Here is a 72,089-nt window from a genome sequence, read left to right on the forward strand (position 1 = left end):
CAATCCTTAGTTTTGTTTATGATTTGTACGCCACTTTGAATCATTCACAATATAAACATTTTTAACTCAGTGAAATGCAAGTCAGCTGAGACTTTAAAGCTCAAAATATTTTTGGATTCCTTCAAAATAATTGTTATACATTGATTTGATTGGATATTTTGAAATACCTTCATTAACTTCAGCAAGAGAGAATCACAGAACCAATTAAGTTGGAAAAAGACCTCAGAGACCATTGAGTTCAGCCATGAGCCATGGTATTAAGTGTCACATCCAGTCTTTCCTTAAGCACCCTCAGGGATGGTGACTCCACTATGCCCCTGGGCTGCAGAAAAGTTCCACAAGGAACAGTGTAGGATAAATGTTAAATAACAGGAAGCAGTGTATCATACTTACACTGTATGCACTAGTTTATCTCAAACCAAACATAATTATGGTGAAAATTTGGGTGCTGATAACTCCTCATAGCTATATCAGTTATCAGTGGGTGAATCAGTTGCTTCCCTAAAAGGCACTTTTACCTGTATTTTTACTTTTTTTCTCTGACCATAGACCTGGGATGAATGGCATGAACACCTGATACCAAGCTGACAGGATAGAATCTAATGTTATGTATAAATATTTGCTACATAAAGACATGCATTGCTTAATGTATAGCTTAATGTACTGAGCAATGTACAGTATACAATGACTACACAAAGGAGTAAATATCTTCAGGTTTATTCCTTGTCTTCAACCCTTGGTCAAATCTTTGTCCTGCACTTGCCTTTCAGCTATGTTTCTAGTTCCTCAGTGTTTTGTCATAACTTTTTCCTTTGGCAGCTATTTCCAGGCTTGTTTACTACACAAGTCTATGCCTGAAATGCTCATGTCATCTTAGGTTGCAACAAATGTAGCGGCACATTGCCCCAAGAATACATTCTCTCTGCTGATGCCACAAAAAGACAACAAACCAAACAGGATTTGACATCCTTGCTGTGGCCATAAAATTTGTCTTCTTGACTCTGGTGGACATGCCTGTTGCATTAATTCTTCCTGTTCACATCAGATGCCTACAGACAGGCAGGCAAGTACCTGCTTTGTATGTCTCTGAGGGCAAAATGTCAGAGGCTTGGGTGTTCTACAGATCATATTTTCACTCCTTCTTCAACTCACTCAGTTTTCCTTCATGACTGCTTTCCAGTAACTAGTAAATGGGTAGAGTCAGTGACCTACCTCTAGGACAGATTCGAACTTAATTAGCTCCATTTGATCTTCCTCTGCTTAGGCCAACCCAAAACTCTCTTCATCAGCAAGTGGTTGCAGTTTCATAGTTCCTGTTCAATATCCAGTCAATGCATCTTTTTATGTGTAACATAAAATACCTCTTTACCTTCTGCTATGCATGTTGCATGACCTCCATAAAATCCTGGGAAGGATTTGCACCGGTTCTTTTTTTTTCAGTATTGTAACTTAACATCTATTTTTTTTCCCCAAAGAGCAACTTCTAGGCCAGTATGGCAAATAATATCATAGACACAGTTAATTTCTGAGGCTGTCACATTGTCTATGGTTGCTGTAATGTGGTACATGGAAATTCAGTAATTCCCATCACACCAGGCATTTAACACTCTCAAGACCAGTGGAGGGGGAGAGCTTTGGATTCACTGACGGTGTAAGAGGAAATCTATATACCAAAGTAACAAAATTTCATATATTTTTAGTATAAGCTGGACATGTTAAAAACAAAACAAAACCAAACCAATACTAGGAAAAGATGGGAAACATAGATCAGATAAAATGCAAAACACTTCTGCTGGGAGAGTAATTTATTAATTTTGGCTGATATGGTAAACAACTGACTCCTGCCATGGCTATAAAATACCAGAAACTATTTAACTTAAACTGAAACTACCATTTTAAGATTTTTGTTCTAATTCCTGTCATTTCTGCTGCTTGATGATAGGGAAAAGAGGGAAAGAAAAAACAAGTAAACAGTTTTCTAAAAGTGTCAAAATTTTACAGCTTCAACTATCAAAACTGAACTGAAAACCACTACTGTATAGGAATTCTTCTCCTGAAAGAGGAAAATAAATAATGATTAACTAATCATCATCATCATCATTATCATCATAAGCATAATGTTTTCTGCAATGGTGATGCAATACAGCTTTGACTCAATGCTTTTGCTTGCTTTTTGTTTTTGTTTTCTTGCTTAGTCCAGTTTACAAAAAGTATTATTTGAAACATATTATATTTAAAATTTATTTAAAATTTTTAAGTAAAATTACTGTTTTATGATGATTAAAATACCTTAAATCAAGCTTTTAATACTTTAATATTTATGTACTTTAAAATGCTTCAAAAATAGGCAGGTACATGGCAGGTATCAACAAATTCCTAGCCAGTCCTGAATAGAATATTGCTACCCACAGATCACAGAATATTTCAGAGGTAAACAAAAATAACCATAAAAAAGAAAAATCCACTTTGAGTTTGAGATAAAATAACCTTTTCATATAAAAAGAGCATAAAATCCAGTGAACTGAACACCTTAAATGCCACTGGCACAATGCATTCAAATACTTCTTGCAGTAGTCTAAAATCTGTTTTCAAAGAGCATGGTAGTTGCATGTCTCATAAAAACAAAATATATTTCCATAAGAGATTATCTTTGAACTGACAGAAACATCTCCCAAACCTAAAAGCATTGAATGAGCTCCAGGAAATCCTAAATAAAAGAAACAACAACAACAACAACAAAAAGTTAGCATTGATCTCGTTCCAAGCTATGGTACAGTTGAGGGAAAGAATTGCAGCACAAAATCTGCCATCAGTGCCTTAAGTGATCTGAGTGTGCCTAACTCCCAAGCAATTGCCTTTCTCTCTCTTGTAATTCCCATTTAAGCTTTCTTTTCAAAAGGAAAAAGCCAGAGCAATAATAGGGAAATTGAAAAGAGAGACATGGGTGATGTTCCTCAGTGGATGCAGATATAAACTTGTCTAGCAGGAATACCAAAGACCATTATGGAAATTACAAGGTAATCACCTATCCTTGCTAACCTGAAGTGGCAATCTTAGCCTACAGGTCTGAAACATTAAATTTAACCTTAGAACATGACATTTGAAAATAGACACTTACTAAAATGTTAACTGTTTATTACATAAATACCTTGTTGCTTTAAGACTAATGTGACTTTGAGATTAATTTGAGATGCAATACTGGTAATCTACATACTTCACTTGAACTTTTCACTAAATATAACTTTGTTTCAAAAATTATTTAAATGCATAAGTTCTGAAATTTTATGATCTAAACCTGTGTTAATTCTTCTAGAAATCCATTAGTGATGCTTCCAAGCAAGCATACAGCATCTAGAAATAAAGATGAAAAAAAGATCAAATCTGTGTCTTCCCATGTGCTTCTACTTACTTAGATATCTGACTCTGCACAGGATTTCAGAGGTTAAAAATGTATTATGCAAATCCATGCACTTTACATACTTGGATAAATAACAATTGCAACAGTGTGAATTCAGCTGCAAGCTCAGGAAATTACTGGCTATTTCTGAAGTAAAGAAACCTGTACTAAGAATTATCCTCTGTGTTGTCTGTTTATATTGCTATTTTCCTAAGCATTTTTTCTACTGACTGCTGTTGGAGGCACTGAAATGGGATGGATGGGGCTCTGTCTGGCCCATTTGCTGAGTACCACAGTCCATACAAAGTTGTTGTTCTGTTCTGAACACTCTACTAACAGCATGCCATCCTTCTGTGAATGGCAACTTACCTTTGTCTTCTAAGAAGGTGAAAAACCCCAAAACACACAGAATACAGAATAAAATTCTTTAAAGATATCAAATGAACTCGCAGTTGTTGTAAAAAGGTTCTGTACTTTATATAGTATTCCTGATGCTTAATGATTCCCAAGGGAAGAAAACAGAATTGGTCTAGGCAAAGACATAACTATTAAATAAACATCATTAAGACCAGAAATTAGTTATAGGTACTATATGACTGATTAAATTACAGAGAGGAACAAAATGGAATTAAGCAATTTGTAGTGAAATATATATTCTTTGTGATGTTATTTGTGGAGTATATGTATGAACATATCAAGACCCACTTTCTCTCTCAGAAATGTTTCAAAATAACATGCTTTCAAGGGTAAATATTTTATTTTTCAAGAGATAATTAAAAAAAATAAAGAAGAAACTTTATTGCAGCTGTGGTGTGGAGTCCTCTGCTTACAGCAGCTCCAGTATGAGAAGCTCACTAAAGCTGGTGTGGAATGGATTGCTCTGAGAAAACAGGTATCCGAAATGTCAAGTGGCCACAGGGAAAAGGGAGTATAGAGGTCAGTCTTTCACTCCTCAGAAAGCTTCACCCAAACACTAGGAGAAAAGAATAAGTTGCTTTTGAAAAGAAAAATAAGAATTGGTAAAGAAATATAAAACTTTCTTTGTTCATCTTAGCCTTAATGTGGGTGAAAAAACCCAACAAAACAAATAAAGAACCTCAGAGCAAAACAGTTCACAGCTTAAACTGATTTTATAAAGTTCAACTGCTTCAAGAGTTTAAAGTACATAGGCATAAAATCACTATATTCGTTAGCCTTAACAGCAACCTTGTATCATCTCTATTATCCAGTAGATTTTTTTATGTTTCCAAAATCTTGTTTTCCTTTCCATATTACTTAGATGTTATGAAAGGTTTAAATATCTGCAATATCCTCTTCTCATGGTAAACGCAGAGAAGACCTACACCACCTTGAAAATAACTCGATAGTTCCTGCAGGAAGATCTCCCTGCTGGTAGGTACAGGACCTTCCTGCAGGCATCAGTCCTATCTGTCACCTTCGTTGTGCAAAAATTGAGGGTAATTCTGTTTAGAAACACTAAAAACGTTTTGTGGTTTTTTTTTTTTGGGTTGGGATTAGTATAATTATGTTAATTATTTTTTTTATGTTTCTAAAGCCATATGCAGCAAAACTATGTCTCTAGGCATCCTCACTGGAGATGTAGCTTGCATTGGTCAGGTGTGGGAGCTCCACATGTAGGCAGTGATGATCTTCTTGTATTATTTTATAATATCCTTTCTTATGTGTGAAAAATGCTTTGGTGAATAAGTCCTTATAAGGTCCTGATTTTTTTTGGTGTGAAATCTGATGACAATGGTATCTCTATTTTAAGTATACATAGAGAGGGAAACAAAACTTTATATATATAGGTTTTCCATATGTGTGCTGTACTTATGGAAAGTTTTATTAAATGTATTAGGTTTATAAAATATTTTAGATTTTAATTTGACATGAAATAGGATGTTCTGGGTGATTGGTCTAAGTGTTACATATTTTATCTATTTAATAAATTTGTTTTCATAAGATTGTTTCAACTGCAATAATTAATTCTCTGGGGCATGCTTCTTCCTGAATGCACAAATTATTTAATCAATTTTACTTCACTATTTTAGAATCATACTATTATTGCTACATATTATTCCATTTCACTTATATATTTATTTACTGAGCTAAAATAAATCCATAAAATAGCATGGACATTCCAAATTTGGAACAATCACATATTTATTTTTTCCTTTTGAATAAAGAAGTGGCTTGCTGCAATCATTTTAGGCAGCAGGGCAGCTGTTACATATTTTAGGCTCTGTCACTGTTTCCACAATTTATTTGCTTATGTCAAATTAAATTCTGTACACAAACTTCCCTGCTTCTGTTTATGAATAAAAATAAAGTGTTTGAATGATGTCAACAGTGGCTTTCTAAAAACAGGAAAACTGGCAAAAACATTGAAGAAAATAAATTGGTTTGAGTAGAAGCCCAGTTAAGCCTGAAATCTTACCTCAAAGGCAGTTGCATGGACAGTCTGTCTCAACTCTGGAAACCCTGGCAGCTACGGAATGAGGCTGAAATCTTTTTATTGCTGAAAGCAGTGATCCTACACCACTGTGTTTCCAAACAGTATGAGACTTGTTTATGAAAAAAAATTGGTTATAGTTATGTGTTTTGCTTTGGAGTAATTTCCTGCTTAAGAACCATGTATGAAGTTTCTGAAAGTAACTGAAGGAGAACTGGTTTTATACTCATATGTTATTGTTGCCTAACATTCTCTTACAATCATGGAATGGAAATTCAGTTCCCAGATGACTGTAACTTTGGAACCAGAAAACAGGAATTTGATATCCAATGTTCTTTAGCCATAACAATAATTTTCCTCTTGAGAATAATTTCCTGTTAAGTATAAATCTTACCCATTTTTCTGGCTTGAGTAAATATTTGTGCTCATATTTTTATCCTGAAATGGAAATTTCCACAAATAATTTGTAAATCAGAGATTCATGACAGTGTCTGTGACCTTTACCAGTCATTACATCCTTAAACTCTGTTAAGCAAATGCAGTTGGAAAGTAAACTTAATTAATTTTTTTTCAACAAATTCTTCCACTGCTATATTTAATGTGTCTTATTATAGCATCTTACTGTCTGTGCCTTACTGCTATGTGGCCACCCTTAATTATTTTTAAATGCAACTACTATGAAAAACATGACTATCTTTAATTTCATTTTTGTTTTGACTTTTCAAATATATATATTTCAAATATGTGTATGACACTTCAAATGTATGTTCAAACCTATAGTAACATGCACCACTAGTACTTTAATAGTATATTTGTTTTCATTTCAAGTGCAAACACACAACACTCAGTAGCATACTTTCTGCAGACATTTTTCTTGTAATTTCTTGGCTATGACACTGTTCAGATTTCACTGAATTGTACTGAGATATTCACTGAATCAGAAACATTTTTTTTAATGTTAGAGCTGGATAACCAAGTATTTTGGAAAAAAAAAAATCCTGTTATGAAAGATACTCTGTTTCCAAAAGTAGAATCATTCAATATTTCTTGAAGTTGACTGAATATATAACTCACTGTAAATTTCCAAGAAATTTAGATCAGCAGTAACAGATAACTTTTAATTTAGTTTCTAAACCTTTCTACTATTCAAAGAAGAAAATAGCTTTTTTGCAAATCATAGTCTTCAAAGGAATTTGAGTCACACTTTTTAATAGGAAAGAAACTCTTAGTGTCATTTATTTCAGTATATTTAAATGGCTGTCATTTTTAATAGCATATATGACAGGACAGACATCAAGTATTGCATTATATAAAATTATTCGTATTCTAATTAACTAGTATTATGATTTTTTTTTTTTTTTTTTTGTGAAATAGGCCTCAGGACTTTCAGAATAAGATTTTGGTTATAGTCAGGATTTCTAAGGAAAGACTGCCTGTGTTGGCTGTTACAGTGCTTTAGCTGTTCATTTTAAAAATCCTTTATTGCCTATGTCTGCTCACTGCTTTTTCATACAGTAGATGTTAGAGAACATAAAATTTTTATTTTTTATACCCGTCTTTTTGTAAACACATAAAGGGATTACTTTTCTTGATTGCCTTTTAAAATACTATTATACTAATTTTCTAAAACCAAAATCTGTTTTTCTCTGTATGTAGCTGTGATTTTTCTGAAGCACTTCTTGTTTTTATTTACAAGAATTAGCTTCATCCAATTTTTTGATAGTATTATTTTTTAAGAAATATAAACAATAATATATGTTTGGAGTGACTTTCCAGGACAAATGGTCTGGGATGCTGCTGGGGGAGGGACCAGACCTCTCTCATAAGCTGGAGACTTGTCACATCTTACATGCCGTTTGCCCCCAGAAGAAGTGTCTGGCTTTTATACCATTTACCCTTTGGCGATGCTATTGCAAGTGCTGTGGTTTTCTTCTAGTAACCCTAGCCACACCTTGCTTTCTTTGTGTTCTACCAGAACCCTGAGAGGGAGAATCCAGAAGCAATGTAAGTACAAATATACAAACTATATATACAAATATACGCCTATCTGTATGAGTATGTGTGCAAGTATCCAAAGGAGGGTTCACCAAGAGGAAGGATCCAGGCTCCTCTTGGTGGTGCCAGCTAATAGGGCAAGAGGAAACAGAAAGAAACAGAGGCACAGGAAATTCCACAAAATTCCACCTGAACACGAGGAAGAACTTCTTCACTGTGTGGGTGCCCAGCAGGTTGCCCGGAGAGGGTGTGGAGTCGTCTCCCTCACTGGAGAGATCCAAGAACCATCTGGATGCAATTCTGCACCATGTGGTCTAGGAAGACCCTGCTTGAGTAGGGAGGTTGGATCAGATGACCCACCACCATAAATTCAAGAGGATAGATCTGTAATTATAACACTACTTTTAAGAAAAAAATAGGCAAGAACTGTCTGTGCAATTTTCTTTCCTACATACTTTTGTCCCTTTCAATTGTAGTTTTGAGTTAGAAGCCACATCCTCCATAGGTTTTCCAGTGCTGGTGCATAATAATTTCTTTGTCTCAGTACCCAGAGCTAATAACTAGGACAGCCAAGATATCATGGTTTATGAATACAAAGGCTTGAAACTTTCCAACCACATGAAAATTTATTGTGAAGTTTGATGTTTTCTTCAAGTTGTGAAAATGTATCGCTTCCTAAGTTGTGCATTGTATGTGCACGCATATGTTCTAAACTGATATATAAGAAGAGCCTGCTTGTCTAAACTGTGATTTTTTGCTTCTGGAAATGATGAAAGTAATAGCCAGTATTGAATCACTGTCCTAGGTGATATTATCAGAAAAATATGTTATGAGAATTAGAAAAATGATAGTAATGTCTGCTCTGTGGTCATTACTGTAAGCAAGCGCTGCCTGTGAGGCCTGAGGTGTACTTGTCCCTGGTGTACCTTGTTTATGACTCATTACAAAAAGGGGACAGTTAGCATTTTGCTTATTAGCCTCAAACTGGGTACTATTTAATAAAAATATTTAGCCCCTTGTAAGCATAGTAAATTGACTTAAAAACATATGGCACAGAAACAAATATGAAATGGAGACTATAACATATAAACATATGAAATGGAGACTATAATGATCATTAACTTAAGGAGAGTATTTCTGAATAACTTCATGATTAGAAAAAGTATAAATGCATGGAGATGAGGAGAAATATGGACTAATAAAAAGAGAACAAATCCTTTTTTTCACTTTAATTACAGCTTAACAAAGTAAAACCAAAGCGTGTCCAAGGTTCAGAATTCTCATGGGAATCTATACATTTTACAGAAAAAGATTTGTATTCTCAGGCTAAATGAATGGCATAATTAGCCACAAGACAGCAAACTATGAAATGTCACTGAAGAAAAAGAATTCTTTCAAGATTCTGAGGGTGAAGTGCTTTTGAAATAGCACATTAATATTTAATTTTTTTCCTCAAATCTTCTTTTGTTGATGCTGTTGTTCTGTTCCTTGCTGTTTCAGAAATGTGGATTTAACACAGTAGTAGAACTGCCCCTATTTGCAGAAGATTTCTGTCAAAAACCTCATTTTCTACTAAGACTTAATTGGACCTTAGTGGTGATTCCTCTGTGTAGCTTTGTACACTTTTTCCAGAAAGTGTGATGTTCTACTCCATAAAAAGACAATTACATATGGCTCTACATTAGTTAAGAAAACACTTTTCCTTACAGTTTGCACTTACAGAATTACAGGAAATGCCAACTAGATTAAATATTTTTTACTAAAAGTTTTAAGCAATCATTTCTGATTCAATTGACAGAAAACACTGACCTTTTCACCACTGGACACATCTCAGAAGAGAGGTTTTGGTTCAACCTTTTTTCTGAGTATGAGAAAAATAAAATATTACTATGTTTTTTCCAGATCTGCTGGAGCACTTTCTTGTGTTGTCTTAGAAAATTTTCCACTTTATTTCTACTTGCATTTCAACACAAACTGCTTTGGTTTATTTTATTCTGAGTTAATAAAAGGCTGTGTAAAGGCAAACTCTTACTACTTTGAGAATAATTTGTGTGAGAATAATACATATATTGATCACGCTAATTATTTTTCATTCTTTGTCTAAATTTATATTGTTAAAGGGTGTGTTATTACCACATTGCCAAATAATTCCTTTTGAGAGGAAAAGAAAATTCATATATAAGCTTAGATTTCTTAACATAAATGACTGTCTTTTGCAGAGCAATTTGAGACTTTTCCTATGCTGAATAAAGATGTTCCAGGGGTGTATTTTCTGGAACAGGAAGTTTTATCCTGTGGGTTCTTTGAAAACTACCTCCTAGTCAGTTGGAGTCTAAGAAGAGGAAGAAGAAGAAAAGCACAAGAAAAAAAAACCAAAACATAAGAAATTGTGCTAATTCATTTTTAGACTCATATTCAGGTATGAGTATGGTATATATCACCATAGATACATTGTTATAATGAAATTTAGAAAAGTCATCTTTAATCCTGTGTTTTTCCTTTAACCTAGCTTTCCTACTCTTCATTAATATTTTCATTTCAGTATATTCTGCCAAAATACCCTCAAGATTTTGTTACAGATTGATTTTTCCAGCTCTTAAAAATATTTGCATTCTCATCTGCTGGAGTCCAATAATAGCCAGAAAGAAATACTCAGTTTTAAACTCTGCTATGAAAATACCTGCAGGTATGAAACAAAAATTGAGCATCTTTACTCCTCAGGTTTATCTTGAATTAAAGTATTGAAATTCTGTGTTTCCTTTAAACACACCCATACAAACACACACACACACACACACACACACACACAAAATTTAAAAATGCCCAACAGAGAAATTTCCAGTAGCAGAAGAACATTTTATAAGAAAAAACCCAAGTTTTCTTCACTCTATTTTAGGTTGTGATATTAATACTGACTCCTCCTTTCTCATTTGTTTTTTGTGCTTTTTATGGATCTTTAATTATTTAACCTACAGTATAACTTTTGTTATAAGACTTACTGCATATATATTTATGATATATACTACAGATTACAGAAATTAATTCAGAATGGGTTGGTCTACTTAGTCCCTAAAAGGTCATATCTATGTTGTCAGATATTTGGTCCTGTTTAGTCTTTTTCAACATCCACCGAAATTTTCTCAGTCTACACTTCAAAATGCATCTCGCTTCCTCGCTATAAAGCTAAAATTTAAGAGAATCTGTGCAAACCCACACAGCCTCTGAAGTCTTATCCTGGATTTCTAAATAGAACAGATTTTCTTTTCTTCTCTCATTTCTCTTTACTCTTTGCTCCAAAGAACCTTGGCCTGAACACCATGCTGAAGCTGGCTCTGATTTTCAGTACTTCTGCTTCTTTCTGTTCATACTTACATGCTGTAAGGAGAAAAAGATCCAAAGAATGCAAAGCCTATGAATATTCCACAGTTAAAAGGTTCCCAAGAAATATTAGATCAATGCTGACATATGATTTTCTGTTTTACTGATCTATTTTAACTTCTTAAAATATGCTTAATCCTTTATGAATCTCAACCAATTGTTCTATTTATTTCTTCTGGATTTTGTTTCCACCTTCTTGTCACTAGGACTTTCTGGCAGATACAAATAATTAAATAAACTTTGACTAGAATGCTCCAGGTAGGTAATGGTTCTTTATTGATGGCTCATGAGCAGTGCCTTTAATGCTACAAAGCACCACTAAAGGTTTGATGAAGCTTTTGTGAGTTTGGAGGAAGGAGGAGGGGGAAAAAAAGGTGAATATCATACATATTTTGTGAATTTTTTTAAATATATCTGTTCAACATGAATAACCTTAAAATACTGAAAATATGTTTCCACTCCACCTTGCAATTCTAATGAAGCAGCTTTCAAACTTATTTTGCGTGCAGCTTATGCTCAGAGAAAATGAGAAGCAGAAGCAAGTAAAAATGTTTATTGCGGTTACAAGGTTCCTCAAAGAACCCCATCTGATAATTGAAATTTAGCTGGTTCGACTCATCTGGCAGATGGAAGGATCAGCTGGTTCTTTTGAAGAGTGCTCAATAAGCTACAAGAAGTATTGTTTTTCAAGTTTTCTGTTTTCTATTTCTTTTTCTTTTTCCCCCTTCACCATCTTGTGTATTCTTTCTTTTTTATTTTACTCTTTAATGTCACCACAGCCAAGTGAAATGTTCTTTAGTATTAGTCTTTTTTATTTTAATGTCACCCCAGCCAAGTGAAATGTTCTTTAATATTTGTCTTTCTTCCAGGAAGGATCAAAAGCCTAAACAGAGACAAAAGAAAAGATTTTTTTTTTAATGAATTATTTATATTTCATTAAAAAAATGTGAAGTTGAGATACAATACTTACTGAACAGTACTAATCTGTGACAGACTGTCCTCCTCAATAATACTCAGGCAACTAGTCAAAAATGAAAGATGCTGCACAAAGAGCAGTGCAGAGTTTTACTCTCTTAGTCTCCCATGTAAATGTCAATAGACAATTAGCATGCTCAGAACAAATGCCAGTTGGCTGAATTTTGCAAACAGGTTTTAAAATACTGAAAGTATAAAGCCTAAGGAATCAGCTTATTTTTAAAGAATTACATAGATTTCTAAAAATTTCTTTTTTTTTTTTTTAGTTGGTTGTTTGGAGCATACATGTAGTATTTTAAGAAAAGAACATTTTCCTAATGAATAGATTGACTTAGGGCTTTTTCCCCTTTAAAATTGTAAGCCTGCATTTCAAGAGTAAATGTCAATGAATCATCACTTGAGAACTATTGTTCTTCCATGTGACCTAGTGCATTTCTGCCTAGTTTTCTTTTTTTTTTTTTTGCTTTGTTTATATTTTGCTTTTTTAGTTGTTTGCCTCAGTTTGGATGAATGGAAAAAGTAAATACAGTAATGCCCAGAGGAAAAATTATCCATTAAATAAGAAAGGGGCATATGTGACTTCCTTGAAAAAATTTTTTCTTCTTGGAGAGAATTATCAGAACTTTCTATAAAAGAGGTTCTTCAGGGTGCAGGGAGAAGAGAAAAAACTAATGTAGTGATAGAAAATAGAAGCATTCACATATCATATTGAGAATTTTGCCCCAAACCTAATAGTAAAAGAGAGAGAATACAAAAGAATATATGGAAAAAAAAATTATACTTGCCTTATTTTCAGTCACACAGTACATGAGTTTTATCCTCCAAGAGGGACGATGGAATACACATAAAAAAAAAAAAAATCCACACTTATTTTTTCTCCTTTAGATTTTAATACACAATTCAAATTTAAGAACATACAAAAACAAATTAGACTGAAACTGCCAAATGGGATATTACAGCTGATTTCTTAGAGAGACATTGATAATATAGCAAATACATTGCAGCCATATGTATACGTTTCCTGACAGATAAAATTGTTGAGAGCCCTAGCAAGCAAGCTGAAAACACCACAGGAGGTGATCCATACACTGAATGGGTATCCTTCTTTTCCTAGAGAAAAGGGAAACCTGAATGATGAATCTCATCTATTGCTCATTACTGACCAAAATTTCTGAAGAAATTGACTTCTGAGACCAAAAGGGAAAAAAAATTCAAAAAAATGCAAGAGCCTTTAGAGAATAAATTTGGATAAAAAAATCAATTTGATTGAAAAAATTATTTTTTTCTAATAGAATCCTGGAAAGTGCCTCAAGGGAACAAAATTATGAAATGTAGTATTACGAAAGCTAACTTACAGGAAGCTAAGCTATGATCTTTTAAACTCTCAATATTGGTGTATTAGTAAGAAGGTTTGGTTTTTTGTTGTTGTTGTTGTTGCTTCTGCAGCTTTTGTTTGGATAAAATAAAGGCGTGTTTGTCAGAAAAGAGTATTTTCAAATATTTTTAAGCTAAGATGATCTAAAACACAAATATCCAAATATCTCCTGATTATATGTAATAACTCACTCTTACAAGCTTACCTTCTGTCCTTATGCAATCCAGCATGAATATAAGGTATTTTGCTTTATTCCTAATATGCCATTTCCACTGCTCTTCAGGTCAGGCAAAAATGCTCCTAATTATGTGAAACCACAATGTTGAAGAAAAAGAATGAAGGCTGACTGAAATGCTTTTATTATCTTATAATTCATTTTCAGCCGAATCCTCATCCCTCACCCCTAAAAATCAAAACAAAAAACAGAAAGCGGCCAATATTATTTTTTTGGTAGTATCTAGTTGAATGAAAATAAAATAATTAAAGAAAATAATTTTGCGGGCTATGATCCCACACAAAGGGATCAACACAATTCCGCTAGGAATTGGAACATGTCTAGGAATAGCTACTTTAGTATTGCTAAACTATGACCCCAGAGGGAGACTTCTGGTCTTCAGTATCCAGAGGTACAGCAATTCTTTTTCTCATTCCTCAGCTGACAGCTGTATCTGCCTGGGGAAGACAGCCATGGTCTCACTGCATCGCTTGTGGTCTGGACTCACAGTGAGAGGGTGCTCTTACTCCAGTGAGAGATTTTTTTGGTTTTGGTTTTGATTTTTTTGGTCCAGTTCACAAAGTTTGAAACAGTGCCTGGCCCTATCAAGGGCAATGGTGTAAACCCTTAAAGCTTAGGAGTTTTACATATCTTCCCTGACATAAGGGAGGAAGGTGCATGGCATGAAAAGCACGACATATGCTAAAATTCTGAAGGATGGATGACCTCATATGTAGGCTGCCATACGTTGTGGAACTGTGTTCAAAGCATCTGTTGGGATTTCTCCATAAACAGAACTTTTCCCAGAACTATTCCTACGTGAACTGGAACTCCAAAGAAAAGGAGTCTACACACAGACCAGCTACCTGAGGTATAAATGCCCTGGGAACCTGGAAATGAAATTGGAAGCTAATTTTTTTTTTTTTTAATTTTTAGAAGTACACATGGACAAGTAGCTCAACTACTACAGCTTTATAAGAGCTAATATGATTCTAGTAACCAGCAGTTCTTCAAGGTCTAGAGTCTGCTGAAACTATTTGGAAACTGATAAAGGTGTCAGGCTCTCTAGAGTTCCCAACTGCTAATTTATCTTACTAAAAACAGAGATAACTGAAATAAAGCATATTGAATCAATGTGTATTTCCTACACAGATACTACAGAGAAAGATTTAAATGGAAAAATTATAAAATGAACTAGTCAATTTTTTTTTCACTTCTAATGCCTCTGATCCTTATTCTATACTGGCTAGGAGAAGAAAAGCTTTAAATGAAATTTCTACAGACAGATAAGAAATAGATTAAATAGATTAAAACATTACACCTTCTAAAGTTGAAAATAAATTTAGGCATTGCTCTGTGTGAAGATAAAAGAACTCAGACCTCAAAGAACATATGCTAGGACTGAAGGTCTCATTCCCCTTGACTCCAGGTTTTTATTATGTTAATCCTTGCTCAACACTCTCCTAACCCTGACTCTTCTGGAAAACAAGGTTTATACTGCTGCATGGAGATTTCTGAAGTAACAAGAATCTTGAATATGTTGAATTGTCTAATTTTTGAATGCGATGAGTAACTCAATATCTAATCCCATACCTGAGTGCCCTCATGACCTAGACATTGCTATTATACCATATATTGCTTGATCTCCTATATGCACACAGAGGACTGAGGAGACAATATATTTTCACAATTTAACACATTTTGTATTTTAAGGGACTTTGAGAAATTTGCAGATGTCTGGAAAATTTCAAGCATTTAAACTTCTAAAACATGAAATCAGCATTGTCTCTGTAACAATCAGTGTGTCCAGATGTACAGAAATGAATGCGCACCAGCTCTGGAGAGCCAGTGGAGAAAGTGACTCCTAACTCATAGCTACAATAAAAGTTAAAAAAACAAACAAAAAAAATCCCCAAAAAACCAAAAACAACAAAAAAAGAAAAGAAAAGGAAACAAAACAAAAAAAAAGAGGGAAAATTGGGAAAATTCAGATGTTTGGTGTTTCTTTTTATACAAGCTGCATGGTCACTTTCCATAGGTCACTACAGCAAGATTGTGATGATGGCATTTGGGTTGCTGCTGCTGAAAGTTTTTTATGAGTATTTATCACCTTGCAGTTGAGTTCATTTATTGATCGATCGATTGATTGAAATAATTTTCTGTAACCACTTATCAGGGGTTTGGTCAGGATATCCCAGCTTGAATGGGGATGGCCACCCTCTTGGACTTGATATGGTACCTTCAAAGTAAGTGTTTTCCTGATGTAGTGTTCTCATGTTTCAGGATAAGAAAGGGTTTCCTTGACCAGACGTCAAATTAGACTCTCAGCAATTTAAAGTTCAGTGCTCATCTTTTTCTCTAGATATAAAAGATGATATGCTCTTACTGATACCTTTCAGTAACTACAATAAGATGAAGCCATGACCTAGATTGCTCTTAAGAAAAAAACAGCCTGGTAATGTGCATTTCCCTTCAATACACAAATCCATGTATTCAGTGTGTGCATTCATAAGAGGTCCTGAAGCCCTCTGACAGTCAGTTTCTGCTTCTCCATTGTCTGTCATAAAAAGCCTAGAAGCTTTCACTCATTTTGTGGGCAGGAGCATAGGTATGGGAGGTGATTTGGAATGGAAAGGTAAAGAAGGAATTTTAGCTATTTGCACTAGTACTGGGCATTGGAAGGAGACAGAAAATCAAGAGCAGCTGGTGCAAGACTCTGGTTCCTATCTGTAAAAAAGAGTGAAATATTTGTACCGAGGCTCCTCTCTATTAACAGTCATCAATGTAGGAAGTAAAAGAAGTTTCTCTATTCAACTGTAAATTTCTCAAGTACTAAATTAGGCATCCTTTTACCTTCTTTCTTAAAATTGCCCCAAACCTTGAACAAAAAGGTTTGAGAGCCCCATTCTTTACTGATTGGATACTCTCCCTAGAGGGTACAACTACAGATCCATATCTGTTTAGACAAAGAAACAACTACAGTTAGTGTTTACAACATTCTGAATGAGTGCTCTTATCCTCTAAAGACAACTCTCACTTTTGAAAGAAAGTCCAGCATTTTGAAAGAAAGCTGGACTCTCTACCTCTTTCTAAAAGAAGTCAAGATTCCAGAATCCAAATGAGGTTTCTAAATCCTCAGTGAAACACCACATCCTCAAACACATCACAAAGTGAGGCACTTCTATCATCAAGAAAAGAAAGTATTCATTTAAGCCAAATCCTTCCCCACAGAGGTTGTGCACAGCAGGCAACGTGTTGTGATGTATTTTAACATCTGCAGTTGTTTCTAAGGCAGGTACAGCTATCACAGGTCGTAATGGGAATATTAAGAAATAATTACAAGCAAGAAAGCAAACAAAAGCAAACCTGCAATGACAATAAAACTCTTTGACGAGATTGCAGAGGAGAAAAGTCATACTAATATTATCTAATCTAGGGAGTCAGGTGTCTGCTTTGGGAATATGGATTTCATAACCAAAGCCAGTTAGAATTGTTAGTATTTTGATTGTTAAGGTGAATTAAACCTACTTTATAAATTGAACCATAAGCTTCACATAGATCTTGCTTCTGTGTACTTAGTATATTTAAATGGCTTAAGGGGCTTACCTAAATGGCCTAACAGGTTTAGAGTTACTTCGACCTTACAATACATTGGTAAGTTCTTTCAGAAACTTTGGATCCCAGTTTCTAGAAAGCATTTGAAAACCTTCAGTAAATGGAATAAATAAAGGAAGTCAGGAGGCTTTAATGTGTACCTAAAATTAAGATTCTAAATCTGTACTATGCTGCCCTGTAGTAGGGCAGTTAAACAGCTTGGTTTTTAAAGCACTGGAACCTCAGAATTCTTTTGGATAACAACAGAATGATCATATGTTTTCTTCTGGGCAAAAGTAAAGTTCTGCAAACAATTGCACCATGTCTTTGCTGTAAACAGTAATATACTGCCTGTTGAGAAGCATATGTTCAACACAGTGCAGAGTTCTATCAATGCAGAACCAATGTCAAAGATTTGGCTGCTTCCCAGAATTAGCTGACAGCATTGTCTGGGCTCTGTGCATTTCGTAGTCTCTACACCCTCCAAGGAATTTGTGATTTGAGAGAAGGAGCTACTGCAAATCTCAATATCCATCTTCCCAAAAATAAGGCAAAACCAAGTGTAATCTTGTAATTTTACATCTGGTAAAATACCTTTTTCTCTTTTTTAAATGAAGTGGCACAGAAAGATACAACATGTTGACATTTAAGTTAACTTGCAAGCTTGTATTTTTTGGCATCAGCCACTGCCAGTTGAAATGATTTCTACTGCTGTAGCTGTCTGCAGCTAGGTATATCTTTCCATTTTGAATATTTAATCTTTTCTATCTATTTTGTTTAATTGTATCCTGCAGGATATGGCAGTACAGTTTTTCCTACTGTAAATATTTTTTGGAAAATGCATAAATATTAGATAAACATATAAAAGGCATATTTTGTTTTCCTGGATGTTTTTCACATTTCTTTTCCCCTTATGCACTATAGTTTAAGAGTCTGAGCTCTTCTTTCTCAGAAAAGCAGCTGATGTCTTTCACAAAGGAAAACTACATGCCTTCAGCTCTCTAATGAGAGACTTTGGCTCATATCACAGTTTAGAAATATTCACTGATGGTAAACCATAGGCTAAAGAATAGTGCAAACCTTTTCCATTCCCTTGCTGTCAATAATTTGGAACTGTTAGTGAAAAACTTTTAATCCTAATTTTTTATTTACCCTGATGTATTAAAAAAACTAGCATAAATGGGACCTAAACACATTTTTTATGCCACTTTTCCCACCAGAAAATAAATTATTCTCCATTGCTATCTTTAAAATAATGACAGTGGAAACATTTGTCTAGTCAGTTCTTTAAGGGCAAACAAGATATTCTGTTGTGATAGTGCTTAGATCTTAATTGAAGCTAGAGACAACTCCTTTGGTCAGGGAGAAATCCTTTGGTTAGGAAGAAACTCACAACAACACTGTCTAAATCTAAAGACTTCTTGTGAGAAATTCAGTGTATCTATTTGATTTGATACAGTAAGGAGTTTCCCTACACCAGGATTCAACTCCAAGCGGCAATTAAGTACCACACGGACATGCACTCATTCACTGGTGGAATGGTGAGCAGAATCTGAGAAATGCAAAATCCAGGGCTTGAGATAAGAACATTTTAATAATTGAAATGAAGCACTACTCCTACTACTAAAAATAGTTCTAATTAAAATTGATATAACAAAAAGAGGGAGAGAAATAAAACTCAAGTTAAAAAAATACAAAGCCAAAACCAAGCAATGCACAACACCATTGCTTACCACCCACTGACTGATGCCTGGCCTGTCCCTGAGCAGCAATCAGTGCCTCTTGATCATCTGCCCCATTTTATACACGGAGCATGACATTCAGTAGTCTGGAATACTCCTTTGGCCATTTGGATCAGCTGTCCTGGCCATGCTCTATCACAGCTTCTTGTGCAATTCTTCACTGACAGCATGAGGCACTGAAAAAAACTTGATTTAGTGTAAGCACTGCTTAGTAACAACCAAAACATCAGTGTGTTATCAGCACTACTCTCATATGAATCCAAAACAAAGCACCAGTTACTAAGCAGAAAATTAACTCTATTTCAGCTAAAAACAAATGAAATTTTTTTCAACTAAATATGTTCTGCTTGGCTTTTTGTTGCAATGTGAATGGTTAAAATGTGTTATAGCGTTTCTCTAACCTGCATTTATCGCAAACATTCTGGCTAGTATGAAAATAATAAAGAAGGATGCTCACTTTAGAAAGAGCTACCTTGCCAACCAATATAGCTGCAGAAGCATGTCATCCTAGGAAGAGCCATGAAGTATGGAACAATGCTGTCAAAGAATCAGCTCTGTGCCTGTGGCTTAAGCAGCATCTTTTCCTTTTGTAACAGTATCTGGATGTCAACTGATGTAGTCAGTCATGTATCTTGTATGATAAAAGCCTGTGCTATAAGCCTGAGGCATTATCCTCATAGGATATGATGGAGATTTTTCTGATCATATTTTTCTGTCTTAAGAACTAATAAGTTGAATTAAATTTATACCAGAGGATATTATTTACATCAGAACTGTTTCCCAGGTTCAGGAACAGCCAGGTGTTTTGTAAGTGCCACAACTCCCTTAGGTTCTGCCTTCCAGGAGGCAGAAGCAGCAGAAGGCTGCTCTGAGTGACTCAGAGGGATTTTGTTAGGGCAGACATTCCTTCACCATTCCTTCCAGTGTGATAGAAGCAGTAGTAACCTCTCTCTCTGGGGAGGTTTATTAGCAGATGTAGAACAGGCCATTTGACTCTTTGCACAGTACTTCTTCCTTAACAGAGATTTTCCTTTCTGTAGGGAAAAGACAGATGGGGAAGATTCCTATGGGTTTATGTCAGCTCACAATGCAACACTTGGATCACTCCAACTCTGGCTGCATGGGAAGCACTTGAAATTCTGAAATACTGGATGTTATATTCTTTACACTGGCTGAAAAAGCCCCTTGGTTGCAAGCACAATAGGAACTTTCAATTGACAACATTTTGTAGGATATTTTTTATTAGAACATGTGAATTATTAGAGTACCTAACAGGGGATGCAAATACAGACTTAATGGAGACTGCAGAAGCAAATATGAAACTGCATTTCCTGTCTATCTGTTTAACTACAAATCAAAAGTAATGTTTTTTTCAACCAGCTTTTTGTGCGTTTCTGGTTTTTTGCTTGGTTTTTCCTATTTTTTTTTTTCTTAACCTAGTGTAGATTTGTATTTTAAAAAGCAGGTTATAACACCTAAGAGAAAATGTAGTGGAATGAAAAATACCAAATAACATTGCTTGATTTCAAAAATTGATTTGACCATAATTTGCAAAGTTATCAGTGCTGACTGTTGCTTCTATAATTTTAATTTTTATTATGATCTTTGGGGAAAAAATTACAATATAACAGGACCTGTTAAATAACAAAGATATATCGAACTATGTGTACATTAAACTATCGTAAGACCCAGAATATAATTCCTTGTAAAATCTGGATTCAGCATACAACTGGACAGTAGAGACACAAGATAAAAACTAAACAGAAAGCATGGAGGAATTGGAATGAAATGTGCCTGGTCTTTAGCCCAGAAATCAATCACAGTTGAATATACAACTGCAAATGTATTCTAAAAACTTGGGCAAGTCTGAGAAAATTGAAACAGTAATATTTGACTTTTAGAAGATTCATCATCAGGTCCAACATGCAAAATATTCTAACAATTGCAATTTTATGACTAAAACAGTAAATAGATACTTCAGTCTCACCTATTATTGGAAAAGAAAATTAAAAAAAAATACAAAAACCCCAAAACCAAACCAAAAAACCCCACAAAACAAAAAACCACAACAAATAACCAATACAAAAAACCCCACAAACAAAAAACACAAACAAAAGCCAAACAAACAGAGAAAACTAGATGAGATTCTGTTTGTTTAGTTCCACTAGCATATGTACCCACCACTGACAAAGGGCAGCAAGGAAATGATAATGATATGTTTGTACTGAAGGCTTCCTCTGTTTGGATCTGGATCAAAGTAAAATATCTGACAGCTTCCCTTGGCTTGTCAGACCGTAATAGCAGCTTACAGAAACAAAGCCTTGCTTGAAAAGAGACTTGGAATCATAGCAGAGAAAGCTGCTGTGTAAAACAGAGATGAAGCAAACCTAGGGAAGGTGGGAGACTCCACAATATTTTAACGCAGTATTTGAATTTCAAGCTTCATTACTAGTATCTCTGAAGTCAAAATAGTTCAGTCTCTGAGGAGCTCTGAGCTCTGTCAACTCATTTTTAAAAACGTTTTCTGATTGATACAAAGGAAGCTTATTTCATATTCATGGAAAGCCTTTTAAGAAACACAAAAGAAAACAAATAAAGAGAATAAGCACACATTCAAGCACTGTCATAGGCCCTAACACTGACTACAGTCAAGGGACATTGCCCTTGTTGCCACTGTTGTTCAGAGATCTTTTTTTTTTTTTGCTCAGATCATCTCCCCTGATCAATTATTAAAACATTAATTAATTATTAAACAATAGTTAATCAAATATTAAGTATCTGCACATTTTTGAGCCCATTGTTATCAGCTGAATTTACATACAAATCAAAATGTCATTGAATCTTCTTACCTAATAGGAATGGCTACTGCCAAGTCTGCATTAGGGAACAGTTCCTGGTGGCAGAGATTCCCAAATCATGACAACCACAGGGTCAGGGAAGACAGACAGTTCAGTTGTGAAAGTTGAAAAAGCCTTGTTTGCACGGCCTTGTGCTGAACCAAATAAACACAGCCTTAGAAATCCCATCATCTTGCTACGACTCCAAGTTTTCACTTTTTGCAGCTACCACGGGAAAGTTTAGAAACCCCTGCTGACATGACGCAGACATGGCCTCAAGACAGGTGGACATGGGAAAGACAGGTCCTGAGCCACATTTAACTACAGAGGAAAACAATTGTGCAGGTTTGCCTCCAGAAATAAATGGGAAGTTAGTACAGTCTCTGGAAAGTGAGAATGTAAAGCTCTATGTAATAATTAAGAATTATGTAAGATTAAAATTAGATTTAAAAAAAAAAAGCATTATGAAATGATGTTCCTAAGATGCAATGTTATATTGAGTTTTGTACCTGCGAATAAATGTAGTTTTTGTATTACCAGCATGATAAAACCCCCCCAAAATATACTGTTTTTATTTATCAGGAAACATTAAGCCTCTTGATCCTACCCATCATCACATAGGATTCAAAATCTAAGTAATTGCAACAAAATTTTGTGAAGACTATAAGACTAAATTTTGTAAAAATAATTGTGTTAGCTTTTTACCTAAGAAAGTTGAAATGACAAATTGACAAGATCACTTGGTGTGTGGAATAGTGTCTCTGACAAATGTTTATCAGATTGGTAATTCTGTGAATGCTGCTTTGCCTTCCTTTCCATTTGATATGACTTCCTGATAGTGGACTTTTGACCCCAGAGCCCTCAGTAAAGACTGCAGCTTGATATTCATGCATTCAATCAAGAAAACTATAATTGAATTTCATATTACAGGACGTGCTTGCAGGATAACCAACTGGAAAAAAAAGTAATTTGGAAAGATATGTTGATGGGGTATTGCTTGTTTGTTTTCACAGGTGACTTAATTTTGTTAATGAGTTTATAAATGATAGCTTTTTGAATTATTTCTACATGCATAAAAGGACAAGATGGTTTAATGCCAAAAACTCAAGAGTAGATTTTGACTTTTTTTCCCACTTTTTCTCAGGGTGAGCAGGAAGAAAAATGTTTTACAGTCTTCTTTATGTGACAACAAAAATGTATTTCAAAATTTGTCTATGTAATTGCTTTCTTACCATTTTAAATATTTCCTGTCAGAAGAAGAAGCATTGATAAAGAGACAGTATATATTTTGCTTTGGATAAACATTTCATAATAAAAGCCTAACAAGGTGGGGGCTTTTGTTATTACAATTCATTTTTACACAAGTGGCCTATCAGTAACGACCTTGACTTTGGATCGTTTATTAGAAAATAAACAAATAGATGGAATAAATGACTTGTGGAAAAGACTTGGGCTATGAACTCTCCCAGATGGTCATTAATCCCCCAAGAAATGCTACAGACCCTGATCATTAAGACATAATAAATGTATTAATACAGTGTCTGAATGCTGAACTGCATTTTCTTTTTGTTTAATTAACCTTTTGGAAATAATTTACTAATGGAAAAGGGCAATATCTGTTTGCCATGGAGATGCCACATTATTTTTTTTATTCACAGCAAACACAAATAAATTATGGAAAGCTCTTCATGTGTTTGTACACTTCACACTTCACACAGCTGAGAGCTGTTGACTATTGGAAATGAAGGGCAAGGGCATGATTAGAAAGACTCATTATGCACTGGCTCAATACTTTGGTGCTATTCTTCATGAATATGCTTAGCACTCAGAGCAGACTATGAATTCTCAGCAGGGCAGGCAAAATTGAATTTTGCTGTTCTGTCACAGGGAAGCTAAAGGGCAGAGGAAAAGGGCAAAGCTAAGATGATTGATCTGGGAAAAGATCCTTGGATACCCAAGCTTCCTTTTCCTGTAGCTACTCGGGAATGCATTTCTAGGGAAGTGTCATGGACATTGCCAGTGATGGTCATACTTCTGAGTGGGGGATACTCCTGCTGGTTTGTCTGCCTGACTACACACAGTGAGTGCTCCTGACATGCCTGGACATTTGTTTCCTCAATGGTAACACCAGGAGGAAGACTGGTTTTCCAGAGTTCTTGAAGAAACTGAGATATACAATCAACAAGAACTGTCATAAACGTTAATTTCGTACCAGCATTGCCAACATGATGTGGTGCTACTCATTTGGAACATACATCTGATCTTGCAGTTTCTAAAGCTGATTAAGGGTTGTACGCATTCATCTTCAATTAGGGGGTTCCTGATTCCCTGTTATCAAGATTTTGAAAACTTTATGTTTATATCTGTCTCATAACAAATTAACCACACAATGGATGTCCGAAGACACCTCATTTATAGGTGGTGTCTTATTGTCTTAAAGGACAAAAATAATAAATATTAGTAGGCATCACTACTAATATTTATTATTCTTAAGGAATATGGTACAAAATGTTGGTATTTTAAAAGTGGGGGTGCTTTTTTCTATGTATCTCTATGTCGTCCCACAGCTTCCAGATTAATAACTCAACTGCATTTTGAGCATCCATCTGCCTCTCCAACACGCATATTTAAATATGAATATGATGCGCTATTTTGGCACAGACTATTTCAATTTTAACAGTTATTATAAGTAAAAGCTTCCTCTTGTTTAAAAATCAATTGATCAACACAGCTTAAGACATAAATTCTCAGCTATGAATTATTTCCGTTATATCGAGAGAAGTTTTTCCAAGCAGTTCCCAAATTTTTAGAAAGAGTTTTTGTTATAAAAAGCATTGGTAAGCAGTTAAGTTTATGCTTATCATCTTCCTTTCATTTAGGATTATAAATTCAAGCAAAAATTCTGAAAATGTTGCTTTGTCAGATATGTATTAACCTTGGAAAAAGGGACAATGTATTCAGCCAGGTTAACGGAAGACATGGAAGAAAGATAATTTAATGGTTAATTTAGACTTTTATCTGATTTATCATGCAATTTTCAGTTATATTCTCCCAGTTTATCAAATAATTTATTAAGTACAGTTCCTTTACTTGCACCTATAGGAGCAAAAAATTAAACAGGAACTTGATAATGCATAGCAAGTACACTGGAACATATATTATGGTCACTAACAACTATAACTTCATAAAAGTCTGAAATAAATTACTTATTCCACCATTAGAGTTGTGAGGTACAAATCAATCCCCTTACAGTGAGCAAAAGTTGGTCTGTAACTGGTTGGGAACATGGTTTTGTGGGGGGGGAATGGGTTTTTTGGGGTTTTGGATTGGTTGCTGTTGTTGTTTTGTTTGTTTGGTTGGTTGGTTTTGGACTTTTTTTTTTTTTTTTTTTTTTTTTTTACTTGTGTTTTCCAATTTTAAAGAGCAAAAAAAGCCAAACAAAAATCAATCACATCCCAGCTTTACTTCTACAGCTATCGAAGCTGTAGAAAGCTAAAGTAATATGGAATAATCTGTGGAAAAAGAATAGTGGAGAAAAGTTCAAATTAATTCATTAAACCAAAACAGTTACATCTCCATTGTATTTAACTGTTAAAACTCTATCTGCACCTTTTCATAATTAAGTTCATAATGAACTTAAACATCCACACCAAAAGGTGTGTATGGGAGGAGGCTGCCTCACGCTGAGTATTTTGGGTGAACTTTAAGATAAAACAGTCTATTAAAAAAAAAAAAAAAAAAAAAAAAGTTGATGCTAAAAAAGTCCATTAAAAATACTCTACCATTGCCTTTCTTTTGAGCAAAGAAAAGGAATTCACTAGGACTGAGACAGTGCTCTCTGTCTAGTATGATTGTATGATTATTTTGTCCTTTCACATGGGAATTAAAAGGTTGGACAAACCTTACAGGGGTCAGGAGAAACACAAGAGCAAAAGAATGATGGTAAGAAATGGATTTTTCATATATTAAGTTGAAACTGCATAGCACTTAGCTTCTGTAGTAAGAAGAGCAAAGGCAGAAGTTTGTCTGGAATGCCAAATAAAAATCAAGACTACAAACACGGAGCTTTTGCCTTCTGCTTAACCTGCACTTCCCCCTGCCGATGTCCTGCTGAGGGGGAGGAAGTGGAATGGAAATAAATGAATAGCCTGGAGGGAAAGAGGGAAAGTGGGAGAGTGCAAGGTCAAGAAACAAAAAGCAGATGTTATGATGTTGGAAAATAGGACCCTAGAGGAACAGAAGGCAACAGGGTTAGATAAGAGCTATGAAATTTGAATAAAAACTACTTTATCTCCACACCATGCCACTGCATGTTTTTTCTCTCTAGTGCCAGGGGTAGAAGGGGAAGGAAAGAACAAACTCATTCCATGCACGAGGGAACCTTAAAATATATTAATTGTAAAATGGAACCTTTCATCAGTATCTGACACCCTTTTCCTCATGCTTGTTAATGCCATCATTTTGCTCTTGTGCTGATTGTTGTCTGAATGCAGATCCCAACCTTTAGACTGACAGCTCTGAGGTAGGTACCCTCTCCCAAGAGTCCAGCATTATGGAAAACATTTCAGACATCTATTACCAAATGTATACACAAGACTGGGAAATTTCTAAAGAAACAATAGAGTAATTAGTTTGCCAGAGAAACCACATGGCAGGAATAAAGTATGAAAATCTGTGTGAAGCAGTTTATATCTTGGTGAAGTAATATATATATATATATATATATATATATATATATATATATATATATATATATATGTGGTGACCACTCTTTTAATGATGATTTTGTTTTCTTGAAAGTGATTATTATAGTCTCTTCACTTTGATGTATGATCATATCTTATCTGAGATACTTCAGAAGTCATTTTGGAACAGCAGAGCACATTTGGTTCTAGAGCAGGGGAGAAATTTTGATATACATATTTAGACATATATTTCCAGAAAGTAGTTGTGTGCAAAAATAAATATAAAATTGCTGCAAATTTCTTAAATATCTGCTTGCAGATTTGCTGTGAAGGATAGAGAAAAGCTATCTCTCAACAGTATTCATATTCAGGAAGAAAGGAACATGGCTTTGTGCCCTAATCACACATTACAAACCCTCTGGAAATTCACTCCTCATTTCAATAATAGAATGAATTGGATTAATTTCTGTGTTAAATTAGAATGCTTCAAAGTCCACTACAAAACTGCAGTGTAGTTACTAAATGCTTACTAAGACAAAGCTCCAGCCATACCAAAGCTTTCACAAAATTTTCCTGAAGTAGAAACAAGCTCCACTTCAGGAAAGCCATTGCAATTCACTTTTAAAGCATCATAGCAAACTCTCTGCTTCTGCTCTTTGGTGGAATTTCAGAATAAAAAATACAGAAGTGCTCTTCAGAGAGCTGACTGGACAAGTCAGTGTAATGAACAACAACTTTCTGTTGATTATTAGAGGTTCAGATTCTTCCTCTTTCAGAAGAATATGCTATCTTACATTACTTTTTCCCAGTGGTACTCAACTTGAAAAGCAGAGGAACTTGCCTATGAAGAAGGCTGATGGTTTAGCTTTTGATTTGGTAGTTTGTTTTTGTTTGTTTTTTTTTTTTTTTTAATTTCACATATACTGAGAAAACTATGATTTACCCTTGCTCCTCAATTTCAGTCAAATAAAATCCACAGGTAATGGAGATTTGCAACCTACACACTTATGAACAAAAATGTCCTATATTTAAAGCAATCAAATGATAAATTTAACTGCATGCAGCTTTGTTTGTATATGTTATAACTGATTTTTACTCTAATCTCTGCTACAATTCAGCATTTTTATTAAAGAATTCTTTCCAATATCTTTACCTTCTATTTTTCCTGCCTTTTTCTCATATGGGTTATAGAGCTGTCACTGAAGGGTACTTAGCAAATCTCACAGCCCCAAATAAAGCTGTGTTTGAAAATAATAATGGTGATGGTCAGACATTACATCACCACGATTTTATTTCTTTTTACTGCAGTCTCATTTTATTGTTAGGATGAAAACAAACTACTTTTGTGGCAGGATATTTCTCTTACTCTTCCATTTTGAAAATAAATTTGCTGCAGCATGTCAAGAAAACCTTTAAAATATTGCACTGTGCATGACTGATGTACTGCATTATTTTACCAAATCTCTGATGCTACAGAAATCCCACTGCTAGAGACTGGCTTGTATCTTTACACACATTTTGAATCTTTTATGTTTTTTCTAAAAAGATGTTGTACATCTCAAATGGTAATGTCACAAGATTGAAATTGACATTGATTTGCTTTGTGGTTAATGAGCAAGGAGTTCATGTAACATCTGAGAAGTAGAAATTAAATTCTTCTTGATTTCAGATTTCAGATAGTGCCAGACGGGGAATCAGATAGTGGATTAATCTCCATCTAAACCCACATATCTAAATCAGTAACCTATATCTCAACTTGTTACATAGGCTTCTTCAACAGATCAAAAGAGGTGTTTATTGTATACTGTTTAACATATTCTAAGATAGATGACTTAGGAAACATATCTGTCAGCACCTTTTCCTATTTACCTTTTTTGTTCCTTTTTTAGAGCAGGCCTTCGGACACAGAAAGAAATGTTAATACATCAAGGTTTGATGAAAGCTTTCCAGTTTAAAACAAAAGGTAAATATTCTTTGAAATATTAAAATTTTTAAATTTAAATATGCAACTTTTGGTATTTTTTTTCTGACTATGTTTCTATGCTTTATATTTTGAAGGTATGTCCTTCAATTTTTTGATATTTTTGGTAATACATGTTTGGATTTTGGAAATAATACATGTTTTTATTTAATTTGTCCTCTTTGATGTTCCCAGGCAACCTAATGTGCTGAAGCCTAAAAAAGGGGCTTATTCTGTGGCAGAACAAAGATAGAAAAACTGCTTGAAGAGGTTTGTGCTATTTTTTACTATATTTAAAGCACTCATGCTAATTTAACAGCAGAGTGAAACAGTTTATTTTCTTATTCATTAGGTTGCTAAGGAATCAGAGGTTAAGAGAAGGTAGGGCACTTTGCTCCTGACAAGTGAACTGCCAAGGACATGAGAAATATAAGTGCTAAGATGACTAGAAATTTGCTCAGTTATTGTCACAGTTTCACAAGATTTGATATGTTAACTCAAACATTTCGATCCCACCCATCAGTAATATCAATAAATCATTTACTTCTACAGAGAAATGTCAGGAAATTTTTGAACAATTCCCAGTAATTTCTTTGTAACTCTAGGCAGTTGCAGTGCCTATCTGTCATGTGCCTGATGAGCTCTGGGTTGTAGTAGCTGGAACTTGGATAGTTTTCTGGGCATATTGCAAAACAATGTGGATTTGTGAGGAAGAGGGAAAGCTATAGAGGTATGCCATAGGTAATCCCATATCTGTGGGAGAGGCATAGTTCAGCAGATGCAATTGAACTCGTCTTGGTTTTTGACACGCCTTGTCTGTATGTTTGCTTGCTGCTCTTATGATTGTTAATATATTACAAACGATCTGAAGATAGATTTTTGTGAACTAAAAAAGCAAAGGGGGAAAAATATTTGAAACTGAAGGCTCCAGTTTTGCTGACAATTAGGTAGAAAAGAAATCTATCAACTGCCATGTTTTCTGGAAACGAAAAAATGCTGGAAATGTGCTGACTGCTGAATTTTTCTTTGAAGCATTTGTAATGGCAAGTATCTCACATTAAATGGATGAATATTTTTTGTTCTTACATTTATTGCTTTTCAGTAGTGCTATTTAGAAAGCACTCAAGTGCATTTATCTTTCTGTAAATACTTCAGTCCTGTGAGTCAAAACAATACTGATCACACATGCCAAGGATACCTATTGTATGTATTATGAAAAAAAAATTTTCAGTTGACATACAACACCTCCGTATAGAAGTTTGTCACTCCATAAAGCCCCCTAAACAAAACGAAGTCTTTATGACACAAATGAATTGTTGAAATTAGATTGCAGATTGTTATGGAAGCCCTCATAATGGTTACTAAGGTGGGATTCTGAATATGCCCAAGACAGACCAATGAATCACTGGTACTGTCAGGGCCAACTTCAGGCAGTTGAAGTAGAGGCAGTTGCTTAGGCAGTAAAACTGATATGGACAAGAAAATATCCATAGTTTAATTATCTTCTTTAAGTAGATCTTTAATTACTATACCTTCCTATAGCTATGCTACATGACTGGAAAGACATTAGGGTTGGCTAATATGAGATCAGTGTGTATGAGCTAAGAGTTTCTGCTATGCAGAAGCAGGGCAGGAGAAAAGATGCAATAACACTGACATGAAATTCTGTTGTCATATTTCAGCCCTACTGCTTCCCCCTGTGTCTTCTTTTACTGCCACACTTGCCTCCCCCCACTCAGAAGTGCGAAAAATTATTTTTTGTCATGTGTTCCTGAGAGGTCTTGAGCTGCTCCCTAAACCAGTTATGTTGGCAGAACAGAAAGCAATTAAATTGCCATTATTATTATAAGAAACCTATTTATATGACCTTTATAAATGTCCACTGTATTTTTCCACTTTTGTAGATGAATGAATGTCATAGAAGAAAGTCTGATGTGATGAAAAATTCATATTTTAAGACCTCTGAATTTCTCTTGATAGTTCTTTTAGCATCAAATTTGACAATATCTTTTGAGAAGTACATTTGGTTTAATTAAAGACTCCAATTACAGCTAATCCATCATATACTTTGAAAAACTTTTCCAGTCTTAATTACAAACACTGTTAATAATGTAAAACTCATATATCATTAAAGTTCAAGCTTCAGGTTTCAGCTATCTGATAATTTCATTCCTCTTGCTATTAATATATAAACCCTCCAGCGTGAGCTCTCTGTGTAGGGATCTATAGACTGATTAACTTGCATCCTAACTTTATCCTCCAAAATTTAAATAAGAGTCTTCTCTTTAATATGGGTCAGCTAAGAACCATCCACTGCCCTGAAGTAATATTCAGGCAAATTTTTGATGCATCAGCTTAGATCCCAGGAGGAACAGCATCATTTATAGAGCATGTTATCTATTCCAGTTAGCTAGCCTTGTGAAAATTGGCTTGGGTTACCTGTGTGCAGAGGTGCATAGTGTCATGTAGACATAATTGGTCTCTCTGGCAGCATTAACAAGTTTAATATATATATATATATATATATATATATATATATATATATATATATATATATATTTAAAACAAAGGCACTTAGAATAACAGATGGAAATGATACATTAAAAGAAACCTACAGGCCAAAATATATCAGCAGGGAAAATGGCAATAAAAGTGGAAACTTCCTACAATTTAGTGTTTGAATGGTCTTGGTGAAATTCAAAGGAATTTAATGCAAACCCTGTGTTCTGTGTTGTGAGAGTCACTGTGCTGTCTATAAGCCAGCCTAAGTCACTGGTAGATCTACTGGCATATTGTTATGATGTTAATATTTCTGCACTGCTTTCCTGACATGACTCAAAGAAGCCCAGGGACAATCTACTTAACATTTAGCAAAACAAATGTTAAAATTGACTGGCGACTCTAAGAACCTGAGAATGTAACTTTTGCAATAACATAGAAAAGTATTTGCAACAATGAGTTCTTACTTCAAAGGTTTGACAGTATATATTATCGACATTTTTACATGTCAGACACTCAAATTTTTCATGTTCCCTTGGATGATTAAAAATATTTAGCATTCTAGACCTCTCCTCCTACAGAGAAAAACATCAGAATTAGGAGTGGAAGGATTCAACGAAGTTACAAAATTGTTTACCTTAAAGTAGTCTCCAAAGATGTGTTCTTTACTACTGTCTACCTTCAGATATGTTATTTTCCATGCCAGGTGAACTAAACTGAGGGAGATTTTCTAGTTGAAAACTAGTAGTTATTTTGACAGGTAAAATTTTTGCAAAACCAGTCCCCTTACCTGGTTCATCATAGATACCTAATCCTTGGAAAAGGGGGAGATAGGAACAGCCAGCCAGATATGACAAGAGTGGCAGATTAGCTCAACAATGTTAAAATTCTTGTAGAAACACATTTTTCTTTTAAATAGTACTTCATAGAAATTTTATTAAATCTCATAGGACTGTGTAAAGTAAAATATCCCACTGAAGTGGATGAATGTGGCTTTTATTGACATGAAATCACTTAGGATATTTAGGCAGAATAGGTTAAGTATAATTTGAATTCAGGGTGCTGTGCTGCACACCGAGATATCCCATTTTAACCTGAGATCTTGCCTGTTTCCCTGTGATAGTGACTGAACTAATACATGGTACTTTGTCTGACATTCCTTATAATATACTATGCTTTGCTCAAGTAAATACAGTGTTTAAATTCTTTGTGACATAAATCATCTTAATATCTGTCTTAAATATTGTTTAAGTTATAAAAAGCAAACCCAGGAGACACTATTCATCACTGCTGCCAACCTGAGCATACCCATATGGGTTGTAATCTGTAGCTTTCCTGTTTTCTAATGCTTCAAAAGCTGCTGAATATAAGCCTGTACATTAGTATAATGAATAGAACTACAAAAAAATATACTTAGTTAAGATTTGTAGTTGTACCTTTTAATTATAATGTATAATTTAGTATCTCCTTAATCATATAATTTGGAGACAATGGTGTAGATCATAAGAGGTTTTGTTTTTAGTCTTATGATTTAATTGCTGCCTCTGTAGGTTCTGCTTGTCCAGCAAGAACATTTTTCATATACATTCCTCATGGGCTGGACAATATATTTAAAAATGTATTTGGGCTAATTCTAATTTATGGTTGCTTGTGAGTAAGAATACTGTATTAATAACTGCTGGGGAAAGGAGTCGCAGTGATGGGGTAGGGGGACTCAGGCCCAAATACAGAGCTTATAAATTCAGTGGAAAGGCATGTAGATCATCAGTGGGGCTTATATTAGGATTGCAAATCTACAGCTGAGATATCTCTGCTGAAATGAATGAAAAAAATGGGATTTGTTACCAGTACTTGTTACTTTAATACCGAAATCAACAGAGAGTTATGCCTCCATGTATTGATTCTTCATATGTGACCTCTACCTGCAGTCCAAGGGTAGAATCCTATTTACAGCAATATTATATAAACTTTACCTACCTCAGAAGATTCTAATGTTAAATGTTTCTCTGATCCAGATTGTAGCATACATTTGATCATGCATATGTCTTGTGAATGTACGACACTGAGATTCAAAACATAATGCCTGGTAAACTTTGTGTTTTTATGTTGGTTTGTGTTCTTGGATTTTCTTTGGCAGTGGAGAGTTAAATGCCAGGATCTTTATAGATTGTCAAGCCACCATGTCAATGAAAAGGAGGGTCTTTCCTCTTCCACTCTTTTGGGTTTTGTGTTATGATTTATTTACCTACATACTGTGCTTAATATGTCAATATCTAGCAGGTTGAAAAACACAATCAGCAAGCCTTGAATACTTAAATGCTTCTACAAATACAACATTTGTAGCATTAATCTTCTTTCTCTGCCTGCTGATGAGTTTTCATAGTGAAACATTTGCTTTGACGTAGATCTGCACAGATATTATTCCAATGAATTTGATACCTTAAAAATTAGGCTTTGAGCTGCTCTGACCTACTGCTGAGAACCTTCTCGAGATCCCACCACTGTACAGTGTCATCGCTGATGCTTTTAAACCACTTCCACTGAAGATTGTTTGATTAAAATGCTAATAAAGTACAAATGGTCCCATTTGCTTCATAGGCGTCATCTGAGGTACTCACAAATGGATTTAAAATTACCCCCGCATGCAGCTGACATTTCTAAGGGGCAGTTTAGCGTCCACTTAAGCTGGCCTAAATCTGCTGTCCCGTTGAGTCTGCAGCACCAATTCTGTAGCAAAGAGATTGCCTACTGCTCTGACACAAAGGGGCTGGCAGGAGCACACAGCTGGGACAGAGGAGGAGTGCAGCACCACAGCTCTTGGCAGCTGCTCCATCCTCCTCTCTGCTGACAGTGACATCAGACAATTTTCAGCTCTTCAGTCATACAGTGATGGAGAACTGCACTAACAAGAGTATTTGCAATATGGAAAAACATGTCACTGCCTTTTGTACTTTGTTTGCACATGGTAATTTTCAGTGTTAATAAAACCAGGATATTCTTTCCTGCCTTTTTGTGTTTTGTTGCTATTGCTTATATCTAGTTAACATTCCTAAATGCAAAAAAAACCTCTTAAATAAAATAGCAGTATATTACAAAAATAAAGAGTGTCACCACACGCTCTTTTCCATGTACTCTACTCTCCATTTTCCCTGAAACCACTTGGTGCCCAAAAGACAGAAACTTTGATATCAATTATTTATATACTTTATCCTTCAACCCCTTTATCTGTCACACATTCATCAGTAACATCAGATTTCTCCCTCCAAAACTAGTGGTCTCACAATGTGGAGTTTGTAATTTTTTCTGTCAGGTGGGGTTATACCAAGAGGAAAGGACCTGGATATTGCAAAAAAGTGTCATAGTGAAGCAAGAGACACAATTTGGAGAAACATTCTTTCCTCTGAGAATGTGGTATATATTTTGTTCCAGTACCTATTTATTATAAAACATGTGAGCTACTCGTGGGTGGCAGAGGGTCCAACTTCTTCCCTCTAATACAATTCATTTATGTGTTCAAATTTCTACCTGTGATTACATTATTGAAAGGTGACATGATTTCACAGGAATTCCCTTTTTGTTTGAAACAAAAGGATCCTGTTTGCTGAAACAGACAAGAGACTAGGTAATTTGAGAGTTGAGAGATTGTGGTTATCATCCTTAAAGGAAAAAAGTTCATTTCACCCATGTCTTCTTTGTGAAAGGTGAGTTCTTCTGACAACAGACTAATGCTTTAAACTGGCTCATCATCACCTCTGCACTATTTTCTAATATTTCTGCATTTGTCTATTGTAAAAGAAGGAATTGTGCATGACTGTTTTGAAAATTAACAGTGAATTATGTCTTTGAGCAGATTTAGATTCAGAAAATTCTATCTTTCCATCTATAGTAAGGTAGAGTAATGAAATAAGCACCAAGCCCTGCCAATATGGAAAGACTTCCAAGTGGTCAAGAACTCGCACCCAAAGTTGTGATGCCTCTTAAATAAAACCTCTACTTTAAACTTAGGAATCTATGTAGTGGTGCTACTTGAGGAGTTGGACAGAAGTTTGAAGAGTTTACCACCACTGGAACCTGATTATCTCAATCCAGATCCTTCCTAAATACCTGGCTCTTTTAGTGAATGTTGATTAATGTCTCATGTTTGACAGCAGCACCTCATTCATGCATGAACTTCTGAATTATTATTCTATTTGACACTGGCAAGTATTTTGTTGCAGTCCAGCTGACTGTTCTACTCTTCGCTTCCATCTGTTAGCACTTGGCCTGTACTTGAGGAAAATAGCAAGCACTACTAGCATTTTCAAGATCATTCAGATGGCTGATCTAGGTATCAGCACAGAATGCCATCCCTGGAGCAGCACACCACAACAATGACCCATGATTTCTTGCATTAAGAAATTGATGTGACAGTGGGGTCACTTTCCCATGACTCAAAACTTATTTCTCTGTTATGGTATCTTTTTCTTGCTGATAGCCTATAAACCTTTCTTTTCAGCTATTCATAGTTCTGAAGTATATTTGAAAATGTAATAATATAATGCAATTTGTTACCAGATGGTCAGTGTCTCTACAAATAAAAATATAAATGGTAATTTTTAATAGTTACTTTCACAATTAACAGTTGTTCTGGAAGTGACTCTGTTTTAGTGACCACTCTTTAAACAGCATTATGCAATTATTAGGTAAGGTGAAATGCCAATATAATTCAGACTTTTTTTGAGCAAAAGAGTTGGCTACAAAGCAGAGTCACTATTTCTAATTATCTAAATCCAGCTCCTTTGAAGTTTGCTTTATTTAATTGTTTATCCTTGATACCAGTTGTATCCAAATTTTTGGTTTTGTTCTTGAGTTGTAGTATAGTTACTCTGTGTCTCTGTTAACTATTGAAAACAACCAATAGAAAAAAAAGAAAAAAAAAAAAAAAAAGAACACTAGTTTTACCACTACTGGGTTTTGGTTTTGCCTGAACTTGAGTTTTGTGGTGTTTTTTGGTTGAGTTCTTGTGTCTTTTTGGTTTTTTGGAGGTCTTTTTGATGGGTTGTATTCAAAGCAAAGTAGCTTGAAAATGACAGACACTAAGTAGCCTAAACCTTTTGAAAATACACATGGTTAAAGACACTCCTGGCTTTGAAACTTGTTTAGCAAAAAATGAGTCTGAACTATTTTGCCAGTGCATCTTTGTTAATGTGAAAAAGCTGCCACAGAAAAAGCGAAATGCCATACAAATGCCGTCATTGCCTTATTTATTAGACTTTTTCTAAATGGCACCATTTGTGAATATATGGGGCAAGTCAGTAAATCATGTTCATGTTTTTCCACAAATATCACACTGCAGTTGAATACTGTATATATAACGATCTCTGCACAGGTCCCAGGGAGTGAGAAAAGCTCTTGGGAGAGTTTTACTCTTGCTTTTAACCTACCATAAGTCCTACACATACTCTGCTCATTCTGAATTGCCTGACAATTTATGGGAAAAGTCATTCTCTGGGACTTTAATATCTTCCAGAATGGGCCAGCCTTGGGAAAAAATGTAATGGGTACAATGAGAATAGAAGGAAAGACTTGGAAGGTTTTCATTTGTAGTGTATTCCACTCAGTTTCTACAGACTTAAAGGGGAATGTGGCCTCTATTGTTGCTTTACATTTCCTTTTGCTTTCCTCCTGGAATAACTTCCCTAGTAGCATAAAAGGCACAACTGTAAAAGATTCAAGGTCAGGGAATTATGTGCTGATCTTTGTTCATTATGCAAATTTCTTCTGATGGGAAGATATGATCCAGGCAATAATCAGTATTTTTCCCTTTTAAGCCAAGTCTATAGGGCACATCTGAGACATTAGGATGGTTCCAGGCACAGTTCATCACAAATGTAAATGTGCATAATTTAATAATTTAATCCTTCTGAGGTGCACTCCGTAGCACAAAGAAACAGAATCAGTATCCATAATGTATGGCCTTTATATATTCATATATTCATTTTAATATAGTTACACATTGAGTAGCTTAAGCAATACTTAAATATGCAACAGCATTTCTAGGCATGGGGGCAAATAAAAAAAAAAGAAGAATGCAGGCCTTGGAAAAAGTTATGCTTATTGATTAAAATCTACATCCTTATTGATTAAAATCTACATCCTTTGAAGTACAGATTATAAACACAGTAAGTGGTAACACACCCAAAATCTCACAGCCTTTTGTTTCCTGCACTCGACTACAGAAGAACAGCTTGGTCACAGACAACAGGTCACGAAATCAGGCTCTGAAAGTCATCACCATCAACCAAAAGTGATTCCAACCCAGCAACGGTGCTACACATCTTGGATTTTGCGGGCAGACCACAGCACCAGGGGGGCAGGCCAACATTTTTTGCTGGCCCTTGAGTGCACCACTGACCGTGACCATCAAGCAGCAGAGGATTTCACTCCTCATGACGCCTTTCTATTTTACTTCAGAAGCCTTCAGCTGAAACTGAATGAGAACCATTTTAACACATCGCATAAAACGAAGAGCCAGCGCAGGAGCGCTGTTAATGAAGAAGTGTGACGGCCACAAACAGAAGCTGAAGGTGCGCATCCCCGCGGTCCCTGAGACACGGGCACTGCTGGGGAGTTATTCCGCTCCCACAAAGTTGTCACCCACAGCAGCGGCGGCTCCTCACGCCCAGCCCAGCCCAGCCCAGCCCAGCCCCGCCGAGCTCGCCGGCGTCCCTGGCCCTGCTCTGGCCGGGAGCTGCGGGGGCCGGTCCGCGGCGGGGCGGCGGCTGTTGGGCCAGGGGGGTGACCCACCGCGGCCGCTTTTCTTTTCTTCACGAACGCCTTCGCACCTCCTCAGCTCCCCGCTCCCCGCACCGGGACCCGCTGCACCGGGTCCCTGCGGTCTCTCGCCTCACCCCAGCCCTGCGCCGCTGCCGGCGGCGGTCCCCCCGCTCCGGCCCCGGCCCTGCCCCCGGGCGCTCCCGCCGAGCCCGGCTCCGCTCCGCCGGCAGCCCAGGCGCGGTGCCATCCTCGGCCGGGAGCGGGGCTGGGCGCCGGGAGCAGCGGGGCAGCGCACGCAGCCGCAGGGAAGAGCCGCGGGGAGCCACGGCGGGACCGGCAGCCCGCCCGCCGCCGAGCTCGGCGCGGAGGATCGGCACATCCCCGTTCCGCCGGGGGCGGCTCTGCCAACCCCCCCGCCGCTTCTCCGCCTCTCTCCCACCCTCCTTGCCTGCCTCCTTCCTTCCCTCCCCGCCCCTCCGGAGCGACATCCCTGCGAGTTTGCCTGGCTGCCCGCGCCCGTCGCCGGGCGCTCGCCGCCGCATCTCCCTCTCCATCAACTCCGGGGAGCCGCCGGCGGAGGGCAGGGACCACAAGTTGCGGCCAGCCCGGGTGGAAAAGTAGCGGCAAGAGCGGAAGAGGCCGGAACCCAGCGCAGCCCGGCCCAGCCGAGCGGGGCCGGCACGGCGGCCGCCACCCGCAGCCCCCGGCCGGGGCCGGCCCCGCAGGCCCCGGGCCGCGCCGGCCGGGACAGAGCTTCGCAGCCCCGCGGGAGCGGCGCGGTAAGAGGGGCTGGGCTCGGGGGCGGCGGCGCCGCGCTCCGCGCCGAAACTTGTGCAAGTTGTGCGGGCAGGGGCGCGGCGGCGGCGGGCGCCCTCTGGCGGGCGCGGTGCGGGCGGCGCGGCTCCCGCTCGGCGATCCCGGCTGCCGCGTTTCCTGCTTTCCGCCGCCCTTCCGCACGCCGAGCCGCTCGCGTGGTAAAAAAACACGCGTGTGCTCTTGTTTTAATTCGTGATGAATTGAATTCCCGTGGCCTGCGTCAGATTTATTTCTATGAGTAGCTCCTGCTAGCGTACCTGGAATTTATTCCATGAGACCTCATGTTCGCGCTGGAAATGGTGAAATAAAGTGAGCTTGAGTAGCCAATCTGAATTGCTCTTTTATCGAGGGTAAATTTTGTGGAACTTTGAAATGCTCCTTCTTTTATTTCTTGATTTCCTTAAAATTCCTTTATTTCCTTCATGTTTCCTCTAAACTTAGCAGCAGTTTGCAAGTAAAGTACTTTAAATATGTTCTGACATCTGCACAGCTTCAGAGAACTTTTGTTTCTGTTTCCACAGAAAGAACCTACATGTGAAGTGAAAGGAAACCTGAAACTGCTCTTCTTACAAGAAAGTATTGGCTTTCTGCCTCTTTCACATGTTTTCCTTTTGCATCATAATGGAAGGAGCAGGATTTTTTGAATCATCGAGGACAAATTTGGGCATCACTAGCTGAAGAGAAGATTAAAAATTCTTGAAGATATGTCAATATGACTCTTAATTCAGGTGCATCTTTCACAAACAGAGAGGAATAGTGGTTAAAATCACTGCAGTTTCATCGAAAGGATCTAACAGAGGATCTATGTTGATTTTTTTTTATTATTTTTTTCTTTCCTTCCTGTCCCTCCATGAATCCCAAAAGAGAAAGATGGAAAGAGTGTGTAAGGAAATTGTAAAAAGGCAACGACTGAAGACAGTAACTTCAATTTTGGAGTCTATTTTCCAAGTGTTCTATATTCCCTATTTTATCAAATATAACACATCGGCTGGAATAAATTGTATCATTCTGTGATCAGTGGAGTTTTCGTCTGCTCTAAAAGTGGAATTTGGTCCAATTGAAAGCTTTTTAAAAAAGTAAACATATTACTCCAGTTCCCTTTTTAGATCATGCTTTTCAAGTTACCAAGAGATAGTGTTTCAGTCTGTTACTGTGCAGTCAATCTGTGCTTTATATGCATATCGTAGAGATTTTACTTTTTCCCTGATTTTAGTGCTTATGCTTGTAGTGTTGTATTTGAGAAAAGTGTGAACAGACAAGGCACCTGAGATTTAATTTTTCAAGAGCCTTGTCATTTCAATGTTGTATCTCAGATTACAAGTAGTCTGAGCCTTTGTTGTAATGCACAGTATACAATAGGTCTTTTCTCATAAAAATATGCCTTAAGATACTATTTTTTTAACAAACTGGATGAAAGTTTGATATCTGAACACTGTTTAGTGAAGAAATGTATGTCTGGGGAAGAGGAGCTGCCTAATGGATCATGGCTCTGATGTTCACGGGGCATACTCTATTTCTAGCATTAATGGTGTTTGATGTCTTCACTTTTGAAGAATCTGTAAGCAATTACTCTGATTGGGTGACTTTCATAGAAAATGTAGATCAATATGAAAAACAGCAACTTGAAGGTCTTAGTGCTGAGCAGAAGCTGAAAAGAACAGTTATTCATCCAAGCTTGTATTTCGACCCTCAGGATGTTCAGGCACTGAGGCAAAAGGCTCGTACAAGCCATTTGCATCTCTTCAGAGCCATCAGAAGTGCAGTGATGGTTATGCTGTCCAACCCTTTGTACTACCTACCTCCACCCAAGCACATTGATTTTGCGGCCAAGTGGAATGAGATTTATGGCAACAACCTGCCCCCTCTGGCATTCTACTGTTTGCTGTGCCCCGAAGATAAAGCTGCGTTTGATTTTGCCCTAGAGTATATGGATAGAATGGCTGGCTACAAAAACTGGTTGGTTGAGAATGCTCCTGGAGATGAAGTGCCACTCGGACACTCCCTGACAGGATTTGCCACTGCTTTTGACTTCTTGTATAATTCACTGGAAAATGAGAGAAGGCAGAAATACCTGGAGAAGATATGGTCCGTAAGCGAGGAGATGTATGAGTACTCCAAGGTTCGTTCCTGGGGAAAGCAGCTTCTCCATAATCACCAAGCAACCAATATGCTTGCTCTGCTTATTGGGGCTTTAGTTGCCGGAGTGGACAAAGGATCTCAGGCGAATATTTGGAAACACACTGTGGTTGATGTGATGGAGAAAACGATGTTTCTCCTCAATCATATTGTGGATGGGTCTCTGGATGAGGGAGTAGCTTATGGGAGTTACACAGCCAAGTCAGTAACACAGTATGTTTTCCTGGCCCAGCGCCACTTCGGCATTAACAACTTGGAGAATAACTGGCTAAAAATGCACTTTTGGTTTTACTATGCCACCCTACTGCCAGGTTTCCAGAGGACTGTGGGTGTTGCAGATTCTAATTACAACTGGTTTTATGGTCCTGAGAGCCAACTGGTTTTCTTGGATAAGTTCATCATGAAGAATGGAGCTGGTAACTGGCTGGCACAGCAAATTAGAAAACACAGACCCAAGGATGGGCCAATGGTGCCATCCACTGCACAGAGGTGGAGTACATTACATACAGAATTTATATGGTATGCTGCTGAAATCACTCCTCAGCCACCTCCTGACTATGGTACTGCTAAAATGCATGTGTTTCCCAACTGGGGAGTTGTTACTTACGGGGCTGGATTGCCAAACAGTCAGACAAACACTTTTGTATCCTTCAAGTCTGGGAAACTCGGTGGGCGTGCTGTCTATGATATTGTTCACTTTCAACCCTACAGATGGATTGATGGGTGGAGAAGTTTCAATCCGGGACATGAACATCCCGATCAGAACTCCTTCACTTTTGCTCCCAATGGACAGGTGTTTGTATCTGAGGCTCTTTATGGACCTAAACTCAGCCACCTGAACAATGTCTTGGTGTTTGCTCCATCTCCTACAAGCCAGTGCAACCAGCCTTGGGAAGGACAGCTTGGTGAGTGTGCCCAGTGGCTGAAGTGGATTGGTGACGAGGTTGGAGACTCAACTGGAGAAATTATAACAGCCTCGCAGGCTGGTGACATGATGTTTGTGAGTGGTGAGGCGGTATCTGCTTACACATCAGCAATGAAATTGAAAAGTGTGTATCGCGTTTTGCTGCTCTTAAACTCTCAGACATTGTTAGTGGTTGACCATATCGAGAAGGAGGAAGACTCTCCTGTTAATTCAGTCAGTGCCTTTTTTCATAATCTTGACATTGATTTTAAATACATACCCTATAAGTTTAAGAACAAGTACAATGGAGCTATGATGGATGTGTGGGATGCCCACTACAAGATGTTTTGGTTTGATCATCGTGGGAGTAGTCCTGTTGCTAGGATACAGGAGGCTGAACAAGCTGCTGAATTCAAAAAGCGATGGACTCAGTTTGTAAATGTTACCTTTCCAATGAAAAACACGCTTACAAGGATTGTTTACCTTTTCTATGGCCCATATGTCAATGTTTCTAACTGTAGACTCATGGATAATGCAAAATCTGGATTTCAGATTTCGCTCAGTGTCAACAACACTGAAAATACCATCTCTGTTGTGACTGAGTATCAGAATTTAAAGGCAAGGTTTGATTACTTGGGATTTGGTGGTTTTGCTAAAGTAGTTCATGGGAATAAAGTGACCAAGTTTGGTCTTGGTACTGAATCTGTGAAAAAAGATATAAAAAATAATAGGGTAGTTTTCCCATTTGGATTCAAAGTGAACATAATTGCAGGGTTAATTTTGGGCGTCAGTTTGGTCATACTGGCTTTTCAGTGGCGGTTTTACATATCCTTTGGCAAAATGTTGCGTTGGATCCTGATCCTGGTTGTTACACTGTGGCTTATTGAATTGGTGGATGTGTGGAGCATGTGTACTCAGCCCATCTGTGCAAAGTGGAGCACTGACATGGCAAGGCTAGAACGTGATAAAGGCAATAAAGCCAAACAATTAGAAGGAAACCCTGTCGTTTTGCCAGATGTTATCATTACTTCACTTCCCACTTCTGGTGCAGAAATTTTAAAACAGCTGTTTTTCAACACCAGTGACTTTTTATACATCAGGATACCTACACCCTATCTTGAAATTCCTGAGACTGAATTTGAAATTGATTCCTTTGCAGATCCATGTGAATGGAAGGTTTCTGATGTCCAGAATGGTAATTTTCGTCTTATCCAAGGGTGGCTCCAGTCTCTAGTTCAAGACACGAAGTTGCATTTACAAAACATTCATTTATATGAAGCTAGCAGAAGTAAAATTGCTCAGCATTCTGCATTAAGCAAAGACAAAAAGAAAAGGTCCAAAAAGAGAGAATCCCTGTTAGAGCAAAGAAGCAGGGCAAGAGGAAGTCAAGAAAAAGATGCTGAATATATTAGGGAACTGAGAAGACACCTTGTCTATTATCCTAATGCACGACCTGTGCTTAGTTTAACCAGTGGGAGCTGGACATTAAAGCTTCCCTTCTTTCAGGAAATCTTAGGGCCATCAATGAGAGCTTTATATGTAGTGAGGGACCCACGCGCATGGGTCTATTCAATGCTGTACAAAAATAAGCCAAGCCTTTACTCCTTGAAAAATATTCCACAACGCTTGGCTGCAATGTTTAAAGGGGAGAATGGTAAAGGAAAATGTAGTTTAAATGAAGGCTATGCCTCTGAGTTTGAATCACTGAGAAAAGAAATTTCAAATTCTAATTCAAATGCTATTTCTGTGTTGTCCTATTTATGGCTAGCAAACACAGCAGCAGCGATGAGGATAAACAGGGACTTGCTGCCAGCAAATTATCAGCTGGTCAAGTTTGAAGATATTGTGAGCTTTCCTCAGAAGACTGCTGAAAAAATTTTTGCCTTTCTTGGTATTCCTCTTCCTCCTGCTAGCTTAAACCAAATATTATTTGCCACCTCCACCAGTCTTTTCTATATTCCCTATGAAGGGGAGATTTCACCGAGTAGCATTCATGCCTGGAAACAAAACATGCCCCATGAAGAGATTAGACAGATTGAAGATATCTGTTGTTCACTGATGGACCACTTAGGATACCCAAAGTTTATAGAATAAATGCTGCTGGTCAGCAGAAATTTGCACTAATGATCTCTGAGTCCCAATTTGTGGATAAATATTAGATAAGTTTGTTTATTCTTGTAAAATGTGTACAGTCTGCTACTTTCAGAGAGATTATTTTAAGAAAAATGTAACTGTTCTTGAAACTGTGGAAGGGTTTTTTTTGTTTTGATTTTGTTTACTTTAAGAAGATATTGTAACTATTTTTGTGGCCTTTTGAAAAAAGCTGTGTGAACCTTTGCAGAAGCACCAGCTGGGGCCTCTATAGCTCAGGGGATTAGTAATAGAACAGAGAGCTTTTCACCTCCAGCTCACCAGTTTGACACCAGCCCAAATGGTTAATTCCGGAAAGTATTTACCATCTGATGATTGTATATGATGGTTTATGTGAAATTATACTTGTCAAACTGGTCCTGTTCCCAATGGTCATTATTGGCCCCCTTGGACGAGTTTACTGATGCATTCTGTCGATGTCTCACTGGTCACTATGGTGGTACAAAATAAACATAAGCTGAGATTTAGGGCTGTTCAGCATCCCTTTAGTGGGAGGAAACATAACATTAAGTAAATCTAGTTTCTTATTTACAATTTGAGCAGACAGGTCCAGGACTGGAATGGACTCAGATATTAAAGCTTGTTCTAGGATATGATTCCTGCATGTCAGAAATGTGGTACTTAAATTTGGGGTTGATGTTTCACGAAAGAGAAATATTAATTTTTCTGTTCCTGACAATGTGGTACCCTTTGTGAGCCTGAAGTGAATTATATGGAGGAAAAAAAAATTGGGATGAAATCCAAGAAACTAGTAAGATCCCTTAAATGTGCGGTTAAATTTGTGTAGTTTTAATCTGCCTCAACCTAATTTTGAATGTTGTTAACATACTGACTTCTTGAACTCTTTTATTCTATACCTCTTGTCTTAGAGGTTCTGCAAGGATATTCTCTTTTTGAGTGAGACTCTTCCATCCTTTGTTGTAACACATTTCTTTGCTCAATTCTGTGCATAATTACCCTGGGACCAGTGCAGCTATGTGATGCCATTGGTAATGGCCTATTGTTGATGTCTGCATAAAATGAAATCTGAGATTTAGAGGACCTCAAATAAATCTCTAGCCCTGTGTTGCCGTGGGATGTTGTGCTTGTCTGTATAATGAATTTCTGAAGGACAGCCATTGCTAACCTCAGGTCTTCGATCAGAGAGGGGAGAGATCTGAAAATCACCTGACCCTCAGCCACCTCACATTTGAGTGATGTTTCCCTGCAGCAAACTATTTCCAAAGTTATCTGATAGTGTTTCTTTAACATGATGCTGTGTATGATATTTGTTTGAAAACAGATAGGCCTGATAGGATAGTTGCATCTTTGTCACAGCTTATTCTTTTCTTGAATCACATTCTTTGTCTGCACATGCCCCTTAAGAAAAAAATTCTCATTTCCCAATTTGACTTGCTCAGCATTCTCTGGAAATGCATGCATATTGTAAATGTCTGCAGATGTGTATATCAGATCACAAAGAGACCTATTTCCTTGACCATCTGTTTTTTATTATAAGTGGAATTGTGTTGAAATATGCTTCAATTGGTTTGTGGGAGCTGGAATCAGAGCTTATTATATTAAAATATGTGTGTAATTGTTATTTATTTGGGTGGTAAGTTGGGCAATGTCAAAAGTGCAGTGAGTTTCTTCATAGGGATTACAGATACCCTTGCTGAATTTTAATATAAAGGAGTTCTTCTTTTTCTGCCAGTGTTACCATTATGTCCCTGTCCTACCCAGCTGTTTTGTCCCTCCCATAAGTACATTTCATGTCCTTGAGATATCTCATTGCAACCTAGATAAAAGTACCTCTTTCACAGACAGTCATTAGTATGGCAAAACAGGCTTCTACTGTGATAAAGCTATTGATAATTTGTGGTCTTACTCACAGTAAATTACCTGTCATTTACTAGCAGTAGCTGTATTTTCCCCTTCAAGCCTGTATTTCACCTTTGGCTTGGTGGAGTGCCATGTTAAAAGAAATATTAAACAAGTTAATATACATTGACATTTTAGTAAAACTTTTGTTTCCAACTATCATCCTCTCAAATTGCCTTCTCTCTGCAGCCATTTTTGATTGTATGTTAAAAGAAAGTATTGATGTCTGTACAGTTTGTACTTGACAGAATAAATTTCAGCATTTACTTTCTATTTCCAAGATTTACAGTCTAGAATCAGAACAAATAAAAAGGCTTTTCTCTGTCAGAAGTTTTAGGGCAGCTGAAGGTAAGATTTTGTGGTCATACAGTTGTTCTCTAAAATTCTCTTCTGTTACTGGTATTCAGAAGAAGAATGGTCACTCCACAGATACAAACACTGACCTCCCCTTGCTCCATATAGTAATGTTTAAAACTGTCAATAAACTTTGAGAATTGTTTGAACTTTTTGAAAAGAATATCTGTTTAGGTGCGTTGTGTTGAAAAGTGTTCTGACACTTTCATTTACACTTTCATAAATACACTAATGAAAACTTAGTCTCAGTACTTCTTTTCTTTCTTTCTCTCCCTCTATTAAATGTTGATAATTATTTATACTGTATTTTAGTTTGAATTGTCCAGTTATGACACAGCTAAGATTCTAATGTATTTTTAAAAAGGCAGTTTTTATTTAAATTCTTGCCTCTAAATCATATTTGGAAGCATAAGAAAAGTAAATACCAAGGAAAACATTTCAGTTATTTACTTTGTAAGTAAGTGACATTGGCCTTGGGGAGATGCACACAGGTCTTGGCATTCAGAGTTCTATCAAACAGGATAAATCTGTAGTCTCTGAGCACATCTAAATGCCTCTAGTGCTCCCAGCAGGCTTTTTCCAAGAGCAGTGTCTGTGGAGCTGATCGTCAGTATCATGGTCAGGCTGGTTCCTTCGCCCTTTTTGTGTGCAGCTGGCATTCAGTCCTCATCAGATTTATGCTTGAAAACTTGTCAGATCCAGAGTTTAATTTCTGCACAAGATCCTCAGTTATGTAAAATATATGGCACAACTCATTTGACAGTGTAATACTATTCTGTTAGTGCTAGAATGCAATTCAAATAAAAATTGCTTTTCAGATTTTATGAAGTTATTGTTAACTGATTTGTAAAGCTTCAGTTATGGATCAGAATTTTTCTGAAACTGTAAAAATGGTTTCATTTGCCATTGAAACAATATGGAATAATTAGTAGCAAACTCCTGTCCATCCTACAGTCAATTACTAGCATTAAAGACACTATTTATTTCGTGAATGTAAACATACATTAACTGGAACATAATGCTGCATTTCCTGAAAACATTTGAAGTGCACAGTTCAAGATAAAGGATGAAAACATGTTATCAATATTTCTGTAAGTTGCAAAAATCATCCCGTTTGCAAGTGGCCCATATGTTGGGTTCCATATGCTAGAATATTTTGTAATTAGAAGCTGTGATACTTGTTTAGGTGACTTAGTAATTTATAAAAATTATTTTTATTTACATATAAATTTTCTTCAAGAGGATAAGTACTGGATCCTTCCAGTTCTATGGTCAGGGCATAAGCTTTCATTTCTTCTGTACTCCATTATTAGATTTGGTTCAGACTAAAACCTTATTTGCTTAAATCTCATGAGGAATGGGCTGTTTTCCAAGTGAAGAGTCTTTCTGGAGACTTACTGTCTCAAATACCATATCTCAGTGTGGAATACAGACCATGAATTATGGATCAAATCTGTAAATTGTGAGCTGTTCAGAATGGGACCATAAGTGGCATGATGCCTTGGTGATCTCAGTGAATGTTGTGCCCTTGCTTTCAACAGGAACAAAATACTGTCATCTACTGTCATAAAATTATTATCAACTAGTTACCCTGAATATTCCAGAACAGAAGAAATGGCAGGAAATAAAAACTGTAAGTGATCATTAAAGATGATTCTTCTTGATATTTGGTGGCAAAAGGAAGGGTATTCTAATAATTTAAAAAATATAAATTGCTCTGTAAGTCTAATCAAAGGCTGTAGGCTGCCTGATAAATTTATAAGCCCATAAAAGGAGGTATAGAAACAAACATCTATTCAAAGTAATCTACAAAGCACAATTTTCAAATGTCAGGACTCTCATTTTCTTTAGTGAGGAAACATTTGCTGGTGTGTGATCAACACTATTCTCGTAAGGGATGTGAACAGATAATCTCATGCTGTCTCTGAAAATACTTAATAATGGGAAAGTGCTGTTTCATGTGGCTGAAATGATGCTGGTTCAAATTAAACTATACATCTTTTGAGCAGGCAATGTGCTGAGAGTTATTTGTGATGGAGGAGAACAAAGACAGTCTGATCTCATTCACACAGAATAATTTCTGAAAGCTTAATTTATGGTGGTATAAATTCAACACTTTGTTTACTGCCTTTACTGAGAAAGGTATTGTGGAGTTTTAAGAACATGACCTGAATTAATCTATGTCACATTAGGTAATTTAACTTTCACATCTAAATAAGGAGTCTTGTCACCCTAGAATCAATGGAAAATGAGTGTTGCCCTCAAAGGTAAATCAGACATTGCTGCTATCTTTTTAAATACTCAAAAGCCAGGATTGGTGAAACCCTTAATTTACATGCCCACTGACAGGCCTCAGATGAAGTAGGATGAATTTGGATTTAATGTGTATGGTCTTACATTTAAGTAGATATCTGTGTCTGAGCAATTCCAGTGTATACACGGTCCTAACAAAATTTTCTGAAACATCCTGCATAAAATAAAACTATTGTTAGTAAAACAATGTGCTTGTGTTTTCCTCTTTCTTTGTCGATATTATTTTGCCACTTCATATCTCACAAAACTTCGTAATGCGGTCCAGTATACATATTTCAAATTTTAAAATACTGCTATTCTTGTTTGGAATATGAAAACCATTTTTACCTTTCAGGAAGTATTGGTAGCCAGACCTGATTCTGTCTGCCTCTGAAAGCACAGTAAGAACATTTGGTATTAAGTGAAAGACCGCAAAATAGCTGTATTCCTAGAACAGAAAAGGTGATTTCTCACCCAGATTTTTAGGAATTAGACAGCTGGTGCAATCTGTAAATTTGAAGTCTCTTACTCTGTAAATACTACTTGCAAACTGTATTTAGAGTAGCCCTCTTCTAGTTCCTGAGCTATACACAGGAGATTTTTCAGAGGCAGATATTTGGCCTTGAAACCATTCTTAAATGTAAGGAGGCAAGCAAGTTGCAGCAGCCATGGATGTCCCTGTGTGTTTATTTTTGTTTTAAAGACACATAAGTCGAATAAATGAAGCTCTGTGGATATCTTTTGCTGGATGTGGGCTGGCGCAGGCAGCATCTGTCAGATCCAGAGGCACAGGTAGTTCAGCCTCCTTGTTGCTGCAAACACCTGTAGCCCATTGGAGGTGCAGCTGAGCTGCATCTAGTGTTCTGCAGCTGAGTTTTGCAGATTTAACTTCATTTTTTGTTCATTTAGGTTTGCAGTTTGTGTTTGTGTTTGGCAATTTACAGGAGCAAGAACCTGATGCTGTTTTTCCTGTGAAATTCAGCTTTTGGTTATAAAGAAAAGGTTTGTGTGTTTTTCAGTCTTTTTCACATGATATTTTAACTGCGAAGCTGGTAAATTTTTTTTTTGTTTGTTTTGGAGTTGGGTTTTTGTTTTGTATTTTTGGGATTTTTTTTTGTTTGGTTGTTTTTGGTGGTTTTTTTGTTGTTGTTTTTGTTTGGTTGTTTTTTTTTTTTATTTTTTTTTTTTCTGCAGGGTGTTAGCCCAGTGCCTTCTCTGAATGATTTTGCAGTGAGTAGTGTGTGCTTATGCTTTGTAGCTCATCCTAGGTCATGTCACTTGTACAAGTTTGTTTTTTTTTTTTTACCTTCTGAATCTTGACCCCAACCTTGGCTTTTAAGAAAATTATGTGGAAAATGCCTGTTATGATAGGAACAAAAATGTGGTTTTTTTAAAAAAAAGGTTGCTGTTTATTGCAAATTCTTTGACAATATTTGTCTCCAGCTATTTTCTGAAAGGTTGTTCAAAGTGAATATATGCTGTGTACAAAGCTGAGAGAAAACTAATACCAGAAGCATGATAAAAGGCAGGCTGTCAGAGATAATAAATGCACACTTGTATATGTGAAAGCCATTCATATTTTCACTCTTAATTGATTTTCTAAGAGACTAGTTGCTTGTACTTTCTTTGCTTTTTTTTTTATTTTTAACCTTTTTCTGTTTCCATCCTACATCTTGCCTAGAAATAGACTTTTTTCTATGTTTTCTGGATTTTACTTTGAAATTTTGATTTTGGATTTTCTTCAACCTTATGTTGTGTTTCAGGATCTTCAAGTTTGTTCTCTTTATAAATTGCATCCTACAGCTGCCACTTGATTTGAAGAAACATAATCTCAAAGGTAGTGGGGAATATAGGTACACAGAAATGAACTGAGAAACAGAAGAAACAAAATGTTGCATTGCTGAAGAGAACAGGCTTTACAATGCGTGTTGGAGTATTTAGATCTTAATGAGCTAACAAATCATAGCCTGAATAATAAACTTTATTATTCACTTTAACTGATCTTTAGCTGAATATTTTGTTTCAAATGACCATATGAGTAACTGGGTACCATATGAGACTGATGGAAGGTGAAGTTAAAAGGAAGTTTTGTTTGTATATATATATATTGATTTTTTTTTCTTCAAAACAGTGCTTCTTTTGTATTCCCAAGATGTGCTCATTTGCAACAAAATAGCTATTAACCAATGCAGCTCTACAACAAAATTGTTGATACCAGAGGATGCTGTTCAATGATAGGAAGCAGCTTTACCTGCTGGGTATAGATTCAATATTGATGGTTTCTCAACTGCCAGCATCCTTTGGTGACACATTTGAAAGAAAAGTTTACTTCTGTAAAAATGAATTGTTTCATGTTAAAAAATGGACCACGTTGTTACTGATCAAAATGAGGTGACATATGAAACTGCATATTACAGACAGAATATGTTCAGTTACTCATGATTAAACCAGTCACATAATAATCAGATCTTTAAAAGTATGGATGTAGCTCTCATCTATTCCTCAGCCTAATTACTAAGCTTCATGACCCTCTTATTTTCAGGCCAGACTAAGATGAATTTCCTTCTATTTGGTGAAATAAAAGAGCAAGCCTACATGAAGATGCCCTGGCTTTGTTGATATGCTAGGGTTTTTTGAAGTTTCTGTCACTTGAATGTATGTCTGTATCTCTCAATCACTCTGGGGTACATTTGCAAATCCTATGTAATGAATGATTCTGTTGATTTCAGCATGCAGAATTTACCTATTTGTATTCTGTCCTTTTCTGACAACAGCCATGTCTTAGTACCCTTAACACATGAAGTGACTAGAATGATTAGTAAAGAGCCAGGCTAAACAGTAAACAAAGTTTTCTGGGTTTCATGGTTCACATCTTGTTGGGAGTGTTTGCCAGCAATCTGCTTCATCTGCATTTAGCTCAGCTGGCTCTGCATAGCAACAGACTCATAGCACCCTTTGAAGAATTTCCCTTGAGAAATGTATAAGTTAAAGGTATAGTTTAAAACAGCTAAATGTGTTTATCATTCCTTTAGGGCCTCTTAAGTTAATGTAGGTGAAGTTTTCTTTCTGATTTAAAGATGCAAGGAAAATGAAAGGAAAAAAAACAAACATTTCCTTTAAGGTTAATAAAGTTATAATTTCTTTAAAAAATATTCAGATGTTATTAAAGAGTAGAAAAAAATCTGTAGGGTCAATTTGGCAAAACTGCTATTAGTTGAGTTGATTAATTATTCCTCTTTATGCTCTATAGTGTGTCCTGCCAGACAGATACACATATGACCAATTTGTATTTGTTGCATTTCTGAAGCTAGAATCAGCTAGATACACAAACGACTTTTAACTGACTTTTAACTATTGCTTGTTATTTGGGGCAAGCTACTGAATCCCAACTACAACCCAATTCTGCCTCCAACCTCCTCTGAAATAGTTGCAGACAATGATAAGGTTGCCCCTCAGCCTTCTCTTCTCCAGGCTACACACCCCCAGCTCCCTCAGCCACTCTTCATCAGATTTACATTCCGGACTTCACCAGCTTCATTGCTCTTCTTTGGATGCACTTCAGCACCTCAGTGTCTTTCTTGTAGTGGGGGACTTCTCAGCCTTTTGTCTAGAATCAAGTATTGTCTATTGTAATATGTATATTTGTGTATGCATATCATCCGGTTCCTAAAATCCTGCTAATTTTGGGAAAGAGTCAAAATGCTGGAAAGCAAGCAATGTCTATATGGTGTTGAAGTAGGTCTTCACAGAAAATGTATGCAGTCAAGTGCAGAGAGATTTGAAGGTGATGAAGGCTCTCAGCAAATGCACTAAATTTGTTCTGAATTTAGAGCTTAAAACAGGCTCTGATATTTGAAGTTTACTGGGAGGTGTTTGGGTTGTGGCTCGCTTTCCTTGCAAATCAAGCACTTCTTTTTTCTTAGTGGGGCATTTTAGCTGAAAGTTTTCTGAGATTGACCATATATGTTAATCTTTTTTCATGATATGCAGTTTCCCTATGAGACTTCTATTTATCTATTTTAGAAAGATATATTTGTTTATCAAGAGTGAATTTGATGAACTGTTTCATTAGTTTTTCCTTCTGTTCCTTTAAAAATATATATCTTACTTTCAGGCATTTTGTGAAGGAACCCATCAGAATTTCTGTAAGTCAGAAATTAGAAAAAGCGGTCAGGATGCGACTGTGGTTGCAAACTCCACAAGCATTTCAAAATGTCATGTTATACCAACAAAAAGAAGCATAAGAATTAACTTTGTTTTCTCTGCTGCTACTTTAGGGGTACAATTGTATCATCTATGTAGAAAGTACATCCTTTTTATTTAAAATAAATAATACCTTCATCAAAACAAGTACATACCGTTAACAGTTTTAATTATTATATTATGAATAGCTTGTAGATGGAATTCTGTGGTAGACCAAATCTGCAATATCTCTTGTACCCTTTGTGAATTCATCTGCCACAAAAGTTACTTAACAGGTCTCTTGCTCTAAGGCAAAATCTGTTCAAAGCACTTAGAACACTGGAAAACACATCTAGAAAAAATAATTAACCATATTTTATCATATTTTAGTCTTGTAGATCTTGTTTGCAAGTGAGGATTGAATATTCTGCTTTCATTTTGATATAAAATGCACTCATCTAAGGAAGCTCTCCTGTAAATTTGTATATCTGTTCCTCTCCATAGTTTGCAGAGACAGATTTCTAATATGGCTCTTCTTTTCCTCTTTCAGTAAAGTGTAATTTTGATTAATTGGTTAGAGAATGTGGAATTTAAATAAATGAGTGTTGAACTATTTTAAATGTTTTTTTGCAAATGGCCTGTACTGATTGCATCTCTTTTGACTTTGAGTTACAAGCATACCCCTCAAAAAACAAATTCGCAAAAGTGGTACCTCAAATCTATCTCATTGACCATTCAATTCTTACTGCAAAATGGTTGCAAAAATGTTGTACCATGTTTGCCCAGGATATTAGTAAACAAAAAAAGTTGTTTTTCACATCAAACTGAGAACTTTTCTCAGACAACGAATATCAAGGCACAACATTACTTCTCATCCTGCTGTTACGTGACTGTCTTTTTAGGATGAAGTGAAAAGATGTTCTTTGATGCCCTGATACCAACAAAAAAGCTGTCTTAAGAATGGAAGGTAGTAGTTTTAATCAATATGTAGTTATTTTCCTTGCCTGAATGTATATAGAAACACATTTTGCTGTAGTCTGTCTTTCTAACTGACGTCAGTATCTTCTGGGCCTAGGAAAACATGATGATATGCTTGCTCATATTATGCATTGATAGAAGTAGTCAATGCAGGATTGTCTATAGCCTAGAGTTCTTAATTTGTTGCATTTTAGTATTGCCAAAAATATACTGTAAATAGGATTTTTTTATTTTCCTCACAGGGCATACTGCAAGCTGTGGAAAGAATTATTTTTTTCTTCATTGGCAGGCTTAGTAGATTTTCTTGTGCCATGTATTTCACTGCTGTCAGAAGAGCAGAGCAAAAGGACATAGGTGGAAGAGAAGACATATGCCAGGATGTCCCTGCAATGTGATGGCCCTCAGAAGTGTCACCTTGGCTGTGCAGACACAAATAAAAACTAGAAGCCTATTGCTTCTTCCTAACTCATGGATAAATTCTTGGAAGTCTCTTAGTTTTGAGCACCCTATAGACTCAGAAATGATAAAGCATTTTAAAAAATGGCCCTTGAAATGACTTTTTATGTCATGACGTCTGAGATAATCACAAAACTTCTGTCACTTTTACTGATGCTCTTAAGAGATTGAAAATGCCCAGATGGGGGTATATAGTCATGTAAAAGAAAAATTTCCTGGAATGTAAGAAACACAATATTTTAGATCATCAGGTTCCAAGTGTATGACACAGCATAACTCAGGAGTAGACAAGTGAATTGACAGCACAGATTTCTGGACAGCTTCTAGTGCTGGTTCCGATCGATCTGAACTGTGGCTGGAGTCAGCACAAAGGCTGGGCACTGATTAAGATACTGATCTAAACAAATGCTTTTGTGTGGCCTCATTCAGGTATCTAAAGAGGGTAGAGGCTTCACTCCCTTAATTGTCCATGTTGGTCAAAAAAGCTGTTGTAGGTCCTCAATGCATTTGTTCTGAGTGACATCTGCCAGGGTATGTGCAAGGCATGGCATGTGCAAGGGCACGTTCAGGAATCAGGTTGGCAGTGGGGACGAGAAGAAGGAAGCATGTAGTGCAGAGGAAAAGGCAGTGAAAAGCTTGAGATGAACAACAGGAAGGAAAAATGGTGAGATGTGAATAATTTGTGGACATCTGGAGATTCCAGACATCTGCAAGGAGGCAAGAGTTTGGCATTTTAAGAAGTGCCTATTGTAATTCTTGTAATGATACTACTTCTCTACGTTAGCTGCTGTGGAATGTGCTATCATTTCACATTTTTGCATGGTTCTGTAAAGAAACCTCATTTAATTTTATAATTAAGCACATTTTACAAAACTGACAATTACTAGTGTCATACGTTTTTTGTTTAATGACAAATTAGATCTCAGAATGTAATATCTTGAGAGTTAATTTTTGTTTTAATTTATTTTTTTTAATCACAGATTTCCATTAGGAATAGATAAATAAAATATATACCTCAGTAAACTACTAAAAATAGTTTGCAACAGTGAGGGATATGAAAGCTTTGCTATTTCCAAGCATTTCAAACGAAATACTTTAAAACTGGGATGCCATTGGCAAAATCTCTAGACCTCCTGCCTCAGTACTATGAAATTAGACTGTAGCAAAATCCTACTGTGTCTCATCATATGTATTCTTTATTTTCAGTTTTGTCATTTATCTTGTCTTTATCATCGAGGGTTTTATTTGTTTTCTATGAATAAACACTGAATAGTTATATTTATGTATCCTTAAAAACCACTGTAAATTAGCATAGTAGCACTGAAGATAATGAAACTAAGCAGGGCTGTAACAGCTGAGATTAGATAGCCTTCTTTGTGCTAAAGAAATGTCAGTGTGGGACAGGGACTTGATCTTGATGAGACAGTGGCATAGGGTTTTGGGATGTGAGCCAGAAGACAGCCAGCGTAGAACTGAGCCTGTGCAATGCATTATGTTCCCTCCATATCCCCTCTGCTCTTTCCCTTCTGTAGCTGAAAAAGGAGCACTGTCCACGGCCCCATTACAACTGGGAAATGAGATGTCTTTAAAGATTTAACCTCTTGTTTTTTCTGCATGTTGGCTTCTGTTCATTTAGATAAATAAATAAAAGCTCCCATTAGTGTTGTGTAATCAGCCTGCAATCAGGAACACAAAAGGAAAATACTGACTGGCACTTGAACTACATGTTCTCTCTACAAGTGCTCAAAGAATTGCATGTTCTTTTTTCTCTTACAAGGCAGTATGACAGTCCCTAGTCTGGTAATAAATAAAAAAGGATATTGAATCTTTATCTAAAATCTGTGCAAGAGCTAGCTGTGTACCTATTTCTGTGCTTTGGATACCTGAATGGTGAAAAACCTATTGATAGCAAAATAGATCACAGAGATTTTAAAAATTGAAAGATAGGCCAAGCGGTTGCTAAGCTTTAGATTTACAGTTGTCTTTGAAGACCTGACTGAAATCATAATGACAAAGGATTTTTGCTTAGCATGCCTGCTATGGTTTTGTCAGACATCAAGTCTTTTAGGCTGTGTCCGTACCTGTGTGCAGAACTCATGGCAGCATGTTCCTGGGGCTGGTTTCTATCCACTTGCCAACAGTGGGGGTATTTTGTTTTACAAAGCAGTGTAAGAAAGGATGATACCTGTTGTTTTTCTAAATGGTGAAATCAAGAAACACCAGCAGTTTCAACTCAATTTAATTTAGAAATAATAATCTTGAATTTGAAGCACAAGTGAAATTGAAATAAATATTTAAATCAGACAATATCAAATTGATTGTCATTCCATGTGTTAGAAAGTAAAGGTAAGGTAGTTTGACAAGCAGTCACAGTTTGTTGTTTTTATCAATTGGTTAATTTCCTTTTTTCTTTTAAATTGCACTGCAGCCTGTGGCTGCCATATCTGCTTCAGGAACACACAGTGCTGCTTGTGCTTCAGTACAGGCCAGCTGAACAGAACATCTAGTGAAGATCAACAGTGAGATTAGGTCCTTTTTAGAAAACATCATCTAAACCAGCCAAGTTAGCCAAACAGACAAAAATAATGTGAACGAAAAACTGTGACCTGAACCCACAGTGATCTTTCAAGCAAGACAAGAGAAGGAATTAATTAGCCTAACCTTTAGGTGGAATTGCAAAGCATTTACCTGCATAAAACTGCATGGCTCCTGTCTGTGTGGAAACAGTTGACTCCTTAGTGAGGGCTGAGATGTTCTGAAAGAGGCATTCTTTGTGTATTTTCTCAAATCTGTAGACACATCTGCTGTAATGCTTTGCTGATTTCCTATCACAGGCTTACTTTATGATAGTGGCACCTGAAAAACAGGATTCTGAATTGCATCATGCAACGTAAGATTTCCTTACTCTTGGCAATTTTTCTGTTGCAGATGTTAGAGGAATTACAATGCAACAAAATTAGAGGTGTTCTTCTGTTCTGCCTGAATTTGATATCGACTTTTTAGAACTCAGTCCCCAGAGACTCAATGAATAGGTGCTTTTCAAAAACAGTAGAGTTTCTCCCTGGCTCTTAAAGCTAATCTATGTCTGTTTTAATGTGCATGAGCTAGCTTATAGCTCTCTTGCTTCCAGCCTTCTACAGCTAACATTAGGCCATCAGCAAGAAGAGTGAGTATTAGAAAATTACTTTTGAGATCCCTAAAGTTATAAATTCTATCCCATTTGATAAACAGAGCTGAGATTACAGGTCTGAGGGACGTGTATCTTAGCCTGTTTTTCCCCAAGCAGATATCTTGACATAGATGAATTAGGGCATGACATTTTGGAGCCCCACAGCTACCACATTTCCACTGGAATTCCTCCTCCAAATTAATAGTTTGGAGAAGGGGGAAAAAAGAAGAAGAAGATAAAAAAGAGGAGTTAAAAGAAATGCCTGACTTTCTATTGGTGACTTGTCCTTCAAGAATGAAATTATCCCATCAGGACATAAGTAAGGAAAAAATAAGATTTCAGGTATCGTAGAGATATAGGTTTGTTTAAGCACCTAATGTTCCTTGGTGCAAAATAAGTTTCCCATAGAATACAGAGGAAGGAAGAGTGAGTTTGAGATTATAAGTAAAAAAGGCTGTACTTGACTGGAGCAAAAGACCATTGAACTCAGTGTGCTGTTTCCAGCAGTTGCGGTATATGAGCACTTTGGTAAGAGTACAAACAGCATAAAAATAGGATTCTTCCTCTAATCGCTTTCTCTGCCTCAGGACTGAGCTAGATGCATTTAGCAAATTTAAATAGATTTCTTTTCCATTAGGTTTTTCAGTCTTCCCCAGAGTCCATGTAAAATTTAGAATCTATTATGTCCTCTGGCAAGGAGTTCAACAAGGTTGTTATTCCTTATTTTACGTGCCATCTTTTAGCATTTGTTTTCACCCTGGCTCCGGTCATTTCTTTTCTAAACTGAAAAGTCCTTGTTTACTTAGTTATTCTATGCTTGAAAGAATTCCACTCCTGTAATCATCTTCACTTCCCTTATCTGATATTTTGTTATTGTCTTTGTTAGGGAGGCAAGAGCTGCTCATAGTGTTGAAGATAGGGACAAACACAAGTTTAGATACTAACTTATAACTCTAAGTTTGTGTAATCATATTTTAAAGGTGCTCACCTTTTTCTGCAGCTGTAACCAGTTCTGTTTTGTTCTCTGATTCTCAGAGAGAGATTTTGAAGTTTGCATTTGAAGCACCGAAATGTCATAAATAAATTACGAGCATATTAACTTAGTGTTTACAAGTCATAGCAAAAATCTTCAGACGCGGTTCTACAGAGTAAAGCCTCTGTTTACAAAGATGAAGCACTCCATTGAAATTTTGTCAACACCACGTTTATTTTTTTTTTAGAATCAAAACTTGCTACTAGTTTTCAACTTTATCACAAAGAAGAATAGGCAAATTTTCAAGACAAAATAGGGAATGAATAGCTTGTAAGCTGATACAAATGCTAACAGAGAAGCAGCAGTTTCTCTATTCTGACCATTAGGGCAACTTGGCTTCAAAGTCAGCTGTGTACTTCTGAAATTTTCACACTGCTTTTTAATCTGCACAAGAGGTTGCTGACTAAATCTGAAAGTAGAATCACCTCTGGATTTTGTCTGGCATTGCACAAAGACAAACAGGATAAAAAAAGGGTATGAGAAGATCTAATTAACTCTTTAAATATTCAAGAGCTCTTACATAGCTTCAGGAATATACAAAATGCTGTGTATTGAAGAGATTTGCTCTCCCTGTCTCTGTTTCTCTCTTTATAGAAAAGTTTCTCACACATATGTAGGTAAAATAAACTTGATGTTAAGATTCATTGTCTATGCAAACATGAATATGTTTTGAGAAGGAACATTTTCTGCTTAGAATGCTGTTCTGGAGCACTTAGTGTTGTTTCCTGTGTAATCATCTCATGTAATCATCCTATATCAAGAAAAAAGAAATCACTCTAGTTTCTGAACGCATAACTGTATTTCTGTCAATAGAAAGGAGGATTATACAAAGGAGAGAATATGGTCCCTAAAAATTGCTTTATTACTTGGTAGACTCTGGTGGACACCTGAAAAGATTAACTTTTTAAAGTTACCTGTGTACAGCTTTTCCTCAGTTGTTTGGCTTAGATGTTTAAGTCCCATTTCCAAATACATCGGTTCAATGGATGCACTTGATTCTGTTAAATACTTAGACTAAACATCTAGTCCACGTTCCCTGGCTGTGTACACATGAGTCACACGTACTCATAGTGTGTCATGAGAATTACAGTAAGGAGGGGCATGCAGAAATCTCTGGCCTGAATGATGCCATGAAAGACAGATCCTTGAGTAATCTGAGTTATTCACATTGGCTTGAAGTTCTTGGCTCTCTGACATACAGTTGACAAGACATCACAAAAGACCCTCTGTTTTTTAACCACATGAAAACCCTGTATCCCAAACAAACTAAACTCTCTAGATCACAAGAAGGATGCATGGTTGCCAGATTTACAAATCATCCATCCACATGATTACAGCAGTCTATATGCATTGGCAAACTTCAGCCTTCAAAGAGCCCAGTGGATTCAAGAAAGCCAAAGGATCCATCTGTGATACGGCTGTCAAAGTGGTGTGGTGGCTAGGATTCATGCTCTGACTGATCATCACATAAGCATTCTCACCCCATATGAGTTGTTAACATAGCAAACGCATTGAATTTACTGTTGCTGTACCTCTGGTTTTGACCACAGTAACAAATCACATCTGCTGCTTAACTGCATGTGTGAAGATAGAGCCGAGTTCTGGCTTAACAGGGAATGATAGAGTGCTTCAAGTCTCTGCACATCATTTTTCAAATTGCACACAGTGATAAAGAGGACCTTAACTTCTTCAATGTAAGGGACGAAGCAGCAAAGAAATTGCTAATTATAGAAAACAGAACTTCTTAGCTAATGCTAGCAGAATTGGGGAAATCTTCAGTCAGGGCAGAGGGAAAAGACTGAAAAATCCAGAATCAGATGTGGGATTAGAAGAAAGATGTAAGAAAGGATATTACTTGGGTAACAATCTCTTAGAAAACTCTAAACTCTAAATCTGTCTCTGTTTTATGTCTGACACTGGACAGCTTGTTCCCCCACTCAGGTTGGGAGTAAAAGATGCCAGATTTCTACTGTGAAATTGCAATGAATTCAGAATGTATGCATATATCACAAAGTGAGGTATACATATATTCTCAATATGGACCTTCCAGCATGGAAGTCCAGGATAAAATTCATTACCATAAGTATCTCTTTCAAAGTATATTAGAAATTCTATTTTCAGAGTGCAAAACAGCAATAAAAAGCCATTTCCCAAGCAATTTCCCCTGTGTCTTATTGAGAGTAGGAATGAATGGTTTTGTCTGTTTGGGATATTGAAGGAACAGCTCATGTCTCCAGAGGTGATTGAAGCATTGGAATTTATTCTGAAGTAACGAGCTTGGAAGAAAAAGATGGAGAGAGAGAGTTCTGTCAGAGTTGAAAGTCTTATAGAAGGAGGGGAGGGTGCTGAGAGTTGAAGAAAAAGTGATATTGCCAGCAAAAGCAAAGGCAGCATCCTGTCTGACCTTTTCTTCATGATCTGTGGGACACCTTCTCAGAGTGTTGTGTTCTGCTTTTTATATTTTAGAGCTCCCTCCACCATCCAGTGCCCTCTTGCCTCGCCCGCTGTTCTCTGTAGCAATTTATTGTCCCAGGGAGAAAACCAAAGAGCAGCAGGGAGACAGTGTTTGGTGCATGGTGCGATCCAGTGTCATCCACCCTGAAGTAAGTGTAGAGAGCATGGTGGGTTCTTCTGGATGTGTCTTACACACTGTGATCTCTGTAATTCCTAGCATCTTGTTTATAAAAGTACTGTTTTTTCCCCAAGTTATTCACGTTACACTTTAATTATTAGCTCTTCAAAAATGTAGGCTAAGGTCACTAGATAATTTTCATTGGCAATGCTAGATGGTACAGTAACAATTTGAGGTGGCCTACTAATGTTCAATTACAGTAATTTGTTTTGTCAGCTGAAATGCAACATTAGGGGGAAAAAAGTGTTTTCCCTTATGCTCATGTTTGTGAATTTTTAATAACAATCTTACAGTTGAGAACTGCTTTCTTCAGTCTTCTAAATTGTCTTATGCTTCATCTTGTGACTGTCCCTATCATATTAATTTAATAAAACTAAAATTCTTAAGAAGTTTCATGCATTACTTTTAGTTCTGAAATGGTTGGCATCCTAAATTGGGTAGAAAGAAAAAGAAATGTAATATCTTGCTCCGGACCAGATTACTATATTTTAAAAAAAATTATCTAGTGTCAAAGAAGCATAGAAATTAACATTTCCTTGTTTAAAAGAAGCTAATGATTATTTGCAGGACTCAAGTATGTCCCTTTTATCTGGTGATTTCAGTGTTCTGATCTGAGCAACAACTAGTGCATCACTCCTTCAGGACTGGTAGTTAGAAACAAGATTTAACAAAAATTAACTGCAGAAATAATCCTCTTGCAAAATGTATTTAACAATACTTGTATATGCAAGTGCATGATCACTCTCGTACTTACTAATGCTGCAAAGGTAGAGTTAAATTTTGGAGTTGCTGTTAAAAGCCCTTCTGGAAAATATGGTCCTAAGTACTAAAGAAAACACAGATTATTAAGGTAGCATTCTTAATTTCTGAAATGAAGCTTTTTAAGCAAAGTCTGTGTAAACAGAACACATTATGTACAGAGAACCACCCCAGCAGAGTGACTTGAATAACTGAATAAGTAAATCAGTGTTTCTCAGCTGGCAATATTTTTTACTTTAAATGCATCTCTTCTCCCATTTACAAGCACAAGAGTGTCCTGAATGGTTACCACCATCCTGTAATACATTTGTGTGAAAGGCATCAAATATCAGTGTAGGAGGGTCATGCCTCTTGACTTGACCCAAAGACCTAGTGTTAAAAGATTTTCATCTGGTTTCTTCCTAGGAATATGAATTCAGCTAGTGGGGGAGCTTGGATCTGTCTGGTCCTATGTGCAACATCAGGATGACTTGGACAGGAAGCAAAGAACACTGCTGGGAACACTTTTGTATATGCTCTTATGGGGCAAAACAGGTGTTTGCTTATCGGCTGTGTTTAATTGCGTTGGGTTTATAATTGCTCAAGTTTTCATTCCTGACTGCTTTTGTAATGGGAACAGTGTTTGCAGTGTGTTTTAATCTTCCAGGGCTTCACTGTGTGCATTAATCAAGCTTTATGAAGCATTTACATTTTATATTTTCTCATCATATTTTTTTTTATAAGAAACAAAAGCCTCCCCAAATAAGCCCATCAGGCAAGGCTATGGACATTTAAAAGGAAAGGATAGCTGTCAGAGTAAGGATTTGTAAATTGAGTGTAGCAAGGTTGGCAAGAAAAGTCAGAAAACTATTTATGCTCTCAAAGGGTAACTAATGGTTTAATAGTAGATGGCCTGATAAAAATAACTAATGTAAAAGTTTACAGGATGTTTTTATCTCCCAGTGTAAACCACAGAAAAAGGAAAAAAAAAAAAAACCAAAAGTATGAAAAGACCTTTAAAGATAGAAAAATACACATCAGGGAAAAGAGGAATTGTTCAATTTATGCCACTTTTTTAAAAGACTGAGAAGATTTCACTTGACTTGTGACCTTTTGACACAAGCCAGGGTTTTTGGACAGGCTTTCTATTTTGGATAATAAATGTATGTTGGGCAAGTTCAAATGCCTCTTGTATCTAGATACAAGTGCAATTTTATGGTGGAAAATGTAGCAGGTTATGTATAGTAGTGGTTGTTGATATCAATGGATAAAAATAAATGGATTAGTTCTGAAAATTATAGTGATGTTATGGAAATATCCTGGGAAATCATGAACTGGGGGATGTGGAATGGATCTACATGTGGAACAAACTGAAATTTGACTTTTTAAATTATTTAGCTGGATTCCTCTATCTCCTTTCCTATCTATCTGTACAAACATAAGCACATACAGTATTAAAGAAAGAGAGAGAGTCCAGAGTTTGAGGAAAATCTCCCATGGTCATAAACTAACCTGTAGCACTGGAAAAATAGGAAGAAATATTCCTTGAGGAAAAACCATTCTGTAAATAACTAATACATTGTGCTGCATCTTTTGCTGAAACTGTTACTGCCTGTAAGTGCTGCAGAAGCTGTACTAGGGCAGAACACTTATGGGTTTCATCTTTCTTGCAGAGTTTTGATTGTTTTTTAAAATTTTTTGAGACATTTTATAGTTCACATTTTTGATATTTCCCACATTTAATTTCTATCTAACTGAAGCATGAGCCTTGAAAGTTGCATTTGCTAAGGCATTGATTATTTCCTTTCTAACAAACAGAAAAATACATCATCTATCACTGATATTCACAGAACATTAACTAAGTTTTAGTTTATCCAAATTTATCCTGAGGTGCAAGTCATTCTTACACCCTGTACTAGTCAATCAAATCCACCTTAATATTCAGATCATCCATTTTACAGGTTTCTCTTGGTGCTATTTGTCAGAAGATTTAAAATCACCTGAAAATTTGTACACCATGGTAAGCCTCAGTTATCAATTGCCATTTTTTCTTTTCTGTGCCTTTTTTCCCCTCTACAGTCATTCTCTTGTTTCGATACTTACTTGCTTCTTCTTGATATGATTCATGATTACTATTTTTAAAACATATGGTGATCATTGTGCGTCATGAAGATGAGGTCCTCTACCCACTTTCAGGATTATGAAATGTTTTGAGAAAAGCTCCTATTCTTTCTCTGTATCAGCATATCTCCCATGTCACTTCCACAAACACATGCATCTCCTCACATCTCAATGCTTCTAGGACCTTAGGAGCCAAAGTGCAACGCAGACTTACACCAACTGTAAAAGCAAAAATTATTTAATCTTTTTAATGTAAAATATTTTAATCTATTGATAAGAAGATCCAAAGAATGGATCTTACCCATTTTTCCCCCTAAAGTCAGATTGAATGTATCTTATATTGTATGTTTCCAGCAACTTATTTTGAATCTATGTATGGTTTCAAAGGACTATTATTGATAAAAAAAAAGGTTTCTTACTTTGAGAGTTTTTATAATGGATAGGGGTGTAGAAATATTGAGGATGTATAGGAAATTGGGCTACTTGCAGCCTGGGAAGCAATCCATATTAACTACTGTCTACTTCATCTCCTCTTATTGTTTGGAGTGGAAATTAACTCTCCAATACCAACAGTGTCACGGAAAACATAATCTACTTTTTTAATAGCTTGTAGATCAAATAGCTCAGCTCTGGGAAATGGGTTCCAATAAACGCTCCATTTTTTTATGCTGGGCAGCAAATCCATATTATGGAAGCTATCTTCATTATTCATTGGCATTTTCCTAACTTAAAGTTTCCTTCAAATAGTGGTAACATTTGATGATGGAAAATGAAGGCCAATAAGCTGTACAGGGTACGTGCTTTGTAAAACCAATTGGCCTCTTGGGAACAGAAGAGCTACAACTTTAGTGATAACAATTATGTTTTTATGGCGCAAGACAGAAATAAAGTGTTGAAATGGGAAATTAATGCAAAAGCTTAGTAGGAAAATTATCAAAAGCTGAGAATCAGAGCATATAAAAATCATTGTAATATATCAAAGAATCTGTTTATGAATGATCAGTTACAGAGGAGCTGAGAGTTATAAATAAGGTTATATTTTCCCATTCTTCTAACATCAAATACAAGCTAAAGAATATTTTAATAAAAATGTGCCTTATGTGGGTTTTACTTCCTTTTTTCTCAGGTTCAATTATTTTCTTGCTTTAGGTAATAACTGAATAAAGAACAATTCATAAGTCAAAGACTACTTCAATTTCTAGTTTAATGATGGATAGACAATGATAGAACTTATAAATATGAGGGCACATTATTTGGACACTATAAGCTTCACAGTAATTTATTATGCAGTATTAGATGTGATACTTCTGTTGTCAGTCTGCAGAAGTTGTCATAGCAAGAAAACAAAAATCAGCATGAGATGAGAGTGGGTTCCTAAAAAATCCTTAAAGAAGGTCTGCAAATCCTTATTGTGGTAATCAAAACATTATATACCTCTCATCTGGTCAGTGCTGGCTAGTGTCACTTTGGTTTTTTTTTTTTTCCCATTTGTTATTCTGTTGGTCATTTGTTATGGTGGCTGGCAGCAGTTAGCAGGAGTGTATACAAGGATGCAATATGCTTCATAACCTTTATTAAGAAAGACTTCCATAAAATCCAAAATTGCATTAAAAAATTCCCAGTTAACTCACTGCCCATAGGAACTAAATTAATCCTTTTATTGATTTATTTAATCTGATTAAATTTTTCATGCTTTAGTATCTGCATGCATATTTCCATGTGCAGTGTGTGCATATGCCATGTGCAGGATAGAAAACCCATTTTTAAGCAATTTTAAGGTTCCAGTTACTGAGAGGCAAACTTTTGGTTTCCATAAATGCATAGCAGGTGCCATTCACTTGTGTATATCTGACTTTATATATGTGCTGGAAAGACTCTAGTTAGTGTGTATTAGAATGGACAGAAAAATATTAATTTTTTTTCAGAAAGCTCCTATCTCAACTCAGGGTGTCACTACTGTATTCTATTTTGCATGAGCACATTAAATCAAATAAACATCTAGACAATCTTTCATCCTACTTAAAATATTTAGAAGTATGAATGATAGGATTAAAAGATGCTGTGTCTTCCCAAGGTCTGGAAGAATGTTTGTGTCAAAGTGAGAAGCTGAAGACAGACATATCAATAGCTCCTTACATTTCCGCATTGCAACAGCAAATGAATAGTAAAGAAATATTTTTCAGGGAAAGACAGTTCCTACAAAATTTTAAGGGTATAAAGAAGGCACAAAGATTTTAGGCTTTTTGGAAATTTCCTGGGGAAAGATTAGCACTTTTAAACAAGATCCACTTGAGTCAGCAAAATGCGTAAGGAGCTGCCAGAAGCCGATTCTTGCTTATTGTCCATTTAGACACGTAATAGGTGATGGGAAGTGTTGAGATGGGGAACTCATTTTAAAACTCAAATGTTAGAACTTCACAGGGACTCCCTTGAAATCCTCAGCCTGATATGTTGCTTCATTAATAGATATCTACATAGACTCTCTGAAAAACAGTTTTTAAAAAAATTGAGATGGTTTCTTTGGTTTCTATTCAGTGTGCAGCTGTGCAGCTGCAGTCTCTAATTCACATTTTCAGGCTAAGAGTGATTCTTTTCACAACATAAGGTGACTAAATTCTGCTCAGATCCCTTCAGACACATGAGGGCCAGGGAAATGTAGGGTTTACTTGTAATGCTTGAAGTGTCTCCTTTCCCTTCTTAAAGGAAAGACATAAGAGTAAGTTAAAGTCCCATAGCCCTGTCTTTAGTCATTTTTCTATCTCTTATGCAGTCCTAAGCACTGATTGCTAGAGAGTTTTTTTACCAGTAGGGAGGCTGTGGGTAGTTTAGGGAGTTGGTGTAAGAGATTTTTCTTTAATACTGCTAGCTAACAACTCTGCTTATTTGAGAGGATAAAGAAACATGGTGTTAACTTCGCAGTAAAACAGGAACTGCTGCTGAAAATTGCCAGTTGAGCAGTGGCCAGCCCAGTATGTCAGAAGGCAGTTGTTCTTGATTTTTCAACAGCCAGATTAATGTTATTTTTGTGGGAAATTTTTCATTTATATAGTTTCTTATTTTGTATGTGGTTCACAGAAAAAAAAAAAAAAAAAGAGAGAGATATAAAAAGATACAGTAGAATACCTGATCAATAGGTGGAAAATAGTATCTCCCCAACATCAATATATTCAGCATTATGTGTTTAATAGGAAGATGTTACTATTGATTACTTTTTAAATTCACCATCCATTAAAATGGTTTGTCATTGCATAATGCTTTTTCTTTTTTTGTCAATATGTTTCAGCAAGCTCCTTTTATCTGATCTGTGCAATAGCTGGTGCTAACAGAGATCAAAGTGTATCAGATGTTTCACAGGGCACAGTTTAATGAAATGTGACTTACTTAATTTTTAGTAATTTAAGCACCCAGCAAAGTGTCATCCAGGGTGTTTGTGTCAGACATTCAGGCGGAACACTGAGCACATCTCACTGAGATCTTCGAAAGAAGGGTTAGGGCCACCCTCCCTTGTGGAACGTGAAGGGCTGGCTCACGCAGCCACGTGTACACCAGGCCACTGAGGTGGAATGAAAATATCTGATTTTGAGATGTGGGATCATTTAAGGCTTTTGTCTCCTACCTAAAGGCTAAGTGATAGAAATCCATTACATTTCATGGAGCCAGCTCCAACCCTATCTCTCATTCCAAAAAGTGCCCAATGTTATCATGGTTGCCCTGATTATCTCCTATGGCTTTAAGAGAAAAGTGTGAGAGCAGATATTTTTGTTCTTCTTTTGTTGTGTTTAACCATGAGACAAAATAACCATGAGACAAAATAGCACTAATTATTTATCTCAGTGGAAATTATGTTGGCCTTGTAATAACGCTGTCTGCCAACCCTACCATAGAACAGCAGTGGAAGACTTAGTCTATTATTTAAAGGATGAGAGGAGATATGTTTCTTTTTGTCTTTTTTTTTTTTTTTTTTCTTTGGTGGTTTTTATTTTGCTGTGCATTTTCTATGCTAGTTCAGGAACCCTCAAGAAACAATCCTATTCTTCACTTCAAATCACTCCTGAAACACAAAAGAAGTTATCTTTTTTGTGACAATGTGGGTTTGCTTCTGCCTGTGAGTTGACTGTTAATCACCAGGCTGTTCATTTCTGCTGGCTTCACAACCAGCCTAATCAGTTCATTACTGAGCTTAACTAAAGTGTTCTCATCCACTCTGCAAGAAAAATACTTCTGAAGCGAGCAGATGGGCACTTGACTGCCTTTGCTCTCAATGTGTACTGTGTGCTGCACTTTAGATGGATGGCTGGCATTGATCCCAGCATCTTCCCTTCCTGAGATCCTGTATTCCTCCATTTCATGTTCATGGCTACTGAGGTTTTACATGTTCATTAAATAATGCAAGACATTTATGCATGCAGACACAGAACCTTAAAAAAAAAGGGTTCTTACAGTGGTTTAATTTTTAGTACTACTGAGCAAATGAAGACTGAAAGCAAAACACTTGCTGGAGAAAAAAATGTAAGGGCAAACTGAATATTTTTATCAGTTTTTCTCTGCTTTCTAGGTCAGCATCTCATACAGGAGACTAAATCATTGTGACAAGTGAATGCATTTTACTGTCTAATTGTTTGAAATAGCATGATAGCACCCATATTTCTACAATAAACTTGCTTTGATGACTGAGCTAGATCTATTTTTATCACTGCAATATTAGCCTCTAGAAATTGTCCCTCCCTCATCCAAAAGAATTTCAGTATTCTTCCCTCACTCATTTAAAAATAAAACAAAGCAACTCTATGAATCCTTTCACACACATACACCTACCTCTGCAGGAAATATCTAAACAACAAAATTTCAGGATCAGCAAGCTACTTTTTAGACAAAGTGTTAAAAAATGTTTTAGCATTAATACAGTACACTGTTTTATCAGTAATGCAGATTTTGTTCATCAAGGAGATTCAGAGTCTCAGGGTTTGCATTTTGATGAACCTGGAGGTCTTTTCCCACCTTAATGGTTCTATGATTCTATGTAAGCAAATGCTACAAACAAGGCAAAAAGAGATTACGTCCTCTGTCTATTGCTTCAGAATGTTTGCCATTGAAAGCTGGTTCATATCTAGTGTAATGAAGAACTTGCAGATAAATATATTATTAAGCAATAGAGGAGTTTATAATGGCATAAGGTGTATCACTTCAGCTGGTAATTCTTTCATTTTCACAGTAATGATTTAGGTAAAAGAGTAACAGTAATAAAAAATAGGACTGTCAGCAGGACTGCTGTTTCATACATAGTATAAGGTATAAAAGCTCACTATTTGTCTGTTTAGAAAGGAAAAGACCTTGAGAAACATGTCAGTTTCCTAACTTTCAAGACATTAGGAAAGGATATTCTGGAAAAGTCAAACTGAAACTATCAGAACATTTCAGAATTAAATATTTTATTTTTTGGTACTGAATTTCTTAGAATTATTTAAATATTATGCAATATAAGATAAAATGGTTCCATAGCCTCATGCTTCTGTCAGATTTTGAATGTTCCCTCCATATTTTTTTAATAATGGAAAACCTTTTACTACAAATAAGTAAGAAATACAGGCAAATGCTTTCAGTCAAACAGAAATGTGGTTTTTGTGTAGTCCATCATCCTGACCTGGAAAAAGTACTTGAATGTGAATGTGAATGTGAATTGTTTTTCAGAGAAGCTCTGGTTATTGCTTTATAAATCAACATCATCATCTTTCATCATTTAAGATCCAATCCAGAGGTCTGGATTCAACAGAAGTATTTATTCAGGCTTCCATGGGCTTTGGATCAGAAGGTGAAAAGGAGTTCCAAGCCTCATTATTCAGTGAGAACTAGTGGAGTTTGTTTCAAAAGTGAGGGCAGATATTGATCTGCTGTATGAAACTATTACATGGTGTTCTAAACATTTGGACTAAGCTCTGGAATTGTTGTATGTGGTTCTGGCTTAATATGCAAGTCATGTTGGCTAACCAAGTGTCAACCTAAAAATCCACTGAAATTTTATAGCCTAAAAAATTCTGGCTAACCTCCTTACCCTTATTCCATATCTAGCTAATCAATTAATATTGTGCTGGTGTATTTTTGGGTTTTTTTGGTGATAGATTCTACTGGGTGTTAATGTGAAATGTTCCGATGTGCTTACCCAGAGAAAGCACAGTTTCAGAATTTTAAAAATCAGTCTGGAGTGGCTCCAGTATAAACATCTTGACCCTTTGACTCAAGGCTTCTCCACAGTGTATTGTAAGAATGTAATTTTTCAAGCCTGAGAGTGAGAAGTGAAATCTAGTCTGGACCTGGGTTTTTCTTGATATAGGAAGGGGAGAGAAATGGCAGAGCTGCCTACAAAACAAGGACAAAATTGGAGAATGATGGCTTTGGTGCTTCTGCTGCACTTGTAAAGAGAGAGAAAGGGATAAGGATGATGTGTCAGCTGTGTCTGCTGGTTTGAGGGGCGCTGGAAGTAGGTGCCCTGGATCACAACCTAACCCCTACCTCATCCCCAGCAGTTACAGCAGCAAACCTTTTTATGTCCAAGGTCTGCTGCCAGTACAGATGATGTTTGTACCATGGCCATGGTTGTTTTCTCATCTGTTGTCTGAAGCAGCCACCCACTTTGTCTGTGCCTAAAGTTTACTCTGTTCTTCCAACACTAATTCCTTTTTTGTTTTGTCTTGCTTTGAGAGATAATCAGCACTCATTTATTTCCTTGCAAACTCAGTGGAAAAGACACATGGTTTTTTAAAGGCCTTAAAAATACCTTCTGGGGATTGATTGTGACATTTCAACTGTTTCTCCTATACTAACATTGTAATTACACTGCTTGGTGTAGGAAAAACAAAATTAAAAAAAAAAAATCAGTGTGGTTAAGAGATCTTGAAGTCCATCAAAGATTTCTGAGATCTTTGGCTCCAGAAAATCTGGAAAGGTTTGCATGAAAAAGTCTAAAAAACCCAATTTTAAAAGAATCAGTAACGACTTAATTCACATTAATTAGGCCAGAAACATTATAAGCATAATTATGTAGTGATGTTAAGCGTGAAAGCTTCTTAATATTTTGCTCAGATTTTGTTGAATAATGGTGTACTTAAATAATGTTCATTTTGACTCAGTAAACTTTTCTTCATTATACAGGATTACATCCATGAAGCCTGGAAGGTAAAAAGTACTTAACATTAAACTCTAACACAAAATCTTAATTTGCAAAGGAATGCGATTTCCTCATAATTTTCCTTTTAGAATAATTTCTAAATAATTCATATATCTTTGAAGTAACTGGTTTTTACTTATGTTCACATTTGTTTCCATGCAAAATTTTGAGCATAATAAAATATTTTCTAGGACTTTTACTTTATGTCTTTATAGTGATATGCGGTCACCTTCCAGAAAAATCTTGTCTTTTCTATAGAGAGAAAATGCTTGAAGTCACAATAGGTCATCTTCCTTCCTAAAAAAAATAAAATTGCCGTGAACACCAAACCTTTGTCTAACCAGGATAATTTTGACAACTCTAATTGCTTCAGATGTTCAAAACTGTGATGCTAAGCCAGTGTCAGGCAGGTATAGCAAAATGATTTTTTTTTTCATTCATTGCATAGGAAAGAATTAGAAAAATAAAAGCTAGGGAGATTGATTTTTGCTGTCTGTGATGCAGTAATTCACTAAAATTGAAGTCTGATATTTGTTGATTTAAGATTAGCAGCAGTCAGGCACAGGGAGAAAACAATGCATTATACGATTTTCCTTCTGACTTATGTTCCTAATCCCTGTAAAATGTCAAATTGAAGGTGAGAAAGAGCAAATCTCCTGTGCAAGAACGTAACGAGAGAAACTCTTGCCATGTCACTAACTCTTGCCGTGAGTACTTGCAGAACATCATTTTTGCCGACAGCGGAGCAGTGGTGTTGTTTTCATGCTGGTGAATCTGAACACACCAAATGAATTCTGGTGACATTTACTGCCCAGGTCTCAGCTTTTCTTCTTCTAGTCTCATGTGTAATACTCTTCCTGATTCCCTGTTTCGAGGCAACACACAGTGCAGATGCACTGAAGTGTGCTATTTGGGCAACTTTTTTCAGGCTGAGTCCCTCAGGAATAGATGCCATGCAGCTTGTGATTCATTGCTTAGTTATAAAATGCACACTGTATGTAGCCAGAAGAAACAAAAAAAAAAAAATCAGCTAAATAAACAAAAATTGTCTTATAACCTTTTGAATGCCCCTTCTCGCCAATTTTTTGCTCAAGGCAAACAGCCTAATGACAATTAAACTGCCTTGGAAACATGAACCTACATTGACATGAGCCAAGTGCCGTCACAAAATTTATGCAGGTTATGCAGTTCTTATGATCTCCTGGATATTAATATGTTTTGAAGGCAAGATAGAGCAGTTCACTCA

General features: G+C 36.4%; 1 protein-coding gene across 1 annotated transcript; it reads left to right on the top strand.

Annotated features, from left to right (window-relative positions):
* Nucleotides 1-38,566: 38,566 nt before the first annotated feature.
* On the top strand, nucleotides 38,567-48,580 carry DSEL (dermatan sulfate epimerase like). The gene is made up of 2 exons (XM_058025819.1): nucleotides 38,567-38,638; nucleotides 39,197-48,580. Exon 2 carries the CDS (start codon nucleotides 40,159-40,161, stop codon nucleotides 43,807-43,809), a length of 3,651 nt encoding a protein of 1,216 aa, XP_057881802.1. The 5' UTR covers nucleotides 38,567-38,638; nucleotides 39,197-40,158; the 3' UTR covers nucleotides 43,810-48,580.
* The last annotated feature ends 23,509 nt before the right edge of the window (nucleotides 48,581-72,089 follow it).

Source organism: Melospiza georgiana, chromosome 1 (genome assembly GCF_028018845.1).
Source record: "Melospiza georgiana isolate bMelGeo1 chromosome 1, bMelGeo1.pri, whole genome shotgun sequence".
NCBI lineage: Eukaryota > Metazoa > Chordata > Aves > Passeriformes > Passerellidae > Melospiza > Melospiza georgiana.

Bases quoted from the DNA above. Each gene is read 5' to 3' on its own strand.
- DSEL (XM_058025819.1), top strand. From the start codon at position 40,159: ATGGCTCTGATGTTCACGGGGCATACTCTATTTCTAGCATTAATGGTG.